The 60,948-nt window shown below is 40.4% G+C and overlaps 1 protein-coding gene across 2 annotated transcripts; it reads left to right on the forward strand.

Moving 5' to 3' along the window:
- Nucleotides 1-10,393: 10,393 nt before the first annotated feature.
- On the forward strand, nt 10,394-43,168 carry KIF5B (kinesin family member 5B). 2 transcript variants are annotated; one of them, XM_083868591.1, is made up of 26 exons: nt 10,394-10,558; nt 17,824-17,911; nt 19,400-19,473; nt 19,885-19,989; nt 20,374-20,422; nt 20,724-20,779; nt 20,891-20,978; nt 22,363-22,487; nt 23,952-24,056; nt 24,449-24,594; nt 26,226-26,374; nt 27,700-27,893; nt 28,852-28,920; nt 30,027-30,233; nt 31,999-32,142; nt 32,794-32,979; nt 33,835-33,952; nt 34,293-34,354; nt 34,469-34,578; nt 34,761-34,862; nt 36,930-36,990; nt 37,099-37,170; nt 37,349-37,453; nt 37,919-38,135; nt 39,819-39,948; nt 41,339-43,168. In XM_083868591.1, exons 1-26 carry the CDS (start codon nt 10,433-10,435, stop codon nt 41,343-41,345), a joined length of 2,895 nt encoding a protein of 964 aa, XP_083724717.1. In that variant the 5' UTR covers nt 10,394-10,432; the 3' UTR covers nt 41,346-43,168. The 2 variants fall into 2 exon arrangements, with proteins under 2 accessions (XP_083724717.1, XP_083724716.1); XM_083868590.1 differs by having other exon boundaries at nt 10,396-10,558; nt 32,791-32,979.
- The last annotated feature ends 17,780 nt before the right edge of the window (nt 43,169-60,948 follow it).

The raw sequence follows: 60,948 nt of genomic DNA on the forward strand, positions 1-60,948 counted from the left end.
AAGACGTATTCCTTCCTCTTCCATTTTTAAATTAATTTTGGGAATTACATCTGCTCTGATATTTGAACATCAATTTTATTAACAGTGAGAAATTTATATATGATTTTAATATCACATAAAATAATAATAGTACATTTAAAAAGGAAATAAATACAAATTATTTTCTTTTCAATAATTACAAATACACATAATAATAGAAGTGGAAATTTTCTGCACTAAAATTACTTCACCATATTGTTAATGTGGTTGATGATATCTCTGAAAACAGGAGGAGTTAAACTGTTGAAAATGGAAAACACCAATATTATTGAGCTGTAATTAGAAAGGGAGATTATGTTGATGAGGCTTAGAATGAACAGGTAAACAAAGATGGAATTCTATAACAGAAAAACAGAAGGCCTATTCCAGGGAAAACACTTGAAAAAGGGCTCTGATATCCATAAAGATAGTTGTTTCAAGGCTGCTAACTCTGACCAGCATCAGGTACAATGTAAACTGGGCCACAGCATACAAGGACCACGGATGTTTCACACTACAAGTTTGACATTAACTAAATTAATTTCAAATAATTTTCACTTTGGAAAATATTCTGGAGAATTTTCAAGTCTATCTATAAAATTACTTAACAAGTGATTCTAAAAGTATTTCACTGATTATGAGGTCCATGTGCAGTAACCATTCTGTAGGGCCCTGACTGGGTAGAGGGGCTGGTGGATGAGGCAAGGAGAACTTAAGGACACACAAGGCTTCAAACCTACAGTGTCCTTTACAAACTTCTGCAGGCGGATCTGCCAAATTGCAACGACCAATGAACCACATGCTAAAGCTTCAGCCGCATCACTCTAAGCTCCCAACCCTCTTCTTACATCCCAGCCCTCACAAACTCTGCAAGGGAAACCTTCAATCCCATATCATTGAACCGGATTCAGAGAAATGCAGTGATCTGTCACTTTTGTGTGCTGCCTGTTAAATGCCTGGCCAGAGCAAAGGGCACAAAGAAAATTTTAGTTTTACTCACACTATGCTATGTAAGTTCCAGCTATTACAAGGGGCATTGCTTTCTATTTTAAGACATAAACCTTACTGAAAAGTTTATTATGAATTCTTCCCTTTTAGCTGGTGACAAGATTAATGCTTTTGGGGGGCTCCAAAAATGAAGATTACACCAATGGAGGAATCCATTTCCTTATTTTTCTATCCAAGTAAGCCCTCTCTTCAGAGCTGTAACCAAGGAAGGAAGTATTCTTTGCCAGGAATGATGATACTATTGTTTCTGAAAGAGATGCATATGGGCAAATCAGAATACAATTATTCAAGAGGCGTGGGAACCACAAAGGCAATTTCGGTTTCACTATTCCATTTTTTCCTCTGTATTTCTGGCAATGCCTTAAAATTTTCTACAGACAATCAGGAAAACAACAAGGCCATTGATGTCTATGGAAAAAGAAGAACTCAGTGTACTAGAGTCAAAAGGATTAATGGCTTTTAAGATGAACGCATGTTTTCTTAATATCAGAAATAAAGGGGTTTCATAAATTTTTCTCACTGTTCTTTTGTCTTTGCCCATATTATTCACCATTTTGGTGGGCATCATGACAGAAATCATTCTTCCAGGTTATTTAATAGCTAGGGTGATGCAGTAGAAAGCATTGCTCTAACTCGGGGAGACAAACTGTACCCTACACTCAACATTGAAGAAAAGAGAACAGGAAATCATGAGCAGAGACAGGGATAGATAAAAAAAGAGCAGCAAAGTAATACAAATCATGGAACACAAAACATATGTTCTTTAATGTCATGAAGATACTTGAGAAAAAGAGAATTAAATATGTGGGGGCAAGAAAGGTTTTATTAGTAGCCATACTTTTTTAAAATTGTTTGAGATGCCTGATGGACACTGGGGAAGCAACAAACATATCACCAAAACCCATAACAGGGCTGGATAGACAGGGTAGAGCTGTATTAAAGCTGAAGAGTGACCACCTTCACGAATTAAATAGGGATGAGGCAGAAGTTTACTTAGGATGACAAAAGCTCTTTAGATGTTGCCAAAAAAAGTGATTAGTACCTGTCTCATCCCTTACCTGATTTTCTTTCCTTTTCTCAGCCACTCTTTAGTGTGCTGAATCAGCACTTTAGCACCAAAGCTCCTGAATAACCACTAAGAACTGCTGTTTTCCCACATACTAAATCCATGTTGTAAGAGCTGGCAAACTTCCAGAGTAGAAAGAAAAAAAAAGAGAGATTTTTACTAAATGGCTCGAAAATCTGGTGTAACCTCCCTCCTGTTTCCTTTGGACAGCATGGTAAATAAGCTTGATGAAAATATGACTGAGCTGGAGAAAACAGCACGAATTGCACTATGACATACATCTGCATGCAAGCACACAGTCCCCCACGCCCCCTCATTCCCTCCACCTAGGGCAGCACACATCCATTTATGGGAGGATTGGAAGTCAGGATGGTGAGTCTGTGTGAGGTCAGCAGGAACTTCACAGGAGAGATTGATTTTTGAGGTGCAGTTGCCCCACCCTCTCCCCCCCCCCAGGAATGGTGTGTTTACCATTGCCAGAGAAGTTTCTTCAGCATGCAACCTGAAATAGCACTTTCAGCCTGGCAGTTTTAAACTGAATTCTGAAAGTCAGCTCTGTTCTGCCTATCTCAAGTACTGTCACCGATGATAAATGTCAGAATTGAGAAAATTCTGCTGATAAAAACTTTTAAAAAGGTTAGATTCTTTTCTTCCAACATTATTTCTGCAAAGCTTTAAAGTAGAGATTCATAAAATATAATTTTGCCAAGAGATTTTAGACATGAATTTGAGTATAAGCATATTTCAAACTTGATGAGTATGGTCATCTTTTAAAACAAAATTAGCCCTACAAAATAAATATGGATTTTAGTCACTTTGTGTGTGGGGGTGTGTGTGTATGTGTATAATGACTGTGAAAAACACATTTTACTTCAACAGTCACAGGCTCTGATGTTTGATGTTTTTTGATGCATGAATTGGACAAAAAGATCTAGCCAGGTATAATTTTTTCGGAACAGTATCAGTGGGAGACAAATCCCATTTATCTTAAACTGATTCTGTCTTTAATTCTCACTGGCTAATAGAAGCATGACAAGCTTGAGTGGTTAGATGCAAAAATTAAGAAACAAGCTCTGTTCAAGCAGGCTTTTAAGGTCTTCCTCTAAGAAATAAATAAGGCCCTCCCAAATATTACTGTCTTTTGAGTTTTAGATTTTAAAGAAACATATTAAGAGATGAGGCTTTAACTGCTACATTTAGGAGCCTTTTATTCCTTTGATACTTCTAAATTCAAATTCAGATAATATGAATTGAGAGGGGTGTTTTTTGTTTTTTTTTTTTTTTTTTTTTTTTTTTTTTTTTTTTTGGCAAGTGCTCAATAAAATACCCTTAACGACAGTGGAGGAAAAAGTGTCAGAGAAGACTCCTTAAACTCCATCAAAAGCCTTTTTTAACCACTGAAAATAAGATCTTGCTGAATTACCTGCACAATCTCAAGACAGAAACTTTCAGGGGAAAAAAAAATGACCTAGGGGCCTTGGGTATGTTTTTCCACAGTCAAGACGGGACACTGCATGTAATTTCTGACACCCTTATAGTCAACTATGTAAGACCACTGGACAGACTCTGATCTGCTTGGAAGTACACAGGATATATGACTAATGGATTTTGATAGATAATACATGTCATATAGATTTATGGTCATAAAATACATAGCTTGACATTTCTTTATCATTCAACCTACTTTTTGTACTCTTCTTTCTCCAAGTTTGGGGTCTAAAGGACTGCAAATTAGCTATGATCTAACCCAAATTATATTAGAGTGGCGGGGTTTTTTGGCACATAAAAGCACTTTACAATCAAGAATAGATCCAAAGATCATGCATCCTTTAAAGTTCACAATGTAACTTGTGCTCCCTAAATTTTTGTTTGCCATTTAAAAGTTGAGAAAAAAGGCAAGGCTGCATTTTGAAGAAATAAGCAAGGCTTATTTCAGTTTCAAATGTAGACCTTTTATCCATAATTTTGCTGCCCCCAGGCAAGGTTATCAGGATATGCTCCTTTAGAAGAAAAACACTGCAGTGAAGAGAAGGAGAAAACAAAACTGAGAACAAATAGGTGGAAAAAAGAAGAGCAAATCCAAAATGGAGCTGAAGTGTTGCATTCAGAATCCACTGGAATTACATAGTTAAAGCTGACTTTCATTTCACATTTCTGGTAAGGTTGTAGTAGCTGCTCCCTGTGAAATGGTAGTTTCCCCACCAGCTAAGTATGTAACAGAATGATCATCTCAGTGGGATTTCTTGCCATTTCTGTGTGCAACCTGAGGTGCAAAGCAATGATGTTCAGCTACCAGTGGTTTGAAATCAGATTATTGTGAGACCACCACTCCTGTGAATACCAGATCTTTACAGGTGGATCACCCAAGAACAATTTTATGTTATTTTGAACCCTTTGGATGCTATTTTTTGCAAAGCTTGTTCAGTGCATAATTTCTTTGTCCTTTAAAAAGCTTGGAAATTTCTCTCTATTTCTATATATTGCTGTATTATACTACAGGCATGAATTTTATTCTGCAACACCTGAGGCACTCTTTTCTGGAGTACATCAATAACACACAGAGACACTCTCATGATGACACTTTGCCCCTGCCCCTTCCACTAACAAAGCCTATGGCAGCTATAGGTTGGTGTCCCTCTGAGTGTGCAAAGCTTCACTTGCTTGTTCCACATCTCTTTGCTGGCAGCAGAAAATGAGGGATCGTAAATCCCATTCCTGATGCTGAAAGAGGTCCTGCAGAAATCACAAGCTTTTTGCATGGTTCTTCTGCATTCCCAAACTTCTGTTTTCTGCTTGGCCTCTTCTATCCCAATTACTTTTTTCATTTCCTTCTGTAAATAAAATATCTTCTTCCTGGATTCAAGACAGTCCTGCTCCTTGCCTTCAGCTCTGGCTCCTGGATCAAACAGAGACTGAAAAAGCAAAGGCTGCTAAACCCCCATTGCCAAGACACAGAGCGAGATCATTTGTTCAGTGATTCACACACAAGCATAGATAGCAGCAGGCATGGGCTGGGGATTTTAGCTACAATAAAAGATTCTGCAGGACTCTAAAGAATATGTTAATATGAGGGTTTTGACAATCAAAAGCAGATCCCTATAGACATCTCTCCACCAAATTTCAGTCTTTAGGTTATTTTTTATAATTCCCACATGAAAGGATTCTAAGAATTTTCCTTTAGCAGAGATGGAAAACAAGGCATTTTAAATTTAATTTAAAAAAAAAATCAATTTTTGCACAACTATAAAAAAATTGCTTCAGGCAGGCACCCAGCAAGCTAAGATACAATCCACTGGTCAGTTTAGTAAGGTTTATAAACATGAAAAGTAACTCAGAATAGAGATTTACAACAGGATGTTTCAGACAACATATGCTGGATGCTTTCAATGGTTAAGAATATAAACAAGGTACAAAAGTGTGTTTCTACTTCAAAGAGAATTGAAGTCAATGCTTTAGGTAGTGAGCAGACGGATTTTTTGGCATGAATTTGCACAAATTAGCTGAAATAAACATCTAAAATGTGACATTATTCCCAGAGCTTGCTTTTGCTTTTGCTTTTAATTAGTCTATCGCTATCAGAATACTAAATAAGATCTTGCTGATTAGGAACAAATTAGAGGGGTTTTAGGTTTTATGCATTTCCAGCTAAAAAGTGAAATAAAATGATTTTTAAATTAATTACATTTTTTCCAAGAAGAAGTTACTATGTATCAGCAGAACTCTCAACACCTTTCATCCTTCTAGCTCACATAAAATCCAAAGCTTGATTTGGACAGGAGATACATTCCATATCATATTGTTTGCTGGAATGAAAAGAAGCTTTAGTGTTTTGCAACCAGATAAGAGCTTCAAATAATCTAGCTGGACTCCCACAGTATCTTAGTGCATTGAACTTCATCCACCAACCTTCTAATCTCAATAAATCAGTTAGTGACTTCTCAAGCTGAGTTGATCAGACAGCCTCTTAGTAAAGAGACTTAAAATACATTTTTATTATTTAAAATGTATTTGCATAAGCTGTTTGAACCATAACACTTTGTTAATTTTAATTACACTGTTTCAGTGTCAGGTGAAGTTGCTAGACTTCATAAGTCATCTTAATAGTCTTTATTTACAGAGTGCGCTACAAGCAACAAAAAATTGTGTTTGAGGTACACTTTATCTGGCAGATTAATCACTCTTTTGTCCTGCAAATTGACTTGCAAATTTGGAATAAATTTGACCTGGGATGCACCTCAAATTCTCAGAAGTCATGTCATATATTTTCCCAGCACACTGTAAATTAAAATGAGAAGAGTACTTGTGTTTGCATTAGGTACACTGAATGTCAACAAATGCTGTCAACCGATGAATCTCAGAATTTAATCCTTGAAAGGGCAGGAGGAAGCAGCCTTAATTTGCTTCTCCACAAACACCTGGTTTAAAGATTTATTCAAATATGTAATGTTCTTTTAAAACCAAATCAAGACCACTTCTGCTCTGCTGGAACAATTTTGATGGTTAATTACATCATTATCCCAATATAGCTTCCCCATAAGGCTTAGGTTTGCCAATTCCCTTTGCTTAACATGTTTTTATTGTTGGGAAAGACTGAAGATCTAAAAGAGGCATAAATCATAAAAGAATTTGTAGGGGTTTATTGTACAGATCATAAAGGGAAAGAAACATGATTAGTGAACTAACAACACAGATTCCTTACATAAATTATTTTAATAAAACATATTGGTTCTTTACTGAGAAACTTTACCAAATTTATTTTCAGCTACATGGGGCATACTAGGCTTAAACACCAAACAGAACTATTCAGTTTTTATGACAACTGATATAATTTTTTTCTCATTACAATATATTACTTTTAAACAGAGTCTCTTATATTAAGTGTCAAAAAATGAATGTTACAGACATTACATAACAACACAGAAGACAGCAAATATATTCTCAACTGGCAAATAAAGCACATTCTGTTATTGCTACAAAATGGGAAACTTTCCAGGATGTTTGGTCTCTGCCCTGTTCTCATGAGACCACATCTTTAAACACAAGTCCTCAAGGCTGCTCTTTTGACACATCTTGGCGCCAGTAGAGATAACACAGTGCCCTCTTTGAGCACACGGCTTTCTTGTGTCAGCCTTTAAGTAGGTCATGCCAAGGAGCGGTTGCTATTTTGAACAACAGATCAGAGAAGAGAAACTTCATGAAGAGTCCCTGACAGGGATCTGGGAGCACATGTGTGGTTCAGCAGAGCTCTTTTACCAAGGGCTCCCATAGCTGGGATGGGACACCATCAACCAGTTCTCCTATGAGCTCGCACAGAACCAAGAGCTTCAGAGTGGCCAGATCCTACTACAGAGTTCACACATGCTGACATTTTTTGTTTCAACATAGTTAAAATGAGTAATTATCTACTCATGTGTCTGTGTTGTCTTTGTGGAGTGTCTGCTCTGTCAAACATTCAACAAGTAAGCAAGGCCAAGCACCTATTTTCTTGAGAATTGTGTAATTAAGAGGTTTCTTCTTTGACTGAGATGTTCTACATGTCAGTAAATGTGGCTAAAGATACATCCCCTTTGCTTCTGGATAATAAGAGCTAGAAGCTTCTTCAATACATTAGGGTAAAGGATGTTCTCAGCAGGTGAAACGTACTTCTGTGAGTAATAATCACATAGTTGTTTATTATGCGGCTAACATTTCTTTTTCCTTATGTGCAAAAGAAAATTAATTGAAAAAGTAGCAAATAATTCACACTCCTTTCACAAAAGTAATAACCTTCTGTCACAGGAAATCTTTGAGGATCCAAATCCTGCAGCTGCATAAGAACATTCCTAGCCATAAGCTTGTGAATAATCCTAGAAATAGATGAGATAGAAGCATTAATACATCTTGCTGCTTGAGATACAATGTAATAATTTCTAAAATAGCGATCAACTAAAACAGGTTTTCTGACATGTAAAACCTAATAACAATTATGTTTAAAACATTTTATTGAAAACTGTAGATAGATGTCTGTGTATGTCTCATATGCTAGCTGTTGTGGACTGGCAGTGCACCTTCTACAGACTGAGCCTGTATCTTGGCTTTTCCAGACAACATGTGCTCATAGGTGTGGACATGTCATTGTTGCTGCCCTGCATAAAACAGCACAGTCCTGCCACATTTTGAATCACAGTGGAAAAATAAACTTGTTACAACATGAACTCAGTTTAGAAGACTTAGCTTACCTCATAAGATAAACTAGGCACAGGAATATTTTTTGCATTACTCTGTGAAACGAACCTCTAAATGCAACTAGATTATTAGGTTATTCTTCTGTCATGTGGAGCAGTTTTGAAGTGTTTGGCTTGCACACTTATCCAAAGTAAAAACACATCACTGAAATCCCTAAACTGAGAAGTCTTAAAAATGGGAGATGCCTGATTACAGATGGTTCCTGTTAAAATTCACAGTAGTTCCCCCCTCTTTTATGATGAGTACTTTTAAGGGAAGCACACTGCTCTTCTGAGTCATTCTGGCCTACTAAACTACACTAACTTAAGAGAAAGGCTCCCTAATTTTTTTCTGGGTTTTTTTTTTAATTATTATTAACTTCAAGGCTATTTGAAAAATTTCCAGTACAAATCATGATTTCTGTCAGGAAACTGACTGAACTCAGCCAAGCTGTGAGTTTGTACTTTGTTCCAATCTGAAAGTTCATGCCTGGATACAAGAGGCACAGTTGTAAAAATGTGAGACTCTTGGGGCTCTCTGTCAGAATGGTTTACCTGATGCTTTTGTCTTGATACAGTCCCTAAGTTTCGGTCAACTAGATTTAGAGCACCTGTAATAAATACACAAACAAAACTTGCAATAAATTAAGCTTTAAAAAGTTGCTGTCCAGATTTCTTTTTTTTTCATTTGGGATGAAGAAGTGGTGAGAGTTTCCATCCCGAGGGTGACACCACTAACTTGGGGGCTGTGTCTGCCCTGATCCCATTCGCTGGGTCCCAGCTCCAGGATACACTCGGGCGATGAGGCTCACGGGCACACTGGCATCTCCCTGCCATCTGAACAACTCATGGCTGTGGATTGTCCCCCTTTTAGCCAGCAGAGGAAAAGAAATATAAACAAACAAACTAAAAATCCCAAATATCGTAGGCCCCTATCTCAACCACCTCCTTTAAGCCTTCGCTTCACACGTGGCTCCTCAGTTTTGTCACACACACAGTGCTGTCCCCAGCACTGCCATGCCCGGTGTCCTGCTGGTGACAGGACCACGTTGTGACACCTCTCCGATGCCAGTGGAGGTGGCACCGCGGACCAGTGCCCAACTCTCCTCACCAGCGTGGCCGGTGAGGCCTGATCCCTGCAGCCCTTGGCCTTCCTGAGGGAGCTGGGGGTGTTTAGCCTGGAGAAAAGGAGGTTCAGGGATGACTTTATGCTCTCAACAACTGCCTGAAAGGAGAGTGCAGCCAGGTGGGGGTCGGCCTCTTCTCCCAGGCAACCAGCGACAGACAGGGCAAGAGGACTTGGCCTTAAAATGGCCCAAGGGAGGTTCAGGTTGGACAGTAGAAAGAATTTCTTCTCAGAAATTGTTATTAGACACTGGAATGGGATGCTCTGGGAAGCCGTGGTGGCTGTCCCTGCATGTGTTTAAGGAAAGACTGGATGTGGCATTTAGTTGACAAGATGGTGTTTGGTCATATGTTGTACCCGATGACCTCAGGGCTTTTCCAACCTAACTGATTCTGTGATTCTGTGTGGATGATGGCAGGTTGCCCAGGAACCTGGTGAAGTCACCATCCCTGGAGGCGTTTAATAGGCATCTGGATCTGGTGCTGGGTGATAGGGTTTAGTGCTTTTGGGGCCACAGGGGTACTGCTGGGTTGACGGCTGGACTTGATGATCTTAAGGGCCTCTTCCAACTCTACGATTCTGCGGCCCCACGACTCCAGAGGCGGCGCGACACGACCGCCCCGCCCGCCTGAGGCGGCCCCGCCCCTGCCGGCGCCCCCGGCGGCCCCGCGGGCAGCGCCCCCGCCCGCCTGAGGGCGTTGCCGCGCCTGCGCACAGGGCGGGGTTGGGGGCGGCGCGGGCGCTGCGGCGGGTGACGTCACCCGCCCGTCCTACCGGCGGGGCGGGGCGGGAGCCGCGGCCGCAGCCGCCATGGCCGGTGCCATGTTGGGGAGGAAGTGAGAGCGGGAGGCGGCGGCGGCGGCCAGGAAGGAGCCCTTCCCTTTTCCCTCCTGCCGGGGCGGGCGCGGGTTTCCCGGCCACGGCGGCTTGCGAGACTCCCGGCGCGGGCGGTGCGGCGGCGGCAGCCGGCGGCGGCGGAGCTGAGCGCCCCGGAGGCGGCGGTGGCCTAAGATGGCGGACCCGGCGGAGTGTAACATCAAAGTGATGTGTCGCTTCAGGCCCCTCAACGAGTCCGAAGTGGCCAGAGGCGACAAGTACATCGCTAAGTTCCAGGGCGAAGACACTGTCGTCATCGCGGTGAGGGGCCGCCCCGGGCGGGAGAGGCGGGAAGCGCCGCCGGGATCGGAGGGAGGGAGGGAGGGGGTGTCAGGGGTCGGCGGGGTCAGACGCCGCGGAGACGGGCGCGCTGTGAGGCGGGAGGGCTCGGCGAGGGGAGCGGCCTCCTCGGAGACCGAGGGAGAGGGGAAAGGGGGCAGGGACAGCTGCGGGCGGGGTGGGCTGCTCTGGGTAGGGCACGGCGGGGCGAGGGGCGGGAGGCGGCGGGGGCAGAGGGGCGCGGAGCGGCGGGGGCAGTCAGGAGACCTTTGACAAAGCGAAAGGCCGAAGTGCGGAGTGAGGGCGAGTCCCGCTCTGTGTCCGCCGGGCGGGCGCTCCCAGGGCCGTCCGGCTGAGCTGTGTGAGTGCTAAATACGCTGGAAATGCAGGCGTGGGAGCTGCCGCCCGATAATGGTCTGCGGAGAGTTTTGGGGAAGAAATGCGGAACGACAGTGCAGGCGCCAGGGAACTAGTGCTCAAGAGCTGTACATCAGTCTTCAGCTGACAACTTCTTTTTGTTGTCGCTGAATCAGAATTAACAGACCATTTGCCTTACTGCATGTTCGTAAATGTATTTTAAGTGAAGTCACCTTGCATGTATAAGGCCTGTTAAAAACAATGTGGATGTTGCAGGGGGAGAGATAATCCTTCCCTTTTCCTTCAGTGGATCATATTTAGCTACAAAGTGGAGCTGAGTATAAAAATAAAGTGCAGTAGTTTATAGCCTGGTTTCGTTGGTGTTGTGCAAACACACTTTAGCCCTAATGTTTGTTTTATTTTTGTTAACTTTTAATGTGTGTTTTCATATAAATATATTTCTTGAGAGACTGCTGATTCTTGCTGAAAGTGACTTAGATGCCAGTTATTTGTCTAAAAATTTGGGGGGTTTATGTTTTGTTTTTTGAGGCTATCAGTAATAGCTTTTTTGCACAGTATCTGAAGTTGCAGGAGGCAATTTAATAAAATACTTTTTTAAAAAAGAGGAGTTACTAAATACTAGTGCTTTAGTCTGTTAATATTCAGCTGAACTTGTCAATAAAATATGGAATTCCATGAATCTGGAGGGACAGGAACAATAACATGCTTGTGAAATGAGGTAATTTGGGCTTATTTCAGCTGGCAAGTTACTATCTTGGAGTACATCACTTCTTCCTGAGGTTGTACAGGTAAACTCAGAGTAAGGAACCAATCCTGGAAAGTGGAAAATTTAGCTAGAGTGAATAATCTTACTTGCATCAGTGAATACCCATTCGTTGTGACAGTGCATAGTCTGTTTATAATTCACAATTCAGTGTAGAAACCTTGATGTGTTCTAACTTAAAAAATAAATTTTCTAAATTTTCTTTCAGTAGCCCTAGTATAAATGAAAGCTTATGTTTTTAAAACATAAGTGCACTTCAAAATTATCTAAAATGCAGATGGTGCTGCGGTGGTTCCGTATCTGAGTAGAACAGTTTGATGATGTGCTCCTGGTGGATCATGCTGGGCTTTCTGCTCAGGATTGATGTTTAGTGTTGCCAACTGTACCTTGGTGATTTCTGCTTGGTAAAAATCACAGCAAATTTTCTAGTTGTCCTGGATCCAGGACTTGCTGTATCTGACTTCGGGAAAAATGTCCTGAAAATTATTAAATTGGGTAGCAGTGACAATATTTGTGTCTTGTTTCACAAAATTTGAATAAAGCCTTGATACTCTCTGATTTTGTCTTCATAATAGTGGCTATAGGACACGATTAATATCCTCAAAATTATGACTTGAATCTCTCAAACTGTTGACAATAATTTGTGTTCGGTGGTTTTGTTTTTAATGGCTTGACTGAGTTTTTACAAATTTAGGGACCCTCTAACCTGAGCCTGTAACCAGGCACCGCTTGTTTCTGTGTGTCGCGGAATTGCCCAGGGGAGAATAACAGAAGCAGCGCTCATGAAACAGTGTCTAAAGGCTTCCCCCATGAGCTGTGTTTGGTTACTTCAGCTCTTGGGTTTCTGGCCTTGTTGGTGCCTGTCACGTGTGCTGCCTGTTGAGCAGTAATTGAGGCACTTTTGGTTTTTTATAGCTGCTTCCCTCAGCCGCCCGGAGGACTTGCCCCTCCTGTGGCACCTGGCCCGGTGCTGCGCTAATAATGCCCGGGAGTGGCTCTGAGGCTCCGGGGGAGGTGAAGACCGGCAGCTGATCCCAGACTGCAGATTTGACTCCTGTGCAGGAGGGTGGGGAGTAAAATCAGTGACTGTAACCAAACCCTCCTCCTTCCTTGGCTCCTCTGTCATCTCTGAGCTCGATGTCTTCCCTTCTTTTCCTAGTTCCCATGTAATTAATGTCATTGTTGTCTTTCTGGATAAGTGAGTCATTTTGATTTGTGTTAGATAAAATCATAGTTTTAACTGTAGCTAGTGTGTAATAGCAGTTTGAGGGGAGTATGGTGTTGGTCTGCTTTAAAGAGCAGACTCTGAAATAAAGTATTTTCATTCCACAGGATGAAACTTTTTAACTAGTAAAGAGCTTTTAATTTTTTTAATTACAAGTGGCTTCTTTCCATGTTAATATTCTATTAATTATTTTTTCCTAATGGCTTCTGTTAATTAAAAATAAGGATTTTGTTAAAACAGATGATAGGATGACTTGTTATATGACTTTTATGTTAAACATAAAAGTACCTGTATGGGGAAATTGATAGCAATTAGCTTGTGGATTTCAGTCTTTTGAGTAAGATAGAACAGGGAGGAAGAGCAGTTTGATATGGGATTATGTTCTTTGTTTTATCAAACATAAAATGATTTGCAACTGAGTAGCTTTATAGTTCTGCATAACTTATCTATACATCTTCTTTAAAAACCTTTCTATACCTAGTCTTGTTCATCTTAAAACTGCCCAAAAGATCCATTGCTGAGTACAGTGGCACTCGGGTTGGGAACTGAAGCCTGAACCAAAGGCAGCACTGCCCAGGGGCTGAAGTGGTGAGGCCCTGTGGGTGTGCACAGACATGGGCACTGTGCCTCTGTTGTCCAAATCTTTGTCTATTCCTTATTTGTGTGGCTTTTAGGAAAGAATCATGGCTACTTGTCTGTGTTTTCGTATTTAACTGCTATTTTTATTTAGTGTAAGATGTACCCCTGTAATTGGGGAAGAGCTCAAGACATTTGGCTTTCTTTTTCATTATCTTTTAAACTAGTGTTGGATCATAAATGAGACAAGGCTGGGTTAGAAAGTTGTTAGAATCAGGAAATGAAGGTCACTTGCTACTACTGCAGCTTTTGGAAGTAGGTTTTCCAAAAGAAAAATGCTGAAGGCTGTACTGGACTGTATAAATTCAAGGAGTGAGATGCATTCTTAAAGTAACTTTATTACTACTATTTGCTAATGTGAAAAGAAGCAGTGTTTAATTAGAGACACAAAAAAAGGCATCAGGTCTACAGTGGAAGTTTAAATATGAGTCAGGAATTGCAATCTGTCACTGAAATAATACTGTTCTTCTAGTGTTACTCTCTATTTCTTTTTCTCTATTCCGTTAAATGTTGAGTAACAAAGATGCATTTCAGGTGACAGTGGTGTGATGATTTAACAGAAGGGAAATATTCTGGTTTACAGGAATCTGTAAAGGGATAGCATTTCTCCCTTGCTGCAGTGCCACTTGCCTAGAAACACCTCGCTCATATTTGCTGAGGTTTTGTTCTGAAATTCAGTGAATGTTTTTATAAACAGCAGTGCTTGCTTTTCTCTTTAGAAGAACCTTTCTACTAAAGTAAAGTTTGGCTGAAACATTTGTTCAAAAATATTCTGTTTCTGCTCTGGAAACTGAGTTTCTAGTCACAGTGTTTTAAATCACGTGTTTTACTCATTCTAGAGCAATAAATAACTGCTGTAAAAGTTAATACTTGAGTTGCAGTATTTACACAGAAATAAGAAAAAGAGGACAAAAAGAGCTGAGATTCGCTCCCTGTTCTGTATCAGCTGCACTTTTGTGTGCATGGGGCTAAGACAAGAAGAAAACTCTCTTTCTCTATCCTATAACTTAATTTATAGCTCTGCCTTTTCACCCATTGGCAGTGTTGGACTTGATTAGGTGTGTCAAAGCAGCAATACCTTAGCTTAGTAATAGGAAGAAGTGAGTCAGGTATCTGACATCATACTTTCCAGAAATTATTGCATTTTGGATTATTCTTTTAGCATATTTTGTGCTGATGGGAAGAACATTCTTTATTATAGATGCGGATCTTAAAGGCAAAGTAAGCCCATTATGTACGACTTTAACCTTTCACCAAGAATAGACTAAGCACTGGTAGGTGTTGTAGCTCTGTTTTAGCTGGTCATGCTAGAAAGAAAACTCTAAAGAACTGCTGAATGCGTCGTGGTAGAAAAACATGCTACTGATTTTTCAAGTGAATTTTCACTCCTTGACTGCTTCAGATATCACTGCATAAAAAGTAAGGTGAACTCAGGTGATCTTATGAATAACCAATTCTGTACTTTATGGAAAGCTGCAATAGTAATATTTTTTTTTTAATTACATCTATGGAGATAACCTAAAGTATTTCTTGGACTTTTGATGTAAGTTTTCAGTGTAGTTGTGATTGCAGAGTTTTCTGTAGTCCTCATTGGACATATTGATAATAAAACTTTTCCGTAGAAACTCACATGTCATCCGAATTTTATGTAATTTAGATTGGTCGAGCATCCTTGTATATAATGGGTAACTAGTCTTTAAGTTAGCTATGGAACTGTACCTCAACATCATCCCTTTATTAAGATTCAGTTTAACTACTGCTAAATCGTGTTGGCAGCTGCACCTTTCTGAAGGCTGTGAGAGCCTTGGGAAGTTTTGCTGTGAGACCACATCCCTTCAAGTACAAGGCAACTGTGGGAGCTGAAGTTGCCTTGTGGTTACCTACAGACAAAAGAAATCCTAGGCAAGGAACTAAAAGATTCTGAGAGAGGAAGTCAGAAGTTCTGCTTGTTTGCTTGGTATTTTATGTCTTGCTTATAAGGCCATATGTATTACATTTTTAATAGAATTTGAGCACCAGTTTCTGAAAATTTCTGTAGTGTGTCAAAGCAGGCTCATACTGTGTTGGTGACACTGCTGCTGTTATGGGCCCCACACAGTAATGCTGCTTGGGCCTTTTGTGGCTTTGGTTCATCATTAGATCTGATTGTTTACTACTTGGGGAAGAAAAGGCATCTGGTGCAGGGAAAATATCTGACACTTTAATCTTTCTTGATTAATCTCTTAAAGGTAATGGGGAGACTTTCTAGGGCATGGTAATCTGTATAATACTGTTTTAGCTTTGTTTACTGCAGAAAGGAGACTGTAAAGAGAAGTGATAAGACATAGCATTGTAGATGTCAAAGATGTGAAACCACACTGTGTGGGAGTAATTTGCATTCTTAAAACATAATTATCCTGGAACCTGCTTGTCTAAACCTACTTGATTAGATACTGATTCAGTGATGATGGAGCAGGGACATGCCACTAATATGGATTTTCATAGGTGTGATAAAAAATGAGGACATGTAAGCAAATATTCCACTTTCCATCTGGAAAGGAGAGAGAAGTGACAAGTTACAACAGAACCCCATGTGAGGATTCTCTTGGCCAAAATTAAGTTTTGTATACTGGTAGCAATTGTTAACTTGAGGGAAATTGAAATTGGTCATGTGCTTAGGAGCTTTCCCTGTATAAATAAACAAAATCAATTAAAGGCAGGACTGCCCAAGTGAAGGCCTTGCAGCTTAATTTTCTGTTCCACAATGGAATTATTTCAGTTATATTAATATGTACTTGAGCACGAAACAGAGCTGATTAATGTGTTGTGATGTAGCTGACTTGCAGTGTGTAGTGTAGCTGATTGATACATCTGTGAAATTTGAGGCTTTTTGAAACAACAGCTGCTGTAGAAAGTGAGAAAGATGGTGTCATCTTTTCTATGGGATCTTCCTTTTTGTGTTATGTATTCTCAGTCATTTTCTTACCCCAGGGTCTCTTGTTAGTTGTCTCCCTCCTGGTGTATCTAATGGCCTCAGTTCTACCTGTAGAACACAGGGATTTGAGGTGTCTTTGAAGCTGAAATGAGTAATGGAGAAGGGTGGTGTTTTCCCTGCTGTGTTCTGACAAACTTCAGCCCCTTAGGGACAGTTTCTGCCTACTGAGTCTTGTGGTTTCTTGAAAGTATTTATACAGTGAACGCTAATTATTTTTCCAAGAGGGTGCTCATCCACCTGATTTCAAAGCTTCAGATAAATGTGTTTAGTCTAAAAAAGCTTTGTTTGGTATGGTGCTAGATATTATTAAAAGACAAATGGATGGTCAGGCCAGGGAAGGGAAATATGGGTGGGTTAAAGATGGAAGCCATACTTGTTTCTTTGCCAGAGCGGCAAGTCCAGAATATCCTTTTGGGAGGATAATAATTAAATGTAGCCAGAATGGAACACTTGACAGCTGCAGGGAGTTTAACAATGTTAACTGACCTAGGTACTTTGTAAACTTTGCCCATCTGCTTGGCTACCTACAAAATAAAGCTCTGAAAGTGCTACAAAAATTTGAGCTTTGTAAGATGAGCATAATCATTATATCTTAATGAATTGTCAGCTGCTTAGAGGTGCTATGAAAATCTCTTCTCTGAAACAAAGCAATATCCAGCATTCCCCTCAAAATTCTGTCACATCTTCCTTATGTAGTCTTTTATAAAATGAGTCTTGTAAAAGGTTCTCTTCCCCAGTATTGCCTTCTCTTCTGCTTGGGGAGTTTTATTTTAAGGATATCTTATATGGCACAATAGTTTGTGTTGAATGTTTCTTTTTGGTTGGATTTTTTTTCAAGAAATACTACCAAGGTAGATAACTCTGTGTCATGGGGCGTATGTTTTTAATAATCCAAGTTTACCAGAGTAAGCCTACTGCCAGGGTGGATGATAATAAGGGGTTCTCAGATGTACAGACCAGGCATTGGCTTACCTTGTAAATAAAGTGACTTGAGGTCATGTGGCAGAACTGTGAACACAGTTTTGCAGAACTGTGCAGATAACACTTTGAACCCAAATATATTTAATTCAAGGCCTTCCTCGTAAGCAAGCGTGTGAAGGTTTAGGCAACACTATTTAAGCTGATTTCCTCGCTACAGTCTTCAAGTGCTTAAAATAGATGATTGGGCTGAGACAGTGTAGAATACTTCTAAACTATTAACAAACACCTTCCAGTTCCACTTCCAGCATTTTTGATAACTCTTCTCTTTTGTTTTTTTTCTTTTTTTACAGTCCAAGCCATATATATTTGACCGTGTATTCCAGTCAAACACATCACAAGAACAAGTATACAATGACTGTGCTAAAAAGATTGTCAAAGGTAAGGTGGAAGAGCAAATTTACCACAAGAAAAATCTCATATTCCTGTGGATTTCGGTGTTGAAAACTAATACTTCTATTGCTGCCTTTTATCTTCAGAATGTTTAATAAGGGCCAACATGTAGCACCATACAGTCATCCTGTAGTTGACCTAATAAATTATGTCGGTGCTTAACCTGCTGTTTCAATTGATTGCAACATTTGGTAACATTTACCTGTTACATTTTAGGGGTTTTTTTTTTACAGTTCTCTGCAATGTTAATTTAAAACAATTTGTCAAAAATTAATAATAATAACTGTTGCTAATAAGTTTGAGGAGTGTTATCTACCCTCTCATGTCCCCCTAAATTTACCAGTGAAAAAAATCATACAGAAGTTCATTTGGAGGAATGCAAGAGGAAATGAAAATTGTGAAATATGAGTTATTGCTGTGCATGCCAGGGTGTACAGTTTCACCAAAACTGTACACCCTGGCCTATTAAGTTTTTGTAGTAAGCAATTGACTAGTTCCCTGAAAATAAAATTGATTCATTTCTTGAGAGCATCAATAAATTCTGATTGACCTAACTTTCAAAATGGCTTTACAAAGCGTTTTCAGAAATCCCTGAAATGCCAACTATTAGTGATAACAGAATATTGGGTAAACATACCCATATTTCATCCTTAAAAAAGTAAATTGCTGTGGCAAATTCATGCTGCTGCAAGTATTTAACCCTTTAATGAGTTTAGTAATAATCAAGCTCAGATCAGAAGTTTGCTTCTTGAAAACTGAATTTAGCTGACAGTTGTGATGCTGCCCCTTTTTTCCATTTAAACTGAGCTCTGTGTGGCATTTCTCAACTGTGCTGTATCAAGTGGCAAATGAGCTCTAGTGGTGGGACAAACGAGTTTATGAGTGTGATAGAGTGGCAAAGACCTCTCCTTTTGGAGTATCTCCTTGTGCTTGTTTTTGGAAAATAAAAGTTTACTTGCAGGATGTGATTCTACAGTAACTTACATGTAAATAAGCCAGCCCACCAGCCCCTCACCCCCAATCTAAAACTTTGCTTGGTTCTTTCATAATTTGAAATAGAAGCTTATGGCCTAAAAGTAAGATCCTTTACACTTGGGTCATTGCCCATTCTCATCACAGTTGGACAATTAAACTTTTCCAAAGGCACAAAGTATGATGGTGTTCTCATGTTTGATTTCTTCTGAGATATCAAAGACTTTCTGTTCAGCCTGGCAATTGTATTGGTTTCCTTTTTGTTCCTAACTGTGAAGTCTTGATTTTTCTGGTTGAAGAAACAGGTGCTTCTAATCAGCCAGCTTCTAAGACAGTCAGTGATGACAAAATGCATTAAGAGATGTAGGGAGGAACACCCTCCCTCCCCCTAACTCTAGCACAAGGTTCCCCAAACATTGAGTGATTGTAATTTGCAGGACATTTCAGGACCTGCCTGCTTGCGTGAAGGAAATGAACACTAATGAAAATATTCTTTCCCTTTAGATGTACTTGAGGGATACAATGGTACAATATTTGCTTATGGGCAAACATCATCTGGAAAGACACACACTATGGAAGTAAGAAATGTTAAAATAATTTTTCTTACTGTCACTGTCATGTCTTTTTATCACAGTAGTTTCTGCTTTGTAGAAATAAGATGTCTGCTTATTTTCTTCTTGCAACATTTTGATACTGCATATTTTTTTTTTTAGAATTGAGAATGGCCTTTTCACCCTCAGTAGCAGGATGAGAAACACAAGAATATCAATAGCATTTTCACTTGTAGTAGTTTGGGAGAGTTCTGAGGCTGTTCTTTTCACTTTTGGGGAATTCTGGGGCTAAATGAATGGTTCACTTTACTTCATAGAGTAAGTGCATCATACCTGTCAGCATTTTATCTGTCAGCCTGAACCAGATGTTTTGTGTTTGAATACAGTTTGTAGTGCTGGATTGAGTATTAATTGTTTATTATATCTTTTTCTGTTAAGGGGAAGCTTCATGACCCAGATGGAATGGGTATTATTCCAAGAATAGTGCAAGATATTTTTAATTATATTTACTCCATGGATGAGAATCTTGAGTTTCATATTAAGGTAAAACTTTTCTTCATTTTTATTTTAATCTGTAGTAAAACTTGAAGGTACTCTGTGGGTAAATGGACATTCTGTATCTGTTTCAAATACCTGTAACTTGGAAACCTGATAACCTGAGTTATTACTGAAGTAACTGATTTTTCCTAAACAGGAATTATTGAACATTGATGGAAACTGTGCTGATAACCTGTGGCAGTGCTGATAGTGATTGAAACTTCTGATCAAAGCAGTTTCTTCTTAAAGGTGTATTTTAGTTCAGCCTTAAGAACTTGAGCTGGATGTAGTGTTATGTGGGAGGTCACAGTAATCATGCTGAATCCTTGTGATCAAGAAGCAATGCATTTTTCCCTTCTGATGTATCTCTTTTCCTCTTCTTACTTCTAGGTGTCATATTTTGAAATATACTTGGATAAAATAAGGGACCTTTTGGATGGTAAGACTTTTATTTGTATTGAACATATAAAATAAATTATTCTGGAGGGACATATTAAAGAAACCTCTTATGTTACTTAGGTATTCATTATGCTAATAATCTTTGCACGATAAAAGTACATCATAATGGGAAAGCATGGGGCTCATCTATATGATATTACTAAAGCTGTAGTGGTGGTACTTACTTTTATGTTAAGATTTTGTCAAGTGTTGCTGAGAGGAAACATTTATGACTCAGGTGTGCATTGTACGCAGTGCTTTCATTCAGTTTTGCCTTAGCTTTGGAATGTTTTTTCTTCCAGTTTCAAAGACCAATCTTTCTGTTCATGAGGACAAAAATAGAGTTCCCTATGTAAAGGTGAGCATCACTCTCTGATGTATTTTCAGCTTGCACTCCTCTAGTGTGCACCATTCACTTGTGCCTTGTTGATGTGGTGTTATTTTTCACAACTCCCTTTTTTTTCCAAAGGGTTGCACGGAGCGTTTTGTATGTAGTCCAGAAGAAGTTATGGATACCATAGATGAAGGAAAATCAAATCGTCACGTAGCAGTTACAAGTAAGTATCATCTTCTGTTTCCTCTTAGTGATTTATCTGTTTGCTTCTAGTATACCTTAAAAAAGGAGGGAAGGCACAAATAGTGAGCCACTTCCTTCAGGTTTTTGAAAGGGTTTTCATAAGCAGTTTCAGTATATCTTTCAGAAACAAGTATTTCAGTTCATTTGTGGTTAGATTGTGTTTCTTAGATTGAAAGGAGAAAGTAAATCATCAGTGAGGAAATATGCATCACTGGAGAAAAAGGTGTAGTTCTGCTTTAGGAATAGTGCAAAATCCCAGTTTGTGGAATTTGTTTCAATTAACATAGAAATCTCTGTGTGGCTTGTCACAATTTGATCATTCTGTTGCACATTCTAAGAGGAGCTGATCAGAATTCAGGCATGCTGCAGATTTAAGCAGCACCCCAAGAGTTTTGGTTGTAGCATGCAACTAAACTATGTCACAGGTCTCCAGATTTCCACAAGGACCAGAATTTGGAATTGACAGAGAGGTTAGAGAAGACAAGAGAAGATGTAGGTGCATGCAAAGTAAGACTTAAGTTCTTAGCAACTGAGGTGATTGTCAGAAGTCTCAGAGCCAATTCGAGGATGTTTCACAGTCTTCTGTGTTTAGTTCTTTATTCAGGAAGAGAGATTATACAGTCCTTTAGAAAATATGAGTGTTTTCTTCTAATTTCTTAAGTTATGGATCAAAAATATGTTCCTTTTAAGGAATGCTTCAGTCTTGCAGTTTTGCTTCATTGCTCCTGAGTAAGAACTGGGGACCGCACTAAGGAAATTTGGATAGAATATTATTTTGTGTTCTTTGCTTCTTGAACATCAGTAAGCTAGTACTTTTAGAACTGTGGGAGATTTATGGTCAAAAGGAAGAAGAAATGGGCAGATGTTCTCATTCAGATTGCAGTCTGGTTAAATTTTGTTACTGGATTAAAATAATACTTTATATTCAGCAAGTCTTGTTTTCTCTTAATGTTTCACAGCAGAGGGGGCAGTACATGACAGGGATGAAGGGCTGTAGCCAGTTAAAATTTTTACAAAAGGAAAAAATGGGGTACACTGAAAGCCTACAGAAAACTTTCCTATCTAGACCTAAAAATACTTTCTAATAAAGTAAATTAATGTGTTAAATCCATGGTTGATAAGCTAGCAAAACTGATGAGTGAAGTCTATATGATGTTAATAGAGAAGCCCAGGGGAAAACTGGATCTTTCTTACCCAATTAGACGATACCATTGGTTTTGCTGCCTCTAGGTCTGCTGTCATTGAGAAATTACACTATGCAGCTTCACTAGCTTTGGATCTCTGGCTGCCCTGTGGGAAGGTGTTGCTTTAAGTGAGATTGGTTTTACAAATCTTTTTGACAACGTATTTGTTTTGAATTATAGATATGAATGAACACAGCTCCCGAAGTCATAGTATTTTTCTTATAAATGTAAAACAAGAGAATACTCAAACAGAGCAGAAACTAAGTGGAAAACTTTACCTCGTGGACTTGGCAGGTAGTGAGAAGGTAATTATAAATTACTTTTTCTGCTCTGAAACTGTTTTTTCTTTACCGTCAAATATTTTACATTAGTGTAATACTGATGGTTCAGTTGTTGTCTCTGAGGTGTGTTAATTTTGATTTTGAAACATGGTTTCTGAGTCCTAGGCTGTCTTGGCTGTTAGATACTACCACTTTAAGCTGATCTGCATTTCTGCGTGTGAGGGTTTGTAAATCTGGACTGGGGTGGGGAAAGAGGGTAGAGTTCAGTTTCAGTATCTGAGAGTCCAAAAACAAAAGCATTACAGATGTGTGGGTTAGCCAGGTACAGGAATAAAGTTTTATGGTCGCAGAATATCTGGGTTTTCTTATGCAGTGAGTGATACTGAGTTTCTTAATTTGAAATTCTGATTAACATTTGTTGACAGCTTGGTTTCCTATATTAGTAGCTTAAAGCAGGAAGGAAATACATACTGTAATTGTCTTCTAAGAGCTGGATTTCTGACATTCTTTTCATCTTTGCTTCTGGGTTTATCCCTGTCTTTGCTTCCAGTTTCTTCAGTTGTTTCTGCTTGCTGTTGTTTTTCCTTACATCATTGTTCTGTGACCTTATTGTTGTCTCTGATCCTGTGTTTATTCTGAAATCTGTTTCTTTAGTCAGAGTCTTTTTTTCTTTTAAAGAAAAGGGCTGGATTGCAGGTCTCCTTCCTCTGTAGTTCCTTTCAGTGTTTGTTTCAAATGTTACTTCAGTGCATTTCCTCAGTCCCTTTGAAATACATGCGTTTTCTAATGCCTTGTGTTGGTTTAAACGCAGGAAAGTAGAGTTGTTTAATTGTAGTCATGGTCACACCTTGGTGGAAACAGTAAAGGGAGGGTTACAGACCTGTAAGTCAAATTCAGCCCTTGAGGCAAAAGAGGTAATGTAAATAGAATGACATCAGGTCAGATTTTTTCATGTTTCTGCTGATACCTACTTAAGTTCCTAGAGCACTCATGTAAGTCAGATTCAGCCTCTAAAATCTGTTCTCACAGATTTCTGCTGTATTTTCCAGGGGTAGTAGTGGTATGTGGTTTGGATTTTATGGTTTGTTTTGTTAGGGTTTTTGAAGGGGAGAGGTAGTTTGGTTTTAAAGATGATATCTGAACAGCTATTAATAATGCTTATTTATTTTTAAGGAATTCAATCTTTTTTACAGACTTTGAAAAACTTTTGAAGTTAATTTGGCAGAAGTTATTAACATCTGCTACAAAAAGGTGTACTTTGCAGGGAGAATATTCACTTCAGTTAAAAACCGGAGAAATGTCTTCAGACACTGAGTTTTGAGTGAGAAATTGATAATGAATCAGGGAAAGAGTCTGAGAGTTTGCTTGTGTGTACCTGGTAAAGTTAGGGGGACTGATTTATAAGAGGGGAAATTACTTAAGTTTTCTCTTAAATATTGACGGTATTTTTTGAAGATGCCTTTAGTAATGTCCTGAAATATTGTATAGGTTAGTAAAACTGGAGCAGAAGGTGCTGTGCTGGATGAGGCCAAGAACATCAACAAATCTTTGTCTGCTCTTGGAAATGTCATCTCAGCACTGGCTGAAAGCAGTGTAAGTGTTCTCTTTAGTCTTTTTATACTTAAAGGTTAAAAGTTTGCATCTCTGAACATATTACACAGAAATTCTAACCAATCTCAGTGATATGACTCAGTGCATTGCAGGTGGCCATTACTCTCGTACTGTATTGACAGTAAAGATTAATAAGGTACATTTAATGCTGAGGGACCTGAGCATCATACTGAAAGTTGCCTTGTGCTCTAAAGGTTGCCAAACATAGAAATACAGTTTTATCATCCCATGCATCTTCAGTCTTATGATTTATGAATTAAAGTAGAATTTAATATTTTTCTAATAAGGTCATACTTAGCAAAGGTATAGTTCATGTTTTAAGAAATTAAATGTCTGAAAACCTGTGACTGATCGTTTAACCTTTTTCTTGGTAGACATATGTTCCATATCGTGATAGCAAAATGACCAGAATCCTTCAAGATTCACTAGGGGGTAATTGCAGAACCACTATTGTTATTTGCTGTTCTCCATCTTCTTACAATGAATCTGAAACTAAATCTACTCTTCTGTTTGGCCAAAGGTGAGTAAAGAGCTTAATAGGAATAAATGCAGAATGAGAAATAAGTATGTTGCTCTGACCAAATTAATTAGAATGTTTACTTCCTTTCTGTAATTCTTCATGTATATGCAAATGTTGTGATCTATCTTATATCATAATACAGATCCTTATGAAAAATTAAAAGTCTTTAAACCAGCCAGATTCCAAAGCCTATATTTTCAGGATAAGCATATAATTTGCTTCAAAACATGGTTTAATGTACAATCTTGGAGGGCTGTAAGTATTTCCCTGTCCCCTGCCCTCCCTAAAGTGGAAGAAGGTAGGAAGGAGCTCTCACCTGCTAAGTTGAATCCCTTATTTGCAAGGAGAGCCTGTCCTTTGGTCTGTATCTAACAGTCTAATAAACTTTGGAATGATACTTGTAAATTCCTATGTTGTTTGCAACTGAATTTATACATACTCATTTCCACTTAGGTATTTAGTTCTGTAGCTCTTCTTTACCATTCTATTATTGTGGCTGCTTTGTTATACTCCAGTTCCTGACCACCAGATTGAATCACACCATTTAGTGAGGCGCATTACAAAAAGCAGTCAATGTTTTCCTAGTCCATCTGGTCTTTGATGTTAGTGTACTTCTTCCACTTCAGTCCAACAAGATAGTTTCCTACTGGTCTTCTCTAAGAAGTTTTGTATTATGAAAAATAGAACAGATTAGAAATCTCGCAGAATATGGATAGTTAGTGAGCATGGAGTAATGACTGCATTCTGCAACAGTGCAGGTTTTTGTTTTCCTTTTAGAAGATAGGAGGTCTTTTCCTTTTATTATTTAGTGAACAAGCCGCTGGAAAGTGTCTTCCAGCTGCAGCTGTAGTAACTGAAGGCTATGTAATAGCCATATAATATAGTAGAAAATCATATCTCTTTTAGTAGTAATGTCTCCGTAAGATTTTGCAGAAGGGTACTTCTAGGAGTCAGGGCAAGGGAGATGTTTAACTGCCATTAAGCTTTTTTCCTGTTCTGAATTTTGGAGCGGATATTCAGTAGTAGAAGACCAGACAGGAAAATTACTGAGACAAGTGGGGGATGGCGCTATAGTGAAAACCATACATTACTTCATGAATACGTTATCAGTGCCTGTAGTTTTGTCTCCAAACCTAATTTAATGGAATTCACCTGAATGTAGAGACTCATATCTGCTGTTACCTAAGTACTTCTAACACCTTTTGGGTTAGCAGAGATCTAGTAACTGGACTTTGTGATTGAAATGAGCTGTTCCTTTATAAGCCAGATGGTTTGCACACAGAGGATAACAGAAGTGTTATTCTCTCCATTGGACAGTGTTTGCTAGATGTGTTCAAAACTGTGCACAACTCTCCTGACCTCAGTTCTTTCAGATGAAGGTATGCAGCTTAATTTTTCCAACTCAATCAGCTTGAGATTTCTCAGCTTTCCAAAAGTTGTATTGCTCTGTTTTTTGACAGTTGTATCAATCCAATTAAAGAATAGTAACTTGTCATGGAACAGAAATAAGGTTTTGGAAGAGAATGGGAATGTTTATGCTTTCACTAGTGATGTGTGAACATATTATTTAGTAACCTTTAATTCCTTTCTTTAAAAAAGAAATTTCAGAGCTTTTTGCTTTGTCTGTGTAGAGCAAAGACCATCAAGAACACAGTCTGTGTCAACGTGGAGCTCACTGCAGAGCAGTGGAAGAAAAAATATGAGAAGGAAAAAGAGAAAAACAAGACTCTACGTAACACCATCCAATGGCTGGAAAATGAGCTCAACAGGTGGAGGAACGGTGAGAAGCAGTTACATTATTATTCTGCAAACTTTAGGCAAGACAACACACACTGAGTCTTCAGGCTACCAGAAATAGCTAAGGGAACTATGCAAGGCAGTAATAAGGATATTAAAGCTATAGTATTAAGTCAACTTTGGAATATGATATTTTCTGCTTTATTGCTACTGAAATAACTTCTAATACTCTTACAACAAGAATGTCTGAAAGTGTTTTTCTGTTAGATTGTTCAGCACATGGTTTTCTAGCAGGACTAGAGTTACATACATTGTATAAAATTCTTGGGGGGGGACAGAAAACTGATATTATGTGTAAGTGCAGAAATTAAGTAAAATGTTTCTTCCACTTTGGTTTTCTGATTCAAAACAGTATCACAAGATTTTTGCCCTCATTTAAAATTCAAACATGGGAATAGGCAAAAACCCCCACCCAAGTCCCAAAGTTGCTGACAGTACCAAATGTGTGCCTGTTAATTCTTCTTGAATGATTAACTTCTTATCAGTTCAAGCTGCTGGCAAAATGCAAGTTAATTGTGAAGCCATAAATTCAGGAAAAGAGAACATAGGTCATCCAGATATATTCTGGAGTTTGGCAGCTGTTGAAGGTGATTTTGCAGTCTTGTAGACAATTGCACCACATCCTGATACAAATCTGAAAAAAATGGATTTGCTGAAATAGGTTTGGTAGGATGTGGGGTTTTTTAATTGTTTCATAGAGCTCATATGAGGCCACATCTGAAATGTCAATATTCTGAAAGAACTATACTTAACACAAGATACTGAAGTGTTGGAAAGAGCCTGTGCCTCCCAAGGACTGCATCAAATGTTTTGAATAAAGCACTAAGGAATTTAGTTTAATTTACCAGAGAAGTGCCTTGGTATGTGGTGTCTTCTCTGTGAAATTAGTGTTCTTATCAGAAAAAGCTTTATGAACATAAAAGGATAAAAGTCTAACTGAAAATATTTTAAATTAGAAGCAATGTAAAATAAATATGGCTACCTAGTAAAACAGTGCCAGGGGGGAGAGAGAATTTTCTGTTTTCTGGAGTTAGGTGGCTTTCTAGAAGATGAGGTTCGATGTGTAATTTGGAGCTCATAGAAGAGTAACTGGGTGAAATACAGTGTTTTGTGGTGAGCAGGAAGTAGTTTGGATGATCTAATGTTTGGCTTTTTTGGTGGTTTTTTTTTTTTGCCAAGTAATCAGCTGAACTCGATTGCTTATTCACTGTGTAATGCTGTCAGTAGGAAATATGTAATACTTCTCAAGGGTAGTTTTGTGGGAAATATGTCATGGCTAACTATACTAAAATTAAGTGTACTTTTAAGGGGAGACGGTACCAGTTGATGAACAGTTTGACAAGGAGAAGGCCAATTTAGAAGCTTTTGCAGTGGACAAGGATATTACTGTTATTAATGATAAACCAGCTACCACAATTGGAGTAACTGGCAATTTCACTGATGCTGAGAGAAGGAAATGTGAGGAAGAAATTGCTAAACTTTACAAACAACTGGATGACAAGGTATGCCATTTTCACTTAATGTAAGATCTCTTGAAAATGTGTCTTGAACTATATTATTGTGTCACATATCTTCAGCATTCTCAGGAGGAGAAACCAAGGGGCAGGTACAAATATCTTCACTCTTGTAACCCAAAGGAATGGCCTGACGTTGTGTCAGGGGAGATTAAGGTTGGATGTTATAAAAGGTTCTTCACGCAGAGGAAGGTTGAGCACTAGAACAGGCTCCCTAGGGAAGTGGTCACAGCATTACTAAACCTGACAGAGTTCCAAAAGCCTTTGGACAATGCTCTCAGGCACAGAGTGTGACTCTTGGGATGTCCTGCACAGGGCTGAAAGTTGGACTTGATGATCCTGATGGGTCCCTTCCAACTTAGCTTATTCTATGATTCTGTATTTAATTTGCCAGGCTTGTTGATGTATTTACTGAGAGTGCTTCCTCTTAATTCTTAAGATTAAGAGAAGTCAAAGTAGCCTTATCTGGTGCTAAGGGAGTATTGTTTGTTAGTTGGGAAAAAATGGATATGGGAAAATGAGTAATTGGAAGACAAAATATTTTTCTTTCCATGTTTCAGATATTTTATTTGAAATGAATAATCTCAAATTTAAACGGTAGCACTGTATTTGAATAGAAAAATTCTTTTAATTAAATACTAATTGCTTCTTGGAAGTTAGGACAACTTGGAGAAGAGTTGGAAAAGCATAGATATAAGACTTGTCTCTGAAGCATGGTGTTAACGAAGCGTTACACACACATGCCAGGTTAAGAGCATAATGAATCAACCAGTGAAATGGAAAGGATTGGTTTTTACTTTTATTGCTTTGTTGTGTAATTATCGCAGAATAGGGAAAAGTTAGATACCTAATAATACTTAGGTATTGAGAGACTTGCTGTCTCTTAGATTATTTTTTCTGAGTGGTATTTGTCAGTTTTATGAACATGGTCATATTTTAACTGCAGGATGAAGAAATTAATCAGCAGAGTCAACTAGTAGAAAAACTGAAGACACAGATGTTGGATCAGGAAGAGGTGAGTTTTGCTCTTGCATCTTTATTTTATTTTCATTTTTCTTTCCGTTAAAGAAATTGGAAGTATTTGGAATAGGTCACAGTTTATCACTGGGGAATAGAATGACACCTTAGTGCTGCACAATAGTTCTCTTCTATGCTTTATCTGAATGTTCTGCCTGTTCATTCCTCCCACTTACACTGTGCTGATGGCCAAACTTAAACCAGTCTACTTGGGTCTTAAGTATCCATGAAGATTGAAAGAATTGAAGTATTTTATGCAAAGACAACCACAGCTTTCTTCCATATGCAAAGTTAGCTGGTTGTCAAAACTGAAGGTAACTTGATTTAAAGTAAAAAATCTGTTTTAAGGTTTACTTCTGGTGAGTTGCTGTACAGAGAGAAAAGGGAGAGGAGGGAAATGTATTGGCCCATAATGAAAAAGGAAGTATCTATGTGTTAATTTAGACCACACTTGCTAGAATATTCAAATTATTTGTATGCACATGGGTTGCCAGGGATATAAATTAATGGGGAGAAATTCCTATTAATGATGAAAATTTCATTTAGCTAAAATATTAGAAAAAATATTTCTCTGTAGCACAGATTTTGAAAAATAGTAATCCTTGTGTACTTGTACAGAGGGAAATGGGCCAAGGACTAGGAAAGTTGGAGCTACTGTTGAATCTAATTGAAATAAATAAATCTGCTTTTTTACAGTTGTACTCTTTGTCCAGTTATTCTTTAGCAGCTAACAGTTAAAATGCTAAAGTTTAGTCCCTACGTGATTGACAATTTCACACTCATGAGTAGTGTTCAGTGGCTTTTTTGTGAACTTGCAGTATTCCATGTGCATTTCTAATGGCTATCCCTGTATGTCTTCGTTTGTGTAGTCACTTCCCATTTTTAAGATATTTGAAAACTTAAAAAACTGTGAATATAGATGGTAAATTTAGTTGTTCATTTTATTCTGTTCTTAGTATCCTTATTGCAGGAAGCTAGCCAGTAGGAACATAGATATAAGCTATTATAGTAGCTAAAAGCGTTAATAAAATTCAAGATATGCATGGAATTTTGTTCATGATTATTTATTGTTGTACTTTTATTAAATCTCTATCAATATTGCAGCTTCTGGCATCAACCAGACGGGACCAAGACAACCTGCAAGCAGAATTGAATCGCCTTCAGGCTGAAAATGATGCTTCTAAAGAGGAAGTGAAAGAGGTGTTACAAGCCCTTGAAGAATTAGCTGTCAACTATGATCAGAAGTCTCAGGAAGTAGAAGATAAGGCAAAGGAATATGAACTGCTTAGTGACGAACTCAATCAAAAATCGGTATGAAATTGGGATAAGAAGTTACTGACAGTCTTCAGTGTGACTTTGCTTGCCTTGCCCATATTTTACAAAGTAATTTGAAAGTATTTCACAAGGGAAAATTAGAGTCTAAGTCTAAAACTTACTTTATTTTTTGGGAAATGATTTTCTAAAACCCGTAAGCTTAAAAAAAAACATATGGTGATTACTGACCTTGATAGCACTTGTCTTTTTAGTGCCTGTGGCATTTTACTACCTGAAGAGTGTTCAGAAATGTCCTAGGTGTCGAACTGTAACACTTCCGTTACATGCTGGTTCTTTGTATCTTTCTGGTGCAGTTGGGGAAATCCCGACGTAAGAATTTGCTTCTTCTGATCTTGAAGTTGCAGTGAGCATGCTACAGCTTTTCTTGAAAGGAATGTGTATTTGCCTGCTCTGTGTATGGAATGTGAGATAACTTAACTTGATGCCTTCCTTCAAAAATAAGGAGTTTGGTTTATTTTCTGAAAGTAAACTTGAGGATGTATTCCAAAAGTTAACCCTGGTTAAGATACAGATGCAGCATCAGTCTCACAGAATACTGTGCACCTCCTTACATGCCTGCAAAGTTTCTGAACTGACTGTTTTGGTAGACAATTATTTGGCAGACCTCAATCAGTTTTAAGCAGTTAATACTCTACCTACTATCCTAAAAATCTAATACTAGAAAAGATCAGCATGTTTGCTGGCATTGCAGACAATATTAATGGCACAAGTCTCACTGTTCTCTGTTCTTGAAGATGATAGTAAGAGAATCTGGGTCTTCTAGTGACTGTGGCTTTCAATTTTCAGTTACTAAGATTTGACTTGGTAGAACACTAATGATGTAATTGAAGTTCACAAGATCGTGAAATTTCTCTTTAAAGTTCTGAGTATTCTGAGCTGAGTAATCTTTACTGGTAACTTACATCACTTGAAGGTCGGCCAAAAGTCAGGGAATCTATGGTCTTATAAGCAGCATTTAAAATCTATTGGAATAGGTTTGCTCTGTGTGTGTGTATGATTCTGAAGTGTATGGTTTGTTTTTTGCTGGTTTTTGTTTGCTTTATTGATGTAGTTTTTTAAATTATAGGTAGGGATTCTAGATATTATAACTAACATCCATTGTCATGGACAACTCAATCTGCAAGAAATCAGCTGTTCAGAGGTGTCATAAAATTAAGACATCCCAATCTGGCACTGATAACCCATGCAGTAACCATCCTTTGGGATCTCTGCCTGAAACTTTCCTGCTGTAAAACTTCTGATATTTTTTTAAAACTAGACAACAAATAGCAGACTCTTGAGCATGTGAGCTGCTGATCTGCAGCTACTACAACCACAGGAGGTCAAGCCGGCTGAACAAGTGTTCAAGAATAAGTGTTGTGCTTATGAAATATCAGTACTGAGAGAGTACTCTCATTTTTTAATTAGCAAGTAGGGAAGAGTCAAGAGCTATGCAGATAAAGCTGAAGTTGTTTTCATTTACCAGAATACCATGAAAATTGTTGGACTTGCTGTCCATTTACTCTTTTTCTATGAATGTGATTCCCTGCAATATTTAATAGTATATCATTCTAAATGCTGTTCAACAATATTAACACTAATTTTACTGCAGCTTCAAGATTTTATTTTGTGAGTTGAAGGTCTCTGTCCCCAGTACTTTTTAGTTCTTTCAGAAGAAATGCTGGTGCTCTGTAAATAATATGAAACTAATTCCAAGAGCAAGAGTGTTTTGTTTAACCAAGGGTAACTTCTTTTACTATAGGTCACTTTAGCCAGTATAGATGCAGAGCTTCAGAAACTTAAAGAAATGACCAACCATCAGAAGAAACGAGCAACAGAAATGATGGCCTCCTTATTAAAAGATCTTGCAGAGATTGGAATTGCAGTAGGAAATAATGATGTCAAGGTAAGAGTTAATCTCTGCTGTCTTCAGTGCCATGTATTAAACACATATATTGTGGATCAGTGAGGGCATTTTCTTAGTATGGTAAAAATTACCACCATAGGAAGCTTTATGTATATTAATAATTTGGACATAAGCTCCTCCGTTGCTTTTATTGTGACTTAATCAGGTCCCTGACAGAATTTGATTGTGCACAGACAGGGAAGAGCAGGCATGATGTTTTTCAGAAGCAGCGTTCTCATTCGTGTTACCAAACTGCTGTATGAAGTAGTCTTAATCAATAGCATTGTCTTGGAAATGTAATATTGACCTACAGTGACGATCAGGATGATACTTGTATTAAAAACAGGATGAGGACATGAAATAAAAGATAAGTCTAGAATGTGGCTATAGGGCAAGGATGTAAGCAGTATTAGAAATCAATAGTGAATTGTATTTTCTTCTTCAAGCAACTCGTTGTCTTTGTGCAAACTTCTAAACAATCAATAGGAAAACTTAAATTTCAAAATGTAAGGGTTTTTTGTTTATTTTTAAAGTTCTGTGGTTATCAGCTGTGACTGGGGATGTGTCCTGAGCATTAAGATGCTCCAGTGCACTGTTAGTTCAGTTTTGTTATCTGAGCTTTCTAAATGTGTATTCCACCCTTTTCAGCAGCCTGAGGGAACTGGCATGATCGATGAAGAATTCACAGTTGCGAGACTGTACATTAGCAAAATGAAATCAGAAGTAAAAACAATGGTGAAACGTTGCAAACAGTTAGAAGGCACACAAGCTGAAAGCAATAAGAAAATGGAAGAAAATGAAAAGGAGTTGGCTGCCTGCCAGCTCCGGATCTCACAGGTAAACATTTCTCTACAGTGTACAGTCTTCTTTATAAAATAAATTCATTAACCTACTGGAGAAAAAAGTCACAGGGTTTTTCTGGCACCTAACATAGCACACTGTGAGTGAACAGTCATAAGACTCAGCTGTTTCCTTAGTACTCTCATCAGATTGGATGCTTCTAAGTAATTCAGTGTGACAGGATGTCAGAATTTCTGCAATGTATCTGTAGCCTGCTAATGCTTTTGTAACACTTGTATTTAAATACTGGAGTGTATTCTCCATCGCAGGATTCTTTACGAATACAAGTCCTACAGAAGCAGTGGCTAGTGGGCACTCTGCCTGCCAATGCCCCAAGCTGGAAATGGGAGAGGTAATAGCAGAGTAAAATTCCAGATTTGCATAGCAGATTAAATTTATTTCTAATGTGAGATAGGCCATTTTAATGTGATTGTTAGAAAAGATAAGTAATGTGACTTCTAACACTTCTGAAAACTGTAATCTAGATATGCAGTTTAATATTTCTGTATTTTGTTTTTCATACAGATAATAGTCTTTTTTTTAAATCAGGAGATGCACATTTCAGGCCAATCTTCTGAATACAGTGGGCCTCTCTTGCCTCTGTTAGCATTTAACATTCAAAACATCTCCCAGTCAAAAATGTATTTAATTTCAATCCAGAATAAAGACATTGTCTTAAAGGCTACATTACAGATCTTCTTGAGTAGTCATATTCTTCTAAGAGTCTAGCTGGCACCATGTTTGTTTTGAGATGAGGTTACTTGTTGTGTAAAAAATAAGTATGAACTGTTTATGCAGATGTAATTCCATGGTACCTAGTTCCAAAGCAAATGAATCTTTTCATTCCACAAGCATGAAGCCAAGATCAAGTCACTGACTGAATATCTTCAGAATGTGGAACAGAAAAAGAGGCAGCTGGAAGAATCTGTGGATTCCCTTAATGAAGAATTAGTTCAACTCCGAGCACAGGGTAGGACTTTGCGTCCCAACACCCCACCCACCACTACCATTTTAACAACATAGTGGTAAATAGGGTATTGCTCTGTTCTGTTTAGGTTGAAAGGTAGAGCTATAGAAAGGCTTTTTGCTACTGGACATGTAGAATTAATCCATGGTAAAACATGTTTGCTGTTTGAAAGAATGTTATTGATAGGATTGAAGATGTTAATAATTTAATTAATTTTTGTGTTGGAAGGGGACTTTTTCCAAATTGTAAGGTGTTGGCAAGGAAAGGGGAAATTAGTGCCATCATCCATGTGATTGTGTAGATACTTGGCTGAAATGTGTTTTTTGTTCTCTATGCCTTCTAGAAAAGGTCCATGAGATGGAGAAAGAGCACTTAAATAAGGTTCAAACTGCAAATGAAGTCAAGGTAAGTCAATTTCATTGTTTAAAAGAGAAGAAAACCCTAAAAAACCAAATCCCTACATATTGATTATCTGATGGTAACTCAGAGTATTTAATATGTTCTGTTTTTTTCTAATAGCAAGCTGTGGAGCAGCAAATTCAGAGCCATCGTGAGACGCATCAGAAACAAATCAGTAGCCTCAGAGATGAAGTTGATGCAAAGGAGAAGCTCATCACTGAGCTTCAAGAGTAAGTACTTGTCATTATTTTAGTGGTACCAAATGTCTCTGGGCTGTGCAAGTACAGAAGCACAGTACAGTGGAAGGAAGTGGTGAGAGTTTCCTCCGGAACTGTCCTTCTATTTTCCATCTTGTTACTGAATATGCTGTCTGAGAGTTTCACCTGATAAGATACTTCCTTTCTGTGTTTAGCCAAAACCAGAAGATGATGCTTGAGCAGGAACGTCTGAGAGTCGAGCATGAGAAGCTGAAAGCGACTGATCAGGAAAAAAGCAGAAAACTTCATGAGCTTACGTAAGTGATGATGCATCAAACAAATGTGTGTGGGGACACTTACTCCATTAACTAGTGACTAATATGATGCAGTGCCTGTCACTTTACAGTATGCTTACTAAAGAGGCTTTCATGAACCTTTTTTAAAACCTTTGCACTGCGTGAATACTTAAAATAGGAAGTAAAATCATGAAAGATATGAAGGCCACAATTGGGGGGCTTTTTGTTATTATGGTATGGATTGGAGTAATTAACTTTTCAATTTGCAGCTAAGTATTGCATTCTATAAGACTGAAAGAGTCTTCTAAGAATTCCCCTTACTCTTTTTCTGATTCTTGTGTTCCCTTATTCTTTTTATTATTCTTATGTGATTTAACTCATTGGGTGGCTCTGATTGGTTTATTCTTAAAATGAAATAGTTGCATGCTTCACTGATTAACTAAATACAATGTCTTAGTGAATTAGAGACTCAAAAATAAGTGTAAAAATGGAATTACCTTTTGCTTGCAGGTAAGTATCCAAGTCAAGCTCAAAAACAGTTCTCAGCTTCTAGAAATCTGACCTTAATCTTCTGAAAATCTTTCAAAGTGTATCAGTTGTAACCCCTTTCTGGGCACATACAAATTTATCTTCACAGAAGCCAGAAATACATTATACTTGAAAGTGCTTTCTGGCTATATTTAAAACACGCACAGTGGTTTTCAGGCATTTTTATAATGAAATTTGAAGTAATCAGAGGGACCTGACTGCTTTGTGCTGGTAACTAGGAAGCAATGCTTGCCTTTTTTTTTTTTTTTTTTTTTTTTTTTTTTTTTTTTTTTTTTTTTTTATCCTGTTTAACTGACTAAAATTTTACCAGTACTCTGGTCTCGTGAATCCATCTTACTTTGATTTATTTGTATGGCACAATGATTACAAAACTTACATTAGCTACAGTAGATACAAATAGATACAAAAATACAATTTTCTGGTTTTGTAAGATTTGCTGTAGGTACCACATTATTGCTTTCTATTTCAGTTTGCAGGCTCAGCTACATCTAGCATTGACCACTTTAAATCACTTGCTGTATAAGGACATTCCTCTTCAAAAGATTTGCAAAGAAGTTTTAAAAATTAGTTTTGTATTCTGTGTTCTCCTCCAGTCTTTTTGAATCCAGTTATTTTCCACTGAATATCATAAATGTGCATGGCAAATGACAAACCAAGAACAATGCAAATTATTCACTTTAGCTTTTTCTGTTTGAAGTTGTATAGGATGCCTGGAACCACTTATTCGGAGACATCTGGAAATCAGATAGGATAGTGACATTATTTGGAATATTTTATTAGATCAACCGTTTGCTCATTTGACTGTGAACTAGTAGTGAAACTGAGTGAGGAGAAATTTCAAGAGGAAAAGAGGCTTTTTTTAACTACTTAACAGGAACACTTCATTTTCATGCTGTCCTTGGCCTTTCTATTCTAATCTCAGGTCACAAAAAGAAAAGTCCGCGTTCCTTTCCTGTATTCTGTCATTTTGATAACTGCACTGACAGTTCTGAGAAAGTACATTTTCCATGCAAAAAATCCTTTCACATTAACTGGCAAGACAGCAGCTCTGTACACTGATAATCATCAGGTTATATTCCTGTATGCTGACATTGTTATGATGCTGGTTTTGCCAACTTGTTGAGGGTGAGGTGTTAAATAAAACAGAGAATTTTTAATCTGGCACATGAAACTTATCATCGTGGCTGGTCAGGGCTAAGAACATTTGTAGGATAAGATCTCCTCAAATATTCACTCTGAAGTTGACTCTGAGACTCTTGTCTTTTACTATTGTAGAAACTTTTATAATTTATGCATCTGAATGTACTTGTTTGTGTTCAATATTAAAAGTACGTCCCTCTTTTCCTTTTGCAATTCCCTCAATCCCACCACTCCCATGCCATACAGATTTGAGTGTCATCTGTTGGGTACATTTTTAATTTAAGACTTCAACCAAAAGACTTTTTTCATTTGTACCATACAGTGTTTATCACTCTAGTCCTCTAAAACAAAATTTCTAATTTTTCTAGGATATTTCAGGAATAATTTATTCTCTTTTAGGGTTATGCAGGACAGACGAGAACAAGCAAGGCAAGATTTAAAGGGTTTGGAAGAGACTGTGGTAAGATAATCAGAATACATTCCAAAGCAAATGTCAATATTTGTCTCTTTTTTTTTTCTTTCAGAGTTTGTTTGGGTTGTTTTGTTAATTTCTTGTCCTTAACTGTAGGCAAAAGAACTTCAGACTCTTCACAATCTTCGGAAGCTGTTTGTTCAAGATCTGGCTACTAGAGTGAAAAAGGTAATGTGGTGCTCTTGTTAAACTTGTTGTTTCTGAGAATGCTGCATGGATTCCAGTTTAGAACTAAATTAGGAACTGATGTTTCTTTGGTTTAATTTTTGTGGCTTGATTGTAAAATATGCAAGTTCAGATTTGTACTCAGCCTCCTGTCTCCCTCCCCATGCCTTTGTTACTGCAGAGTGCTGAGATTGACTCAGATGATACAGGAGGCAGCGCTGCACAGAAACAGAAGATTTCCTTCCTTGAGAATAATCTTGAACAGCTTACAAAGGTTCACAAACAGGTACGATGAGACTTCATTTCAAATTTTAATAAAACTACTCCAGATTCATCATTACAGAAGCAACTACCTATTGGTCATTAAGTAACTTACATAAGTAAATACTTTGACATCTTTAGTGTGTCTTTTGATACAGGAAAACTTTAGTCTATTATTTTGTAACAGAAGTTAATTAACTGTTTTGAGTACATGCGGGAGTGTAACAAAATAGCTGTATTTAAACTGAAAGGGTCCCAAGTTCATGTTTAGACTTCATATATGAATCTAGGGGCTGCTTGCCTGTTTCCAGTGGAAAAGGTGCCTCTGTTGGGTAGCAGGTTCTTCCACAGTAACTGATTTTTCAAATTACAGTTCTCAGTGTCTCTGAACATAACCCTACTGCTTTGCCTCTTTAGGGGTGGGAGGGTATTTGTTTAGCTGTCCCTGTGAAGACAGATACTAAGAATATAATCACTTCTGGTTCTGTAGCTGGTACGTGATAATGCTGATCTTCGCTGTGAACTTCCTAAACTGGAGAAGCGACTTAGAGCTACAGCTGAAAGAGTGAAAGCTTTGGAATCTGCACTGAAGGAAGCCAAAGAGAATGCTTCTCGTGATCGCAAGAGGTATCAGCAAGAAGTAGATCGTATAAAGGAAGCTGTAAGATCCAAGAATATGGCCAGAAGAGGACATTCGGCACAAATTGGTGCGTAAACACTCCCTTGCTCTCTAAAGTTTCATCTGTCTCCTACTTTTTTTTTTTGTTTTTGTATATATGTGCATCTTTCAGCCCTCATTGAAACTGCACACATCATTCTGATCTATTTTCTACAGTGAGTTATATTTTAGTTAACAGACTGTGTGTGGAGGTGATACTTTGTTTGTTTGGCTTTTTATTTGCTTTAAATGGCTTTGGAAAAGGCTTACCAACCTAGAATTCTAGCCTGAATATGTTACATTTCCTAGAAGAAACAATACACTGCATATTAATCTTATTAGATCATTCCAATTCCATTCCAATTTCTAAGACTAAATAGGTATCGAAAGGCGACAAGGAAGATTAAGCCATCACCTTCAACAACAGCAAAATTGACCTGATCTTACAGGGCAGAGGGGCAGAGAGAAACACACAATATCCAAAGATCCTTCATTACCTTTTCAGTTCTTTGTTCCAAAACATAAGTATCCATAGCCCTCTCTAGGGGAAAATAACAGAAAAACGGGAGGGTGGAGGCAAAATACTCCTTTGCTCCTCCACCTGCCATTACTCTGTCGAGTGCTGAGGACCAAGAAGGTGCGTGACCTGTGGAGAACTTAACTGTGCACATTACACTACAGCTGTAGAACTAAAGGACTTCAGTCATCAATACACTTCTCTTAAATGTTAATCCGACTAAAATGAGCATTGCAGTTAAATTTTGCTCATATTCTGCAGGTCTGCAAAGAGCTGTTGCAAAATAGTTACAATTTTTTGGTCAGATGAAGTAGCAGCTTGCAGACAGATGCTTTTCTTGTCTTAGTTTTCTCAAGTGGTCTCCAAGAAAACAAACAATTCTCTAGTGGTTGCACCTGAGGTATACAGCCTCTTGTGATTAAACGTCTAGATGAACGAGTCATGTCCTCCTGGAGATCAGCTTTCTATAAGGCAGTAATTGAGAAGTGTGTCTCTGCTGCAGCTGCTGCCTGTGGGTTCTTTGTTGCCTGCTGAAATTTTACGTGCTTCTCTTCAATATTACAGAACTTTGTGAAGTCCTACACATACATTATGCATGTTCTGTTAAGAGCTAAGTACGAAACTAATTGAAAATATAGTTTATTAAATGTATGCAGCTTATGAACGACTTGTCAAAACTGCCAGATTATTTTGACTTTGGCTATAGAGCAAGTTTTGATTTTATGTGGTGGTAGGTTGATGGAGCAGTGTTATCTGTGGAGTATTGGTACACAGAACTACCTGCAGAGAGAGTTACTAGTGACTTTATCACTCAAGTAGATATGGGAAGGACAGCAAGTATAATGATTCCTTACTAATACATAACTCTCAGGAAACTGTCTAGTATTGTTTTATTTGAGTTTTTATTGCCAAAAAATAGGATTCATAGAAGGTACTATATTAAGTGGGACAGATAATTGTTTTGAGGACAATCTGTATCAGAAGCTTTGTGAGCTTTAACAGGGAACAATAAAAGCAAAGCCTTGTCTATTTTCCAGGGTTTGTTGTAGCTGACACTAATCTGTTACGTTCTCAGAATGTCATCCTCTAAACTTGTTTTCTTATTCAAAGTGCATTCAATTGTGATTATTACATTTGGGTAATGATATCAGTAAATTTGAATAATCCGGGGTATTGTTGTGTATCTATTTGTAAGTCACATTTCTCGTCACACAGCTAAGCCCATCCGCCCTGGCCAGCATCCAGCAGCTTCTCCAACTCATCCAAGTGCAATTCGTGGTGGAGGTGCGTTCACTCAGAACAGCCAGCCAGTCGTGCTGCGCGGAGGTGGGCGGCAAGACAAAGTGTAAGTTTGTCTTGTAGCATTTTTTAAAATCTGTGATCAAACTGCTTTGTATTAGGTTTATTGCAGTTCATTCTGTGGCATAAAGTCACTTGAATAGTCAGATTAACTCCTCCTTTTTACAGAATTTTATAGCCAGTGGAATGGTATAATGTACACCTGACTAAAGATGCTGCTGCTTTTCTTCTAAAAAGTGTTTGTTGTAAAATGGTAATTCTGATGGTGGTCTGTGGGAGTAGAACAACATGTGGAAACAATCAATTGGAGATGGTTACCAGTCAAAGACAGTAGCCACTATTTGGGAAAGGAGTGGACATTTTAAATTCTTTTGGCTTGCTGGTATCTTTTGAAATATGGTTTTCTTCAGGAAAACATTCAGTGATGAAATAAAGTTCACTGTATTTTTACATGTTATTTATTTACTTTTCTAACTGTGTTTGCACACTGCTTAATGTGTCAGTGATTTGGAATTATTGAACAGAAGAATTCACGTCCTCATCCAGTAAACTTAAAATGTTAGCCTAACTAAAATGCAGTTATAGTGATTGAAATTAAGTGTGCACTTACTTTAAAACATCTCTAATCTCCAAAGTAATTGCATGTTGCATGGTATTTAATATGTTTAAGTTGCTTTACAGAACCATCTCTCTTTTTAATTAATATCTGCTTTATAGTAGGTTGATCTGTTGTTCACCTAACAGTAATGCTTTACTTTATATTCTCTGTTGTCATCTTCACTTTTGAATGTGTCTATAAATGTGTTCTAGACATTCCCTTAGTTAATTATCTGCATCTTCAGTTTGAAAGATATCTAAAGTGGGATGGGGTGCTTGAAATCTGGGTGCTCCTCTTCTGAAGGGCTCCAGAACAGTTTATATGAATTTTGTTTTTCTTTCTGTTAGCTGACTGACTTTTCCAAGCTTTTTCTCCAATTCAGAGAAAACTGGGCTGTAGTATTAGTCAAGGTACCTGGTTCTGTTCAGTAATGTCTCTTAGTAAATAAGAGTTGAACTGATGGGTACTTCAACCTTGAATAACGTTTGCCTTGAATGACCAAGGAGTTTTGCCACTAGGCAGGAAAAGCAGCAGCAGTCATGGGAAATGGAGCTGGGCTATAAATGGTTTCTGTCTGTAATGTTTACTCCATTATTGCAGTCAAGATTGCATACCCAGTCAGTTTGTCATGCTGTAAATTCATTGGTAGCAGACAGCATTGCTTAAATGCTTTGTGTTGTGTGATTTCTTATTTTAAAGTGGGTTTTTTGTTAGCACTTACCTGAGTGGTTTAGGAACTGGGCTCTTAAAGGCCATGTAAATAGTTGATATGGTCTACTCTAAAGGTAAATAATTTTTGCTTTTTTGGCTTAACTCTGTGATTTTCTTTCATTTACAGTTGCTGAAAAGTAAATGCAGCATGAGGAGGATTGGATATTGTGTAGAGGGAGTCATTCCATGACAATAATCTCTCCTTTTGGGGACTGTAGGATTATTTTTTGAAAATTGTATAAATTATACCTGGCCTGTACAGCTCTTCCCCCTTCTACAAATTCTGCTAACTGATTCCCAAAAAAAAAAAAACCAACTAGAGTGCAATTTTGGCGTCTTGAAAAATGACATGTTACTTAAAGTGTAGCTCTGCTTATTACACAGTTTGTCTTTCATGTCTTAAATTTAGTCTGCACTGTGCCAAGCTGAATGTACGTTGAGAAAAATCTTAGTTCAAATTTTCTAGCTTAATTTGTGTACATCTTATTGTCTTAGGGAATGTGCAACAGTGTTTAAGTATACTTTCATTTTTATCACTTCACATAACACTACATGTCCCACTGAATTAGGCAGCACTCTACATTACAGTTTTCTTCTGGAATGCTGCATAGAGCACTGGAACTAACTGTGTTTGTACAGTGTGAGGATCCTGAAGTGCTGAGGAGCTGCCACGAGGCCCTGTGACACCTCCGACATCAGAGTTGAGTGTGAACGAGGCTCTGTAACTGTTACCGAACACCCGCCCGGCCGCCGGGTGACTTAGAATTCTGTACTGTACAGTAATAACAGTAAACCCGAGTTTACAAAAAAGACTTTGGCAATGGATTGTCCCATCTGTCCTGTTCCTGGTTCTGCACACAGTACAGTCTGGTGGAGTGAAAACATTCTGCTTCATTCTGATGAGCCTGTCTGTCCATTTGTCTGTATCTGTGACAGTTCACTTTTGCTATTTTGTAATAGTGAAAGGAGGGCAGTCTAAACTGTAACTTCATATTTTACCACGTACAGTACTGGAATTTTTGGCTAAAATTTTAATTTTAAATTTAAAAAGCCTTTTTCAGCAACAGGCCAATTAATTCAAATACGTAAATAAAGGACACAACTTTTTAAAACTGATGTATACAGAAATGCCAGTGGCATGTGTTTAAAATAACAATAAAATAAAGTGCTACCCTGAATTGTATTTGTAATCCATTTGTAAGTAGGTATATGAAATGTCCAAAGTAGTAGTTGTTAAATATTTTTCTTCTCTTTGCAATAAAGTCCTGTAAAGTGGCTAACAAAACAAAACGTGGGGGTTTGATTTTTTTTTTTATTTTTTTTTTAAATTTGTTTTGTTTTGTTTTGAGCTCCGGTACTCTCGCTGAGTTGAATCCGGGGTTTAAAGTTTTTATAGTATAATTTACTTAACTTATTCATAGGGTCTAGCCACTATAATTTTTAGAACAGCCTTCTTCTGTATAGAAACTAGTTACCAGGTCTTTAAGAAAGAAGAAACTTAGTATTGCTGGAAAAATTCAGTGAGTTTCTCAGACCTGGTTGATACAGCTTTTTGTTCTGGCTTGAGTTTTTTCCTGGGTATTCAGTTATTGTGGAAACAGTAGAAACTCTGTGACTGTTCAGACAGCAAATCACTTTCAATTTTTCTATTTTAAAATAGGTAAAATATTTATATTACAATGGAGTATAGTCAAATTTTAGACCTTGAACCACTTTTTTTCTATATCTACAGTAGTCTGAATTTTTAATAGTTTGATTTTTAAAGGTTGAGTGTATCAGTTGGAAATCCCACTCTTTTGGAGTTTTCAGCTTTTAAGACAGTTTTCTTCACTAAGGCCACCAAACACTCCAAACTTGCAGTTGTTTTAGAGCACAGTTAAAGGCAGCATACTGAGGGGAAAAAAAAAAAAAAAAAAGGAAACAACAAATATTTTGAATTAAATTTCTCATCATTGAATCAGCACTGTCCATTATCTTTCTCAATGTTAACTACAGGTTTTCAGGCCTTCATTTGTCAATGTGCAATCATAAAAACAAAACAACACACTCAAATGAAGCAGGATTTTTTTCTCATGCCTGTGAATGGGGGTTTCATTCCTGTAGGTAATTGTCATGGGTTTTGGTGCTGAAAATTGCTGTGTTTAAAAAATTAGATTAAATAGTAACTAGTGTGTAGCTCAGTGTACATCACCTTTTTATATTTAAACTTTTTTTTTTATTTTAAACCTTTTATGAAGTTTACCAAGAACTGCCTCTTAAAATGTAAAAAAGGAGAAAACCACACAACTTTCTTTGCTTTCTGGTTTGGCTGTCATAGGTCAGCCAGACAGGACAATTACTGTATTTTGTAAATGAAAATATTCAGCCTATACGGGGAATGTTTAACACTGCTATTTCAACTTGCAGTCTTTGAATGGTTCTTATTTTTATGTTCCTCTAGATCATATTTTTAAAAGATGGTTTAGGATAGGAACTTGGTGAAATAATATTTATTTCTGGTGAACAACTAAATTATTTACATAACTTAAATGCTGACTCACTACTGTGTGTAACTCTAAATTTGACATGAGGACAAGTCTACCTGTGGAATCTGATTTAACTTCAGTACACTTAAGATGCATTAAAACAATTGGTTTGGGGAAGACGCCATATAGTTTTAACTTACCTGCATGCTGTAAATGTATTTGTGTTTAAATAAAGAGAAGAAAAATCTTTGAACTTCTTTGTGCATTTATCCCATTTATTATCTCTATATGTGGTCAAATGTGATGATGCAACAATCTTCTCTAGGTGTGTTGTGCCTGGGGCACTCCTGAGTGTGTTGTCAGTTGTCTGTATGGTGATGCTCAAAGTTCTCCTTTTATCCACATGCTTGAACAGTTGTTTCCAGAATCCATGTAAACTCGATTGGAAAGGAATTACCAGGAGTTATCACTTGCTTTGTGGACCTCTCTTTTTTCAAGGTTGGTGTCTGCTGATTTGGTGACCCTGTCATTCTGGTTGAGACTGATTAATCTATTTTCAGTATTTCTCTTCCATTTAGACTTTTGTAGGGTTCTTTTCCAGGGACTCATTTTCCTTTACTAGTATCTGTAATAGCTGATTCTACTTTTTCTTAGTGCTATTGAACTGAGGGTTTTTTTATGGAGCAGTGTAGTTATGCAAGGCTGCAATCAACTTCTGAATAATTTCCACAGAAAAAGATTTAGCTAGATGTATAGAGCTTTGACATACGAATAAATACATATATAAAAAAGCATAAAGGAGGTCATGATTTACTGCCAGTACAGTTATGTAAAAGCAAAGATCTCAGGAGGGAGAAATTGCATCTGTAAAACTGTTCAGCAGTGAGCTGATCTATACTGTAAAATATTCTGTAGTGTATCCTGTTAACAGAAGATGGCTCAGTCACAGAGCTCCCTTTTACATAAATCTCTGTATCTGCTAGGGGATGATCACCTCAGACCTCTTTAATTGCAGACAACCAAGGGATGCTCAGAAAGGAAAGGAAATCTTTCACTCTGTAGTTTCTTATGAGCAATGGAATGGTCCAAAATGACTTTCGAAAGTGAGCAAAAAATACTACTGCATCTCTGCCAAGGTAAAGCTGTGGTTACTTGCACTGTGAAACTGAAGGAATTCATTGGCTGAGCTAGGTGCCTTCCCCCTTGAATGCGCCAAGAGTTGTAACACCCAGTTAGGAAATGTCAAAATGAATCACTATTTAACATGTGCTATGTGCAAAACGGACACTTTAGGTATTAAGGACGTAATAAAACCTCGCTGAATGACAAAGAAAACACCTCTGGAAGATGATTACTGAGGACTGATGGGTTCGTCAGAATTTTTGCCTGGGGAGTTTTGAGTTCATGAGTCTTCCTGAACTCCGAACAGAGCTGTTCATTGTCTTATCTTTAACCAGCCCTTGCTGGGGGCAATGCGGGGAGAGCAATTTCAGCCGCTGAGTCCTTTGAGTGTTCCAGTGCGAAAGCTGAAGAGGCAGAGGGTACCAGTCAGTCAGCTGTGCTGACCGGTGTAATGGGCAGTAGAAAAGTTACGTGAAGAACGAAATACAGTACAAAAGAAACGGGCCTATTTGCATTTGAAAAGGAAAGTAAGGGGCTAATGGTTATAAAGGGAAAACTGAGGTATTGCATAGCAAAGTGTGGCGGATCTGCACCCTGGGATGAGTTGCAGGCTGTGCGCTGCACGGTGTGGACACGGCGGTGTTGCGGAAAGCAGCTCAATGCATCGACTGTCTCCACCTCCGGTACCGAGGGAAATGTTGATATGTACCTGTATTTCCACTGGGCGTAGAAATAACTCGGAGGTGCCCCCGCGTGCGTGTTAAAAGAGCTATTTCCACAGCTCCTGGTATGAGGAACAAATGCCTGGAAACCCCTGTCCTGTAAGTCAGCCAAATTGGCTCCTGCAGTTGGAGACAAATACACTTCACAGCTTATAACAGCCTATTGAAGATCCCTGTGAAGCCACTTGCTGTTTCAGTGGATTCTTGATTTCGCTTTTGTCAAGAGCGGCATTAAAAAGTAAAGATAAATTAGCTCAGCAAAGTGTAAATGTCGGCATTATCCTGTCTGCTTATCACCTTCATCAACAGGCCCAGTTCCGATCAGCCAGGGGATGTTTTAAGGGATCACTCATCATCCTATAAACAAGCGAGTATTTGGACGGTGTTTTGTGATGATCTTCCCTGAGAGGGTGTAAATGATTCTTTAAATGCTTTTACTGCAGGAAATATCCTTCAGCAGAAACCAGGACAGAGCTTGGTCTGCTGCCCAGGAAGGCTCGTTTCAGCCACAGCCCCTGCGAGGCCTTTCTGTGCCTGCAGCAGCCTGGTGACCCCCTTTCTGCTGCTGAGGGAAGGGAAGCTCCTGTAGGAGAATCCGCTCACATTGGTGGATTGTCTTGCAGGCGCAGCGCAGCTCCTGCGGCCCACACGCGGTCGGAGCGAGTCCTGGTCCTGTCACCACCAGGCTCAGCCCCTGTGCCCTTTCCCTTCTCACTGAGAGCTCTCCTTTGCCCACCTCGGCTGTGCCTTGTCCCTGTGCCGGGGAAGGGACGAGCTGCCTGCTTTTCCTGGAGGATACTGCCATGGGTGCTCCTACAGGTCTGCTTTCCTCTGAGCACCAACCAGACCGTGTGCCCCGGGTTACACAGCAGGAGAGGAGCTCAGCCACAGGTCATGGAGGGGAAGGAATGCAGGCCGGGCTGTGGTGGAGTAATAAAGTTTTGAGTTTGGTTTGTGACACTTTCTAGGTCTGAGCTTCAGCTTCAGGCCGAATGATGAGTTCCTCCACTGCCAGGGCTGAGGCCATCCTCCCTGCCCAGCAAAGGGACTGTTGTGTTGATAAACCTGCAAGGTCGTGATGAAGTTTAAGTCAATCTTGCTATCTCTCGGGATACTGCTCGGGACACTAAATCCAGAATTGTCCACCCAGGGCAGAAGTTCCAGCAGCGCTGAACCCGTGAGGGACACCCAGCACCAACCCGGCCCGAGCCCTCCCGGCCCTGAGAGAGCGCGGGGCAACGGGGCCTCGTGTGCCGGGCAGTGATCCAAGGATCCTCCTCCCTCCCTCCCTCGGCCCGGGCCTGCTCTGCCCTCAGCCGGGAATTGCGGGTGTCGGTCCCGGATCGGCCCGGGCCTGCTCTGCCCTCAGCCGGGAATTGCGGGTGTCGGTCCCGGATCGGCCCGGGCCTGCTCTGCCCTCAGCCGGGAATTGCGGGTGCCGGTCCCGGATCCGCCCGGGACCGGGCCCGTCGCTGTGCCCGTTCAGCGCCAGGGGGCGCCCGCGGCTCCCCCGCGGGATCTCCGCGTTCCCGGCCCGGGGCTCCCGGCACCGCCGCCCGCCCGCCCGTGCTGCGGGTCCCTCTGGTGCTGCCGGGTCCCCCTTGTCCTGCAGGTCCCCCTTGTCCTGCTGTGTCCCCCTTGTCCTGCTGTGTCCCCCTTGTCCTGCTGTGTCCCCCTTGTCCTGCCGGGAGCCGCGGCCGTGCTGCTCCTTCCTCTGATCTGCCCAGGATTGAGCCCTGGCGTTAAAACACTGGGAAAAAACGCACGTTTATGTTGTGGAATAAGTACCAGAATATTCTGCTAGGCATTTTCCACTCTTCATTTAAAACACTTTTTTTTTTACATGAAGATACTTGGAAATGTCGCGAAATTTGGTTTCTTTATTTGAACTGCAAAATGAATGGTGTGAATTAATGGCAGAAAGTCAGAGCTGTGCAGAGGGTGAATCATTATCAAATCCACTCATAGGTGAAGCTTGAGACATTTCTGTATTTTCCTCTCATTTCCAGCTGACTTGTCTCCATTGATCCACAGACACTTGAGCAGCACCAGAGAGGTGGGAAGAGTCATTCCTGATGAGAAATGGATTTTTCCCCCCCACGCTCATTATTGTAGAGGACTGTCAGTTTCCCTTGGCAGCCTGTACAATGGGCTTGCTCTCTAATAAATGCAGATAGCATTAAATTAACGTTTCATTCCCCAGTGACAAACAGCGGCATCCAGTTCCAGCGCAGGATAATCCAATGACAATATGGCAGCAGACATGTACCTCGCCTGTTATGGGCTGATCAGAGATGCAGGGTTCAAATTGGACTCAAAGCATCCATATAACTTTGAGTGAGCTTATTAACCTTTATTAGCTGGTGAAAATGAGCTGGGAACTGGGAAATGAGAGAATATGAATAATAAAAAGGAATCAAAATGAATAAAAAATAAGCATAAAAGCATGAGTCAAATCTAATAAAATTTTTCTTTCTACTCTTCATCTAACTCTAACTGGAACATGTGCAGGAGCTGTCAGGGGAGGAGAACTGTATCCACAACTGACTGTGGGAGTGTAAGCACATGTGGACATGAAGAAAAGGATCCTTGGTTCATATGCTTGGCTGATAAAGCTGGTAGCAATTGTGCTGCCAGCCTGGGAAAGGATGGAGTTTGGCTTTGTTGTGTTTGTTGTCAGAGTTTGGAAACCTAGGACAAAGCAGGGCTGTGGAGAAGGAGACCCAGAGGTATCTGGAAACTGTTGCACCAAAGAGCTCCAGTAGAGAAGAGCAGATACCCACTGCAGGAGGACTCCAGGGGCCAGTGAAGGGTGAGCAGAGCCCCCCAGAACCCTGCCATGGTGCTGGGAAGGGAGCTGGTGGCCCCCAGGCAAGACCTGACTCTGGGGCTCCTCTCTGCTCCTCCTCTGCTGCCTTTGTTCCTTCCTGCTGATGCTTTGCTGGTGGGCCTTCCTTGGGCCAGACTCTGAATGTATCTTTTTTTTTTTTGGAGTTACAGCACATATGGGAAAACACTCCAGAGGGAAGTAGATACTGAGATTTTTGAGACAACTTGCAAAGAAGAAGAGATTTTGCAAGGACAGGAAATTCAGCCTTCACTTTTACAATATGCCCCGGGGTTTTGTTCTGCACATCAGCAGTTCTGCAGGAGCAAAAGGACCAGTGGCAGCCTTGGAAAACACAGGGTTCCCCTTTCACTTGTGCTCAGCTTTCTGAGCTGTGTGTTTCTGAAAGGGCTATTTTGGTGCGTGTGTTCTCAGTGAGAGCAATGCTTCAGTTAGTGCTTGGCATAAAATCTTACGGGTGCTAGTTGCTTTTTACTTTTCATCAGATGAGATATTTAAAAGCATCTCATTTATGTCCCCTAGAATTAGTCTGAAGATTCTCATCACACTTGGTTTTTTTATTAATGAAAGCTCTTGGAGACACATCTGGTATATTTTATTGATCACAATCTCATGACTGGAAGCTCATCTTGGTAGCTATAGCAACAGAACTTTTTTTTCCCAAATGTCAACATAGCTCCACAAAAAGTGGAGTAAGGGGGAGCAGATAATTTAAATTACTAGACAGCTAATAACTCCTTCTTCTGTAATAAATTCTTCTTCTGTAACCAATTCTGAGATTTCTGATTTGATACAGTAAATAATAGATAGGAACTAAATCTTTTGATGACTACCTCTGCTGTGGATGCTTGTTAAAGTGGAATATTATGGATGGATGTGGTGTCTCAAGAGGTTTTTTTGCTGGTTGTCTATTGCTCCCATCCTCTGCTGGGCTGCAGGAATCATGAGCAGGCTGCAGGCACAGACCATGGAGGAGGAACAGTGCAGAGCATGTATTTGCAGCCCTCCCTCTCTACCTAGTCAGGCAGGGGTCCCAAACACTGCCCACAGCATCAGGGCTTGCTCTTGGGGGCAAGAGGCACTCCCAAAATGTGCCTGGGAGTTAAGATGAAATGATGCAGACTGAAATTATAACCTGTAAGTATGCTCTGATGCCTAAAGACCCCTGTGAGGTTGGCACCACCAAGTTTTTCTTTATCAGAGATTTTCTCAGGTGTGTCTACTCAGGCACAAGTGGGACTTGCAGGTAACCTGGCCTGCACTGTGGGATGGCTCTTTCCTCTGCTTCCAGCTCTGAGAGCATTCCTAGCAGTGTTTCTTCATCCTGCCTTACAGCAGCATCCTGCTAGAGCTTGAAAATGGTGATGCTGGGACAGCAAAATAAAACAGTGGGTGGAAGCTGTTGCCTCCCTTGCTCTCCCTTAGGGCTTTTCCAGCAAGGCAAGTGGAGAACCACCCTCGGCCTCCAGCCAGAGTGGAAAGTCAGATCCAGCTGTGGCAGCCTGACTTCTTCAGGTCTGCAAGAAGATGCATATGGGTATAACTAGTCTTTCCAAAAGATTTCTAGACATTCAAACCTTCACATCATCTTCTCAGCAACTGAAAAATGTAGGCCTTTGGAAGTGCTGGAGAGCACAGCCCTGAGAAAATGGCAGAGGGTGAAGGGCAGACTCCTTCCCTGGGGGCTGCAAATGCTGCCAAGTAGGGCTGGAAAACATTCCCACCAGCTCCATGGCTGGTGAGCAGGGCAAAACACTTTGGTGTCCTTAACTTGTTCCCCCAATTGGTGATTGATTCTCCAAGTCCCACTGCTGGTGGGGGAAATTTCCCTGGGCCACACAGCCTCAGGCAGGGCTGAGGTTCTGGCAGCACCCTACAAAGGGCCTAGATGATGATAATGATGATAATGATGATAATGATGATAATGATGATGGTGACGGAAGCCAAACTCACAGCTGGCAGCAAGTCATTCAGGGGCTCTGCTGCTCTAAATATCACCTATTCCACCCTCCCCTTCTGTGCAGTCCTGTCCTCAGCCCCACCAGCAATGCAGCAGGAGGCTGTCCCTGCAGATGTCCCTTTCCACGCAAAGAGCCACACAGATCACCCTGTCAGAACCTGGGGCGGGTTGAGTTTGGGTCATGCCAAACCCCCTGCAGCCCGAGCCGCTCCCGCCCCGGCCTTTCCCCGTGCAGGCGATGCAGCCGCTCATGCGTGTAAATCCCAGCGCCAGGTCACTGAGCGGGAACAAGGCGAGGATTGTTCCCCCGGAGCCGGGGAAAAGCGGGAACGCTCCGCACGGGAAGGGCAGAGAAAGCCGCGCCGCCCCATCGCGGGCACGGCAGAGGCTGAGCTGCGTTTCCTCCGCCGTGGGAACGCCAATGGCTGGTTTCCTGCAAGGGATGCTGGAATCGATGCTGGGACCTCGCTGCAGCGGAATAAAAGGGTGCCTTGGCACAGGTTGGCGCTGACTTGGTGAAACACGTTTCCCCTGAGCTGCACCCATGGAGCGCCCTGGGAGAGGAGATAACCATCGGGAAAATATGCAGCCACGGTGCTGCCAGGGATTTGACACAGCAGAATACTTATGCTGTTATGGGTTTCTGCTGGTTGGAGTGCACTTCCCTGCTGGCACAGGTCCCTCACTGCTTCAACACTTAGAAATTCTGGGAGGTGAGGCCAGAGGGAAGCACCAATCTGCCACATGGTTAAGGGTGGGCCCCGGGGGCTTTGCTTCCTGTTCAGTCAGTCGGGTCATCACTGTGAAGAGTCTGCACTTTTATATGGGGAGAGCAAACGTGGAAGAACAAAGTAGGTCCATAAGAGCAGACAAAACCAATGTGAAAAAAGAGAATTTCAAAGACAAAATGGCTCATGCGGTTGAGGAAAGTCGAGGGGATTTCTTCAGAAAATGAGTGTGGTGTTGTACTTGAAAGAAATAAAGGTGTACAGAATATTTCTTTGCTCAATTTAATTTCTCCTCCTGCCTTTATATTTCCTGAATGCTATCTTAGGAAAAGTCTTTCACCTTAAGCAAAGGTTTTTGCTGCATTAGCATAGTAGAGGACCTCTCACAGATCAGTGCTGGAAGAGTTTGCCTGGTGCTGCTACTAGCAGTGGGCAACACCACTGACAGGATCATCAACAGAGAATTGAGCACCCACTGGGAATGTTTGAACTCATACAGACCTCAGATATTTTAGAAAAGATTAATGAGACCACCTTTTGGTTTAATTCCTGTTGTGTCTTTATAGCTGTGCAGATTGCATATCACCCACATCTAAGAGGAGCCTCAGACAAAATCATAACCCAAAATTTAGGTGCATCACAGCAACCTGCCCTGACCCAGTAGGGATCTAGTTCTGTTATCTCCTCCTTTTCCACACTTGCAGACATCAAAGTCCCTACATGACTGTCACCTCCCAGGACACACCTCCCTCCCCACAGCTGAGGAGAGGGGAGGTGCTGACCCCTCACACCCAGATCAGGGCTCAGTGTCATTACAGGTTACATTATTTGGTATTCAGCATTTTCAGGAGTGAGGATGGGAAAATGCTTTTCAACATCTGCTGATGAGTAGTGACCTCTAGGCCAGAGGCTCACACTGACTTGACCCAAGAAATATTTATGGACTCCATACAAAGTGGAGAACTCCCACCAGTGGAGCTGAGAGGGCAACAAGAGCTTGCCACTGCCCTTGGGCAGAGGAAGGGCCAGACCAGGAGTTCCCATGTCTTGGCTGTTTTAACCACAAAAACTCCTAAACCAGAGGGTGAATGTAGCAGTAATGAAAACCAAACCCAGAAGCTAAATGAACTGAAACAGAAAGTCATGACTCATGTACATTGTATGGGTCTGCACAGAATTTCCTGCTCACACTTCCCATACACTTTCGAAGAGCTGTAAAAACTTCCCTCCCCCCCTCCCCCCTTTTTTTTTTTTTTTTTTTAAAGCTGAGTTTAGAAAGAATATTTGCAAAAAAACTATCGTTTAGGCTCTCATGAAGAGCAGAACTGGGCTCTACCCTCTTCAGCAGCTATTTCAGCTCCTGCCTGAGGCATACTGCACTCCCTGCACTGGCTTTTCGTCCTGTGGGTACATACCTACCTCTTTTGCATCCTCTGTGTAGTTGTGATATTATGAATGCTAGTCAAAAATTAAATATCACAGGGTGCCATTGCAGCCTAAATCATCCCTGTGACCTTGGTCTGTGCTTGTAGTTAGTTGTGTGTGATTATTGCAGCAGGATTGTTTTCTAGGCTTGGAGCTTGTAAATGCCAGCTAGAGAAGGAGAGCAGGGAAATTAATTTAGCTGAGGAGTTAGGTTTATCTTCTGTACATGTTACTGATATTATCATTTGTATTTGACTCAGTCAGCAGTCATTTAGTACACAGGCATTAACACTCATTAAAATCAGGTAGAAGTTGACTGCTGCTTAATACATCATGTACCTCAGGCTTCTCATAGCAGTACAAAATTATTGCACTATTTATTTGGGTGTATATATGTGTGTGTGTGTGTGTGTGTGTGTGTGTGTGTGTGTGTGTGTATAACACATGTATATACACAAAGATGTGTGTAGATGCATGCATGCACATGTATGTTTGGAGACTGTTATGTTCTGCTGTTGTGTTATGTTATCCTCAGAGTCATCCCTGTGGGTGCTCTCCAGTTGAAATGACCTCACTCAGTTTACACCACGAGTGTGGAGTGAGGCAGGGCTGCTCTCACTGCCAGTGCAGCCCCAGCCCACACAGCCTGAAGTCAGCAGAGCCCCACCAGTGCCTGGGTGACCGTGGCTGGAGTTCCAACCACTCCAGGAAGCACAGCAGCTGTGGATGAGCATCCCTCTGGAAGGTGGGAAAGGAACAGCTACTCTGCCCCAGCAGGGCATTAGCTGCATAAACCAACTTGGTCCAGACTGGGCCCAGTAGCAGGTGTCAGAAGAGCTCACACTTTATTTAGTGTGTCTGTTTCCAAGGCAGAGCCTGAGCTGGCTGCAGTCCTGCATTGAGAGCTCTTTGCTGCCCACTCCATGAAGCACAGTGAGCATTCACCAAGGAGCAAAACTGCCCTGAAAATGCAGTGTGTCTCCTAAAAAATCTGTGGTCACACCACCAGTGCTGGCAGCAGCCACCCACCAGGCTGCTCCTGCCAGGGCAGACCAAGGGGGCACCTCTCTGTCAGGGATCAGTGGTGGCTGGTGCACTTCTGCACCAGGACATGGGAGTAGGCAGCTGTTTTGTGCCACCTCTCTTCTGCACAAGCACCCCCAGAGCATCAGTAAAGTGGAAGATCTTGTCCTGCACTCTGATTTACTTGGAAAAAGATATGTCACTAAATATTGACTCATACTGCAACGAGACTATGACTTTCCAAACAGCTGCAGGTCTCTCCTACCCTCTGAAATATTCTTGTGGGGGAGTGACGTGGAACATGTTCCCCTCTGAAATATTATTTTCATTTGATGTGTGTTGTAATGCGTGTGCAATACTGTCAGTGAGATTACCCCAAACTATCACGTGTTGAAGACTCTGCACAATTTGTTTCTATAATGGCACTTCTTACTGCTGAACATTTTAAACTTTTTTATAAGCAGACAAATAAGAATTGGGAAAGTCTTGCTTGAAATAGGAAAAACAGATCCTGGGGGAAAAGAATTTTTATTGTTCTTGGTTTATGAAACACTTTACAGAGGTCAGACTTCTTTTCTGTGTAAAGATTGCACATGAGAGCACAGAATGATTTTTTGAGTCTTACAGTATGTCAGTAACAGAGGTATAATGTCATTATTAAGCATTAAATAATTAATGTTAATAACTAAGATGCTGATGGAAGGGATGAGGTAGTAGAGCTGTGTTCAGACTAAAGCTCCTTGCTCCTCTCTGTCTCTCAAACTGCCCCAAAGCAGGTGCACACAACATCTTCCCTCTGCCTGTGCACTTCATCTGCCCGGACTGAGCTCTGCCCTGACCTTCCCCTGCAAAGAGGGGCAGGCTTTTGCCCATAGGGAAAGGCATATTAAATGACAACAAAACAAAAAAAACCAGCCCCCAAACCCCATCACAGGGCGTTGTGCTGTGAGGGGAGGCAGCCTGCTCCCCCTGGGCGGTGAGTCACACCCGCGGTGGCTGCGAGCAGCAGCCGGGCACCACCCGGAACCAGGATGTCGATGATGCCACGGGCAGCCCTGGGCAGTTCAGAGGGAATAATAGGAAGTTCGCGTGGCACGGCGGTGGCACACACGGCCCTTCCTGTCCCAGACAGGCACACCCCGGGCTCGGCACAGGCAGGGGCGCTGCCCGTGCTCTGCAGGCACGTTGTGAGCGCCTCTGGCTGTTTGCAGCAGTGTCCAGGGTGTCACCTGTGCTGCAGCCATGACCTCAATGGCTGGGAAGGTCCAGAGGGGCAGGGGGGGGTCAGCAGGGAGGACCCAAGTGCCCCAAGGCACAGTGACTCCGTGGTGGGTCCTGCTGTGCCCTGGAGATGCCCCAGGCAGGCTTGGGTGCCCCAGCTGCCACCATCCTTCCTGGAAGGATCCTCTGCTGCTGCTCCTCCTCCTTAAAAATCAGGAAATTAGCTTGTGTGAAGAAGTATTATTTATACTCATATGTCACTAGATACACCTCCAAGTTGGCTGTGATGCCAAGAAAGATGTGAGGTTAACAAATCAGGGAGTCCAAATCTGCTCTTCTCACTTGATGAAAGAGTGTATGATTTTCACCCTCACACTGTGACTTGGGGATGTACCTCCAGCTGGCCCTCAGCCTTTTGCTGCACTACTTGCCTCAGATTCATTGCAATTTTATACTTCTTGAATGACTGGCTTGGGTATAGCGAATCTCTGATGTATTACTACCAACCCTGTGTATGGGAACAAGATGAAGTATAGAATCTCTCACCAGGACAACAGTAATTAGCTGCAATTTGTGAATTAAAATGCATAATTAATGCTGTGTCACATACTGAGTGACATGCAATCAGTCGTGCAATGAGAGGATTGTGATGGCAATTAGAAATTCCTGAGTTTTAGGGTTATTGCTGTGTCAAAAATCTTATTTCACTTGTACAAATTGTCTGGGCAGCATCAGGCTGAGGGACTGCTTGCACCTCACAGGAGCCCTGTTGCAGCTCTATCTCCAAAGAAATGGCAGTTTCTCTGTCCTGGAGCACATCTCTGAGTGACAGAGTAATAATCCTGAGCTCAGGCAAGAGTCAGCTCTTCCTCTGCAAAAGGGGAACATTGAAGGTCCTCCTACTCACATTTCTTTCCTTGAAGTCACCTCCTACACAAACACCAGAGCTCCCTTCCTCTCATATGAGCTTCTCCCATTCCATGGAGTGTGGGGAATGGTCATGCCACAACCCAGGACTTCAATGTGATGTGTGAACAAAACTGATCTGTGCCTGCCTCAGTGCCCATGGCACAGCAGTGCTGGGCTCTGAAAACAGTGCATGGTGCAGCTTGTCCATGGGTATCCAACCTCCAGTGTTACACATCCAAAATACGTGTGCAAGAGCTGAGATACCTTTGCAATGACTCAGCACACGTGTTGCCTGTCAGTAACATTTGCTGTTTCAAAAGACATCCTGGTCTGATGCCACCCTGTTTGTCCTCTGCTCCTGTCAAATGCTTCCAGCATCACAGAGGCACTGTCAGACGTGTTTGGTTTGGGAACTCAGCCTGGTATTTCCCAGTCTTTGGGTTTTCTCAGTCGAGATGAATGTTGGGGCATTTTCACGGTCACATCTGAATACAGGGAAAGGAAGGACTACTTGCCAGCAGGGGGGACAAAGAAGTGGTGTCCCCACTGAGGCTGAAATTTAAAATCACGCTGCTTGTAATATGCTAAGGCTCTTATTAAAAGAGGGAGACTGGTGCTGGCGCAGACAGTGCAGTGTCCAGTGCCTGCCAGAAGGAGGAGCGGAATGATCTCCCCAGTGTCCCCCTTAGCACCACTCCCACTATTTCTTATTGATTTTTAGGAAGCAAATTTCATTTTGCATCAAATGCCTCCTGCGTCTATACCTCACACACTTCATGGCCTTTTACTGTTTTTCCTAAAGCATTTTGAAATGAAGGCTACTTTCAAACCTGTCCCCAAGGCCTCCTGGATCATCTTTTTTAGGCTTCCACCCCTCAATGGCCTTACAATATTGATGGTTCACACTTCTAATTATATGAGATTAATCCAACTCTGCATCTTTTTTAACATAGTAAATGTTATTAAATCTCTGAATCCTGATGAAATATTATCAAATGGCTTCTACCAGCTGCTACTGTGGTAAGGCTGGACATAGAGACCACTGGTGGGTTTTTTTTGTTTGTTTGTTTGTTTGTTTTTTTTTTTTTTGGAAGCTGTACGGGACTGAAGAAGAACCACATATTATTTTTACTGCAGACTTTCCACAGGTCACTAAACTGACACCTACATTAAGCAGACTACCATTATTATTCTGAACAAGGAGGCAGCCCCATCACAGCGTTATGAACAGGTTTGAGAAAATTACTGATTTTTTTTCAGTTCAGCCGCTGTACTAAAATCTTAATAAAAGAAACAAAGAAGCAATTACCAGAGTGATCAGTATGTAAAATCTGCAGGTGTTTCTTTTAGCTAAAAAAAGCCTTGTCCACAAAACCCATTCCATCTGACCCACATTAAAACATTTTATTTCTTTGCATTTGTTAAAGAGAAAAAAGAAAAAAGAAAAAAGAAAAAAGAAAAAAGAAAAAAGAAAAAAGAAAAAAAGAAAAGAGAAAAAAGGAGAGGTTCCATACACAGATCTGTTCCTTCACATTCAAGATGCCAGATGCCAGCCAGCATCACGCTGAGAAATCCTCCCTCAGAAGGCAGCTGTGCCCCCATTGCAGTGGGTGAATGACAAGGATCTTACACTGACCCAAAACGCTGCTGCTGTGTCCAATTGACCAACAAATAATGTCTTGTTCAGGGATGATCTCCTGAATAGCCAGGCAATCGCTGTTCCTTGGCTAAATGCTCCCTGATGGGTGGGGATTCATTTGGAGCAGATGTGAGTCTCTGATGCTTTATGGGCGAGTGTTTTTCAGTGCAAACTGAAAGTCTCCAAGGGTGTGGGGCCGGGATCATCCTGCAGTATCCTCTCTCTGTACTGGGGAGAACAATTAATGACATTTTTCTTTGCTTGTTTGTTATTTTTGCCCACAAATTTGGGTCAAATTGATGAACAGTTTTGGGATAACTGAATTACTTTTTAGGGAGAATTGGTGGTTTCCTTCTAAGAAACTGCTGAGGTCTACCTCAGCAGATTATTACTATTAGCAGCTCTGAGGATCCTTTGGGCAGCTGGAGACCATGTAGAAGAGACAGAAGTGAGACTAAACATTTTCCAAGCAAAGATATAATTAGGGATTAGAGAGACTGATCCTACTGCATAGTGTAATTAGGAGATTATGGTGTGGCATTGGCTGGGATTAGATTTGACAGAAAAATCTGTGCCCTGCTATATAAAACCTTCCAAGTTTTGAAATGGAAACCTATTAACAAAAAAATCTTGACTGTCTTAAAGCCGTGTTCTGCAGCAGCCTGGCTGCATGTTGAGGAGTGAAGGGAAACTTGTGTGGTGTCCTGGGCAGAAGTAAAGAAACCCCTGGCAGGAGGTGCCCACAGCTCTGCCTGCTGCTTCCCCTTCCCTGCACAGAAGCTGGTCCCAGCTGAGCCTCCTCTGGTGTCCCCAGCACCTCCTCAGTCCAGCCTTTCTTTGAGCACCTCCTGGGTGGCAGCACCGTGGGGCAGTGACTTCAGGACGCCCAGCTTCTCCCCTGGATTCTGGGCAGGTTCCTCCTGGGATCTCCCCTAGAGAAGAGGCTTGAAATGCACCTGCCACCTCCCTGGCCCTGGGCATTGCATGGGAGGACAGAACCACTCTTCTACTCAGCAAGTGAGGCCAGTGAAGGCATCCTGTGGGCTGGTGGGTAGGGAGAGAGGGAGAAAGTCACCTGAGCACAGCCCTGGTGTCACAGTGCTCTGCCAGCCAAGCCAGCCCCTAAATCCAATGAGTACAAGTAAAAATGTGAGAACTAGCTACATGGATCACACCCCCTTATCTCTCACCCTAAAGTAGTTCTAAAATTAATAACTCAAGAAAATCCTTAAATTATACATCTAAATGAACCACGAGCAGGACAGGCTTGGTGTGCCCTCAGTAAATTAATTCTTGTTAAAAATCAATAGAACACTCCAGTGCAGCATCCCCCCAAAACAAGCAGTAAGACAAACTCTGCCATTCTGCTGCAATATTTTTGTGTTGCCAGAGACAGAGATTCCTTGGGGAGAAGAGAGAAATTTGGAACTGTAGTGCTTCCCTGCAACTCCAAGAACTTTGCCATGGGTTTCTCTGTCACACACTACAGCTGCAGCACCAAGGCTGTCCAGTTCCCACAGCATCTTCTTCTTTCTTTTATGCAGCATTAATTCTTCAGCACAGGAGCCACCTTTTTATGGTGTTATATCTATTATGAGCTATTCCTGGCAGAGTAGATTGTAAATGTGAACAACTATGAGTACTCCACTTTTCTCATTACACTCCCCACTTCCCATTACACAGGAGTTGGATAAGAAGATAACTTCATCTTATGATCAATTAAGAGGAATAAATCTGGGTATGAAATATGTGTGACAAACCCGCAGTGTGAGAAGGCACTGCAACCTCTGCAGATCTAGTTTTTAGTTTATCAAAAATCAATGCATTGTAAAGTTTCAACAGCCCTCACAAGAAAATCTTGACCAAATCAAAGGCTTCTTTTACTTTGGGGAGCATTGATTTTTGCAAGGTCAGTTGCCTTTCTCTTGCTGTGCAATCACAGAATGAAAAATTGCAGAATTTACAGAAAATGGAGAGTCATCAGCACATCATCTTGTCAGAGTATGATTTATCTGGAGACAAGTGACTGGCAGATTTCCTCAGTCTAGGAAGTTAATCTGAACACTATCTGTCATTTAGTAATTGTGCTAAACTTCCCAACACTCACATCAAGACAAATATTCAGGATACTAAAATGAAGATTAAACATGTGATTTTAAGTAAAAATATTCCAGAGCAAGTGCTTGGATTTTCAAATATTTTACATTACTTTTTTGAATTGTTTTGCAATTTTATCTCTCATATGAACTAAATATTTTGATACACTGTAGGCTTGTCTAGTAAATACAGTTGTTTCTCTTCTATATTGTATTTTGCTTGGTTGGGATTATTATCCACTGGAGTACCTTACTTAGCCTTTTTGCTATCTGACAAGCTAATTAAAAAGTTACTTGAAGTTGCAAAAAAAAAAAGTAAAAGATTTAGGACTATAAAAAGTAATCTGTATGCTTCTATAAAAGCATCTCTCTGGGGGATATAAAATGACTGCAATGTACAGTCAGGAATAAATGGTAACACAGCAAATCAGAGCTGCAATTTCATCTCCCATTAAGAAATTAAATAATTTTCCTTTGACAGTGATTGCAGTTGAGCTTCAATATGGTTGAAATTGAGCTTCACACCTGAAGGACAGGATGTTAACCAGAGGCACCTGGACAAGCTCAAGAAGTGGGGCCATGGGAACATCATGAGGTTTAGTAAGACCAAGTTCCAGGTGCTGCCCTGGATTGGGGCAACCCCAGGTATCAGCATGGGCTGAGGGCTGGAGAGATGGAGAGCAGCCCTGCTGAGAAGAGCTTGGGGTGAATGAGAGGCTGGACATGCCCCAGCCATGTGAACTTACAGCCCAGAGACCCAAATGTGTCCTGGGCTGCATCCAAAGCAGGGTGGGCAGCAGGGGAGGGATTCTGCCCCTCTGCTCTGGTGACACCCACCTGAAGCACTGCAACCAGCACTGGGTTCCTGTACAGGAGGGACATTCTTGGAGCAAGTCCAGAGGAGACCACCAAGATTATTAGAGGGATGGAGCACCTTTCCTCCTGTGAGGAAAGCCTGGGAGGATTTGATTTGTTCAATCTGGAAAATTGAAGGCTTTGGCGTGATCTAATTTCAGCTTTTCAGTATCTGAAGGGAAACCACAAGAAAGATGGAGAGGGACTTTTTGCAAGAGGATGTAGTGACAGAACAAGAGGCAAATGATTCAAACTGAAAGAGAATAGGTTTAGATCACATATTAGGAAGAAATTCTTTACTGTGAAAGTGGCCAGGCACTGGCACAGGTTGCCCAGAGAAGCTGTGGATGCCTCATCCCTGGAAGTGTTCCAGGCAAGGCTGGAGGGAGCAACCTGGCCTGGTGGTATCTCTGCCCACGGCAGGGGGTTGGAACTGGATGATCTTTAAGGTCCCTCATAAGGACATATAATATGAAAGCATGAGAACATGTTTTAAAAGTGTGTGTTGACAGTCATCTGTACAAAGTACAGTAGACTTTTCCTCCCACATTTGGCCCAGCAGGACCACTAGGTCATTTGTCAGAAGCTGCAAAAATGGCCAGGAGTTCCTGAAATGGAAATTTCATTCCTTTTTTTCCAGAGTAGGTTTTTTTGTCTTTTGTAAGATCTTGAAGATCTAACTGTTCCTAAAATACCTGCTTGCTTAGGAGAATTTTAAATGTGA

Source organism: Zosterops lateralis (assembly GCF_965231275.1).
Source record: "Zosterops lateralis genome assembly, chromosome: 1".
In the NCBI taxonomy this organism is placed as follows: Eukaryota; Metazoa; Chordata; class Aves; order Passeriformes; family Zosteropidae; genus Zosterops; species Zosterops lateralis.

Bases quoted from the DNA above. Each gene is read 5' to 3' on its own strand.
- KIF5B (XM_083868590.1), top strand. From the start codon at position 10,433: ATGGCGGACCCGGCGGAGTGTAACATCAAAGTGATGTGTCGCTTCAGG. The intron at 20,423-20,723 runs GTAAGACTTTTA...TTTTTCTTCCAG, and splicing joins AATAAGGGACCTTTTGGATG to TTTCAAAGACCAATCTTTCT. The intron at 36,991-37,098 runs GTAAGATAATCA...CCTTAACTGTAG, and splicing joins AGGGTTTGGAAGAGACTGTG to GCAAAAGAACTTCAGACTCT.